This window comes from Chionomys nivalis, chromosome 17, assembly GCF_950005125.1.
Source record: "Chionomys nivalis chromosome 17, mChiNiv1.1, whole genome shotgun sequence".
NCBI classification, from domain to species: Eukaryota; Metazoa; Chordata; class Mammalia; order Rodentia; family Cricetidae; genus Chionomys; species Chionomys nivalis.
Window position 1 is genome coordinate 36,751,842 of NC_080102.1, and position 70,728 is coordinate 36,822,569.

Genomic DNA, 70,728 nt, shown 5'->3' on the forward strand with positions numbered 1-70,728 from the left:
CAGGAATGGTGGTGGCCACACTGGTCCCCTTGGGGTTTTGTGAGGCCCTAATGAAGCATCTCAGAGCAGTTCCTAGTCCGGCAGTGCCATCTCACAAGGGCGTCCCTCCTTGTCACACGCCTCCTCGTGTTAGTCCTGCAGAAGTCCTTTCCCTCCATGATGCTTCCTATTTTCAAGTTTGGAGGGCATAGCATCTGGGTGCAGCTGGCTAGTAGCTGCAGTTACGGTGGGGATGAGTGGAGTTTAGACTGGAGATACCCATGGCTGAGTCACCTGACTCGCTAGCTCAGGGACAGAAGCAGGAAGGGCCAGGCTCACGGTTTCTCACCTGCCCTGCCCTCCTGTGCTCTCCCATTTTCCTGCCAGAGAGCTTCCCTAACTTGGCACCCGCTTTCAGATTCGCCCTGGGTACAGGAGGAACCAGATGGCATTGGGAGCTGTGCCAGGCACATATGAAGGGCCATGCAGGCAAAGTCCTGGGGCCCTCCCTTTCTGTCGCCAAACCAGGACTGTTCAGACCCATTTTACAGACAAGAAGGGATGCCCCCAAAGCCCTAGGCTCTAAAGGCAGCATCTGAAGAACCCCCAGGGTCCCCCCCAAAATTCCCTTTGTGTGGAAAGGAGATGTACCTGGAGCTGTCCAGACACAAAACACCCACATGTGGGAAACCAGTTCCTGGACTTCAAAAGTACATGCAGGGCTCAGTGGATAAAGATGCCTGCCATGAAGGGGGATGGTCTGAATTCAATCCCTTAGACCCACTGGTGGGGAGAGAGCCAACTCCTGCATCTTGTTCTCTGCCCCCCACATGTGTGTACACTTCTGTCTTCCTCACCTGAAATAATGTAAAAAAATTAAATGTCAGCCGGGCCGTGGTGGCGCACACCTTTAATCCCAGCACTCGGGAGGCAGAGGCAGGCAGATCTCTGTGAGTTCGAGGCCAGCCTGGTCTACAAGAGCTAATTCCAGGACAGGGACCAAAAGCTACGGAGAAACCCTGTCTCGAAAAAAAAAAAAAATTAAATGTCCACACAAAGCATAGATTAGTGCGAGAGACGCTGCTGTGGGGCCACTAGCAGGAAGGGAGGGGCTCTGCGGACTGCAGGAAGAGCCCTTTCTCAGGACATCCACAATGGACGGGGGGGACAGGTGATAGAGGGAGATACAGAATGACAACTGCTGAACTCAAACGCCAGCTTGGGCACCCACTGGCCATGGGACCCCAGGACAAACCCTGAGCCTGAGTTCAGCTTCCCCAGGTATGGAATAACCACTGGGTAGCATGTACCTGCAGCCTGGCCTTGGGTGAGACCCCACGAGGCAAGACTCAGGAGGAGGAAGAGCCAGTGTCTGGGGGCTGCAGGGAACCCAGCCTGTCCCTCAGAGCAACAGACGGCAATCTTGCTGGCCTTGGTCCCACTGGCCTTTCTTCTCTGGACCTGGCCTAGACTCTGCACAACTCGAATGGCCCTGCCAGCAGGATATACTCTTCCTCCTGCATTGGGGCTCCTTCAGAGCCTGCAGGAACAGATGTCCCCTTTCTGCCCAAGCCTGTGGCTGGGTTAGCTTTCTAGATGCTTCCAGGAAGCAGAGAATCTGGATGGAGATCTCTTGGCTTCCTCGGGAGGCATGCTGTCACCCCCCACTGGCTTCTATCCGCCTCTATATTGATTGGGTCTCCTCATCCCAGCACCCACTACAAATGTACAAACATTTTTTGCCCCCAGCAGGGTCTTGCTTCCCTCTGAAGAGGCTGGATTGTGTGGAGCCAAATTTGTAAATGAGTTCTGGACTCAAGTCTTAAAGCGGGCAAGAGAGCACCAAGGAAGGTAACACTGAGCATCTAATCCATGCTTAGGAACACACAAGGAAGCAGGGAGCTTTTACCAGTCACCTTCTGAATGTCAGGCATTGTCTTGTGCCCTGGAAATTCAAAGCAGTGTGGTAAGAAATGGAGCCTGGGAGCTGGAAGATTGCTCAGTGGTTTGAGGTGCTTACTACCAAGCCTGACCTGAGTTCAATATCCAGTACCCACATGGTAGAGGAAAAAGAGAACCAACTCCTGAAAATTGTCCTCTGATCTCTGTACATGTATGTGTGCATGCATAAACACATGAGATAGATGATAGATAGATAGATAGATATAGATAGATAGATATGGATATAGATAGATAGATGATAGATAGATGATAGATAGATATAGATAGATATGGATATAGATAGATAGATGATAGATAGATAGATAGATAGATAGATAGATAGATAGATAGATAGAATAAAACAGTAAACAGTAAAGAGAAAAGAAATGGTGCCTGCACCTGACCCCTGACCCCTGGGGGAGAACTCTATGCAATGTCTTTTACTCCTCATCCATCCTGTCTGTAGGTATCACTGACTCCACAGCTCTGATGAGGGAGATTAGAGCTCCTGGCAGAGACCAGACCTCATGAAGACTACAATGTACGGTCCTTACAATGGAAAGGCAACCTCTTTCCCCATCCTGGGAGGAAGGGGCTGCTTTGTTCACAGACACACCCTCTGAGGGAACATTGGCTCCAGTCACTGGGAGTGTGAACACCCCGTGTAGCCGTGCCAGAGATAGGAGATGGAGCTGTGAGAGCTGGTCCCAGCCTGCTTGCAGGAAGAAGGCACCGTGATGGTGCTGCAAGGGAGGGCACCCGGGACTGCAGGGAGGGCACCTGGGGCTGAAGGGAGGGCACCAAGATGGATGGTGACAAACAACCTGTCAACATGGAGGGAGCATGGCAGAATGGCTTGGCTTTGGGGACCGAGGTGGTGCCACATTCATGGTTTGTCCAGGACTGAGAGATTCCCGGGATTGCAGGACACTCACCCCTAAAACCGGGGAAAAGCTCAGGCCATCTGGTGAGAGTCAGGAGTCCTAAGCCCCACATTCAAATCCTGCCTCTGCTCCGTGCCTGCTGTGGAGACTACCGGTAACCTATCTAGCAACTGTCCATGTTTAAAATTTATTTATTGGAGGGGGCGCTTTTGTGGAGGTCAGAAACAACTTCCCAGAGTCCATTCTCTCCTTTTATCACATGGGTCCCAGGGATTGAACCCAGACTGCCAGGCTTGGCAGCAAGCACCTGCACCGGCTACGCCGGCCCCTGTGTCCTGTGTTTTAAAGCCATGGAATTACATTTCTTGCACCCATGCCGTCCTTTCCATGCCCACTCCTTTTAAATCAACCATAGTGTGATAAAAAAAAAAACACTAATTGAGCAGAACTTTTATTTGTCTATTTATTTACTTTACTGTATTTGTGGCATGTGTGTCTAAGTGTTCATGCATGTACAGATGCTCATGTATGTGTATGCTCACATGTGCAGAGGCCAGAAGCCAGCATTGGTTTCTTCTCATTCGCTCTCCATCTTTGAGATGGGATCTCTCACTGCCCTCGCCATTTTGGCTAGGCCAGCAGCGAGCCCTTCGAGCTGCCCAGACCCCTATGGCAGACAGGTGCCACCACACCTAGATTTCTGTCATTAGATGGGGGTCTCACTATGTAACTCTACCTGGCCTGAGACTCACTGCATAGACCAGGTTGGTGTGGCACTCACAGAGATTCCCCTGTCTCTGCTTCCCAAGTGCTTGGATTAAAGGTGTGCACTGCCACATCCAAAAAAAAAAAAAAAATTCCTAAAAAATGTTATTTTTAAAAAATTGTGATTTAAAAAAATTTGTTATTTATAACAAAATTCTCTCATCCTAGGGACGGAATGAAAATGAAGAAATAAAAGCCAAGGTTTTCTGGGGTGTATTCCAGTATAGAGCGCTTGCCTAAATGCACAGGCCATGGATTCTGTGCCCAGCACCAGAAGAAGAGAAACAAAAGAGATGTAAGACTTGTGATGGGAAATGGGGGTGCTATGACAGAGGTTCCCCGAGAACACCCCTGACCATCCCTGTAGGAATTCTTTGTTAGGAGAAAGGAAGTGTGTTCCCAGAAGAGACGGGTCCACCTCAGCTCCCTGCCCAGAGCAACGGCATTGCATGTGGGGGAGCTTCCATGGCAAATACTCTCTAAGAAGCAACTGAGCGTTGGGGAAGGGGGCTTGTGCTGAGTGCCCCGGCTAGAGAGGGATGGAGGCAGTGACATTGCAGGCTGGGCTTCCATGGACCAGTGCAGAGATGGGAGGCATTGTGGTGCCTGGGGCAATTGCAGTTTGAGATTGTTGCAAGCAGCTGGCACAAGGATGGAAAGCCAAGTTATGCTCAGAGTAGCAACTATGTCTACCTGGAGCGCTCTCTCTCTCTCTCTCTCTCTCTCTCTCTCTCTCTCTCTCACACACACACACACACACACACACACACACATACAATAAGCTCTCATGAAGCTCACGATGACCTGGTACCACACCTTGGCTTTATGTGGTACTGGGGCTTCATACCTGCTAGCCAAGCCCTCTGCCAGCTGAACTACATCCCCAGCCCAGTCAGGAGTTTTTTTGTTTTTTTTGTTTTTTGTTTTTTGTTTTTGTATACTCTCATAATTCCTCATTTTATAGAAGGGAGACACAGAATGTCAAGAATGGTGAAAGGCCTGGGCTTCACCTCACCTGCAAACTGGCAAGTTAGGGCCAGGTGTGATGGTGCTCATCTCTGTGAGTTTGAGGCCAACCTGGTCGACGTAGAGAGTTCCAAGTTAGTGAGGGCTACGTAGGAGGACCTTGTCTCAAAAACAAACGAGCGAAATAAATGAGCAAGCCAGCAGGTTTCATGGATGCTGGGGAAGAGTCACGCAGAAAAAGACTCATCACTCACAGTAGGCAGCATTCACTGCATGTAGGCAATAACCCCCTGTGCCTTCATGGAGCAACGTAGGCACCCTAGATGGACACACAGAGTAGGTATGCAGTACAGCCAATACATTGTGAGCTAAGATAGCCTTGGTCTTCTTCTGATGGGCTACAAGCTGGCCCAACCCACTGTGGTCCTGGAGTTGTGAACTGTACTCTGATCAGCAAGCAAACCCGCCCTCTGGTCAGAAGGAAACACTCGCTCTGGTTTCCCCAGATCATTTACCATGTAGACATCCCTGGAAAGACAGTTTCAGACAAGACCTGGGATGCCACAAAGGGGTGACTCCTATCGTTGCCTTAATAGTCATGGTAAGCCATTAATAGACCAGATTAAACAAGATTCAACACCAGCCCCTGTACTCATCTGTTTGACTGTCTCCAAACTCTTGGGGTGGCTAATGACACCCAGTCACAGGTGACTGTGCCACTCTTTGTAGTGGCTTCCTCTAGGCCTCTCTTGGCTTTCCTGCATCTGGAAGAACATTTTCCCCTGGGGATATTGCCTGTCTGTCTGTCTTCATGGACACATTCCAATCGCTGGGGTGTCGTCTTCTGCATCCCGTAAGGCTGCAAGGGGCCCAAACTGTTGCCGTCAGAGATCTGAGGCTAGCTCTCCTATTGTAGGAGCTTCCTCTAAGCCATGCTGCTTGGGCTGATTTTTAGGTTACTAACTTGCATGCACTCATACCCGGCTCTGGGTGTTCACGATGAGCAGGTTCGGCATTGGCTGGGTTCCCATGCTTCTTACCACTCGGGTCTGGACAACAATCCCTGACTCTAGGAGGTGGGTGAGCAGAGGAGACATAATTCACATCAGTGTGGAGGGGAGGTGTAGAGAGCCGTGTGGAGTCACACCTGATGGCTATGTGTAGAGAGCTGCGTGGAGTCGCACCTAATGGTGCTGGCTCCCGCCCTCCGCGATCCCGAAAGCGAGTGCTCTCTGTGATAATCAACTCCTAATATCAACTAGGCCTGACTTATGCTATTATCACGCAATGATTGTCAGCTGCTTGCATATGCGTGGACCTATGAGCAGTGCCCACCTGGCAATCTGAGGTTGGCAGCCCAGGCCTACTTAAGGGCTGGGAGAGGTTTGCCCGGAGAGAGAGGGAGAGAGAGATTTTACAATTGTCAAAAGGTCCTGAAATAAAACTGCAGTGAGAAGAGCTCCGGTGGTCGCGTCATCCTTGCTGGACAAGGGGGGCCGCGACAGTTGGTGGCCCGTACGGGGATAAGACAAGAGGTGCCGCGTACGGGGATCCTCCAAACCTCTCTCCGTGGAGCCCAGAACTTGCTGCAGTCAGGGGGTGCACCAGATAATCCTCAGGTAAAGGCTGGGGATCCGCGAAAAAAGCGGGTTTTCCCGCTCTCGCCAGTAGAAGGGAGAGTGGGGGTAATAGGGCTGCGACTATAGCAGACGGATCAAAGTGAGAGCCACAACCAAAGTGGACGGTTTAAAGTAAAAATAAAAGAATGGGATTTTAGAATGGGCGCTTCAACATCACACCTGATTTTTCTGGCTCTTAACGAGCTGTTAAGGAGCGCATTGGAAAAGTTTTTGACTGAATGTGACACAATTGTTCCTTGGTTTGCCGTCTCTGGCAATCTTAATGTGTCATCCTGGGACAAGCTTGGTAGAGATCTGAATTTTGCTGCAGAACAAGGTACGCTAAGGAAGGGAGTTAGATTCATGTGGTTTGAATTACCGAGACCTCCTGAGTTTGCAGTGGAGAGTGAGCAGCTGCGGCTCCATGGCCAAGCAGCACTGAGGGTCTGTGAAGCTGCAAACACCCAGGACCTGCCTTGAGGACCAACAAGGCCAGAACGCTAGGTCACTCCCAGCATGTGCCTCAGGGCACAGAAGCACAACTGTGATAAGATCTGTTGGCTTGGACCTCTGTCCCTGTCAGGGGCAACAGGCCGAGATGGGATCCGTCCCACCCCGATGGGGCCCGGCCGCTCTGCGCTGCCATGCCTCTACCTTATGGCTGTGGGGAGGTAGAGTCTCTGCCTCTCCCCAGTCGCTGCTGCGACCTGCGTCCGAGCGCAGCTGGAAAATGGCAGTAAATTGCAGTAAATACCCTTAAGAATGCAACGTCCCCGCTCAGCAGGAAGTAGCCAGACAGACTGACAACGCCCAAATTCCCTAAAACGTTTTAAGTGGGGACCCTTCAATGGTTGCAGAGCAGCAAGCCTGCTTTCCTGAGTTCTGCTCCACTCCATGCACCAGTCTGGACCCAGAACGAATGCAGCTGGGGCAGAAAGGCAGCTGGAGCAGAACTGGAGCAGAGCTTTGCTAGGTGGCTGTGGTGGAAGGCACATTGCCTCAGCAGTCGGTACCTAGCCTGGCGGATGCCACAGCAGTGCTCAGAGTATTAACAAAGCAACAAGTGCTGGAGCTGAGACAAGCTGGAGCACAGACCCCACAGGGCTGCCCGAGAACGCAGCGTAGCTGCAGGGCAAGGAAAGGCAATGGCAGTTTTAGGCTCTGCACACCGCTGAAGAGTCTGCAACAGAGAGAATTTAAATCAAGAGACTGCCCTATTGTAGGAGCAGGTACCTGTGTGTACTGTTTTAGCCAAAGGGTTGGTAGAATACCATAGCCCAAATGGGAGGTTGGGTCTAATGGTGATTGGGAACCCTACTGCTGGCAATCTCAACACCTGTTGTCATGGGCATTTATCTTTAAATCCTGTGTAAGATCAGACAACTCATGAGAATACAGCATATGGTCATTTAGCAGAAGCAGGATCAGCTGAGCTGCTAGGGAAGCCAAAGAGGTGCACGAGGAGGTGTCTTCCATGCACTCAGCTGACAAGAATGAATGTGCCACAGGGGTATGGCAGCTGGGGTATGTTAAGAGAGGCAAGTCCATACCCTAGTCTGTCAGACATTTCTATCCATCCAGGGCTGTGTGTGACCAGCATTCAGTATGAAAGATTAACTCATGCAGTTAATTTGTCTAAAGAATTGTCTAGATATCTTTTAGGTAATTGGTCTGGTGAATTCGAAAACTGGAAAAGCTGCGAGTGGCGACTGCAGATTCCACACGCATGGACACCAGCCTGACAGAAGGACTATCCTCCTGGATCACTCCATGGATCATCTGAAGAAGTGGGCGGGAGTAGGAGCCCTAGCAGGCTTAATGGTGCTTGCCTCCCTGGTATGCCTGTGGTGCATTTGTCACATAAGGGTTTCACAGCATCGCAATGCAGTTATGATCATTCAGGCCTTCACGGCCATTGAAGCAGGACAGTCTCCCCAAGTTTAGCTATCTTAAAAGAGATAGAAGCGAGCACAGGATGCAAGGCTTGCGCACTGCACTTGAGGGTAAGCATACATCAACCTCAAGAAGAGCAAGTCTGATTGCATGTGGGTTGGTGTCTAACTCCCACCTCTGTAAAAGGACACCGGACAGGTCTAGTGTTCTCTGGGTGGATGACACCTGGACAGACACTAGTACATGTTCCATTTTTTAACAGAGATCAGACCTCTACTCTTGCCTGTTGCTTTGCAAAACAAAAAGGGGGAACTGTAGAGAGCCGTGTGGAGTCACACCTGATGGCTATGTGTAGAGAGCTGCGTGGAGTCGCACCTAATGGTGCTGGCTCCCGCCCTCCGCGATCCCGAAAGCGAGTGCTCTCTGTGATAATCAACTCCTAATATCAACTAGGCCTGACTTATGCTATTATCACGCAATGATTGTCAGCTGCTTGCATATGCGTGGACCTATGAGCAGTGCCCACCTGGCAATCCAGGATTGGTAGCCCAGGCCTACTTAAGGGCTGGGAGAGGTTTGTCCGGAAGAGAGAGAGAGAGATTTTACAATTGTGAATAAAGTCCTGGAATAAACTGCAGTGAGAAGAGCTCTGGTGGTCGCGTCATCCTTGCTGGACAAGGGGGGCCGCGACAGGGAGGGAGTTAGAACACACGCCCATGGACCACCCACGGGGTGCCAGGAGTCAGGGAGGGACCCCCAGGTTTCTGGGGGCTAATGCCCCCTCAGGAACGTCCTGGTCCCCTCCCAGTCATGTCCACACTGGAGGTTGTGGGGCAGAAACTTTGAGATGGCCTTCCCATCAGGTCAAGGCTTGGCTCAGGTCTTAGTGAGCTATTCCCACAAGCCCCAGACTGCAGCAGAAACCGTCATGACCTCCCAGAGTTCTTTCAGTCCAGAAATCCACCCCAGACAGAGCCAGCCTGAGGAAGGATGGCACTAGGACTGGACTGGAAAAGGTGGCAAGGTTTTTAAAATATTTAATTGCGAAGTTAATTTTCAACAGAGTATATATAGACATTTTAGACACGATCAAGTAAAACCTACACGCACACACAGCCCACTCCTGCCCGGTCTTGGCACCCACCAGCTTGCTTTCCACCTGCCACTCTGATGGAGGCTGCAGGGAGCTAGGGGCTTCTTTTCTGGGAACCTTGAATCTTGCAGGCCCAAGGACTTATAGATGGAGGTGCTTCTGATAGTTCCTGGCATCCCAAAGATGGAGAAAAGTGAACCCTCTTCTGCTAGGAAGTTTGGAGGTGGCAGGTGACACTCAGGTGACCACAGCAGAAACAAATCGCCTGGCCTCCTCACCCCGAAGGCTGTCTCCTTTCTCCCCCAACTCCCCACCCTACTAGTTTTGACCAGGCAGACGTGGCTGGCCTCAAATGCTGCTCCAAATGGCCCACTAGCTGTGTGACCTTGGGTTGCCACCTGGGCTCTAGGGTCTCAGTTTCCTCTTTGTATCAAGAGCTTGTTCACTCTGGGGCTGAACTACAACGGAGCCCGCATCAAGCTGAGCCCAGAGCCCTCAGTTTCCTCATTCGTGTGGTGAGAATGTTCACGCTGGGTGTTAACTGCAACCGAGTCTACAGCGTGCAGAGCCCAGAGACCCGTAGGGGCTCAAATGTCCGCATTCTGGGGGATCCGGAGAAGACCAGAGCCCAGACAAGCAGGGTCGCCCTGGAACCCAGCCGCCAGCCGCCGCAAAGCCACTCAGTCATCACCCTCCGTGTGAAATGAAGTCCTGGGCGTGGCGCACACACCCCGGCTCCCAGCACGGAACGGGTGCGGGGCTGGGCCTCGGCAGGCCCCGGGGGAGCGAGTGGGGCGGGGCCGCCGCGACCGCCTTCTCCTCCACCCGCCGCGCGGGCTCAGAGCGGCGGCAGCAGCGGCCGCGGCGACATCTCCGGCTCCTGCTCCGGCTCCGGCTCCCGCGCTCCCGGGCCCCGCGCCCCGACCCCGCCGCCGCTCCTGCCGGGGGCCTCGCGCGCCCCCTCCGCGCTTCACGCTGAAGTTCCTGGCCGTGCTGCTGGCCGCGGGCATGCTGGCGTTCCTCGGTGCCGTCATCTGCATCATCGCCAGCGTGCCCCTGGCGGCCAGCCCCGCTCGCGCGCTGCCCGGCGGCACCGATAACGCCTCGGCCGCCGGCGCCCCGGGCCCGCACCGCAGCCTGAGCGCCCTGCACGGCGCTGGCGGCTCGGCCGGGCCCTCGGCATTGCCCGGGGAGCCTGCTGCCAGCGTCTTCCCGCCGCCGCCCGGGCCGCTGCTTAGCCGCTTCCTCTGCACGCCGCTAGCCGCTGCCTGCCCGTCGGGGGCCGAACAGGGGGACGCGGCGGGCGAGCGCGCGGAGCTGCTGCTACTGCAGAGCACGGCGGAGCAGCTGCGCCAGACGGCGCTGCAGCAGGAGGCGCGCATCCGCGCAGACCGGGACACCATCCGCGAGCTCACCGGCAAGCTGGGCCGCTGCGAGAGCGGCCTGCCGCGCGGCCTCCAGGACGCTGGGCCGCGCCGCGACACCATGGCCGACGGCGCCTGGGACTCACCAGCGTTGCTCCTGGAGCTGGAGGACGCGGTGCGCACGCTGCGGGACCGCATCGAGCGCATCGAGGTGAGCAGCGCGCCGTCGGGGACACTGGGTGTGGGAGGCGCTGCCCTGCCAGCAACGCGCGGGTCCCGGGTCCCCAGGGCGGTCACCCGGAGCACGCTCCTGGCTGGCACCACGGGAGAGTCCTGGTTCGGATCCCAGGTGGGAGCCTGGCACGGTGACCGAGACACTCGAGTGGGAGAACGTGTCCACTTGTAGTGGAAATTGATTGAGAGACAGGTGTGGCATGTTTGGCACATAGGAGGCTCTCCTTAGATGTCCTTCTACCGGAACTCGGAGCAGCACCCGCCCCACACTCACTACCGTTAGGAAGTATGCCCCTTATGCCCAAGAGTGCCCTATTAACACCAACCTACGCTCTTGCACCACCTCCCACCCTCTGGCCACGCCCAGCTTTATATACCTGAAGCTCTGGACTCCTGGGGAGTCAGCGGATGACTCTCCAATAGGGACCAACTTAACTCGCTCCTCCTGCTTTTCCAGGTCAGATACAGGAAGCCTGGGCAGTAGGGACCCTACTCTTGAGTTCTGTGTGATGCTAAGCCCATTGATTGATTATACTTATGGTCCCCTTTCTCCCTGTTACAAATTCCCAGCCTGGGGATGTAGAGGTGAAACAGATTGGGCAGTCCAAACAACCAGGAAGAAGTCTTGGCCATTCCCAGACGTGGACTGATTTCCAGACACAATAGGCAGCTAGATCAGGGGCAAAGGCATATGGCTCCATGCTCAGTCTGGGGGTGTAGGAGGAGAAACCTGTGGGAAGTTGTAGGCCCTAGCCCAGAAGACCACCAGGAAGTCAGCTGCTCACACCCCCACTTCAAGGCGTCTGGACCACAGCCTCCCCACACCACCCCCAAGGCTTCTACTCCCCTTGTGGAAGTGAGAAAATCTAGCTCAAACCTCCTGAGCCAAGAGTAGGAAAAAGACCAAGTCTGCAGGGAAGGGCAGCCTCAGTCTCCTTACCTGTACAATGGGCATCGTGACATCTATATCCCACCAAAGACTCCAAGTCCAAAGACACAAATGTAATTGGGAGCAGACTCTCCCCTTACGAAGATTGTCCTAGTGTGAAAATCATTTGTTTGGTTTTTTCCTTCTGCCCCAGCCCAGGCATCACAGATGGCACAGGTGGCTCCTCCCACGTCTGTGACTGGTGGAGAGGGATGACCCTGGCATCTGCCTCTTGGCAAGGTGGGCTTCCCTATGGTGGGCCTGCTGAGGCAGAGGGATCCTGGCACCTGGGATTTGGCAGTGGGTCAGCCTCCCAGGCTTGGGGAGCCCCGGCTTTCCCACATTCTTCTTCCTGTGTTTGCTGACTGCAGCAGACATGGGTCTGGTTTCCGAGCCTTGCAGCAGCTAGAGTCAGTCTCCTGGGGTCCACGCTGCCACTCTCAGTGGGGACTCATGCGTCCCTAGGCCACTGACATCCGGATTTACGGGGTCTGCTGTCACCAAGGGTAGTCCTCCCGAATCCACTCTAGCTAATGTCCCCAGAGGTCATGACCTGAAGGGGCTTTCCAATCTCCGCCTACTGACTCCTTTTAGACCGCTGACCCCTTCCCTTTCTGGCTCCTAGATGCATCTCCCCGCCCCCTCTCACTGAACCACCACATCTGTCTGCTTCAAGACTCCCCTTGGCTCTCCTCTTGCGTCCCCTGGGTGGTTGAGCCACACCCAGGGGCTTCCAGTGCTCACTCCACAGGACCCACAGATCCTGCCTGCATCTGTGTGTCCACTCCCATCTGCCTCTTGGCTGATCCCTTGCCTCCAGGCACATCTGGGAATGTTCCTACCTTGGGGTTCCTTGGTGGGGAGCACACTTCTCAGCCTGAAGCCACCTGCTTGAATCTGATCTGGCTCCTCAGCCTTGTCTCTCAGGCCTCTCTCGTCTTCTCTTGGGTCAGTCCACCCCCCCCACACACACACACAAGCACCTGCTCTAGACTCCTTCCTCCCAGAGGTCTTCCCTGGCCACACCATGACCATCCTCCTCCCCCATCACCACCTGTGCACCTCTGGGTCACCCCTGCACCTTCCAGCCAGACCTGACTCCAATAGGTGGAGACATCAGACTGACCTCCTCCTCCTATCCACCTCAGGTGGGGGCCAGCCGAGCCTGAGGACTTTAGAAAGAGCATTGGTTTGTTGGTTTGTTTTAGTTTTTATTATTCACTGGAAAAAGCCAACAGGTTTGGGGAGAAATTTCTCAATCCGACGATTCTCTCCCCTTTCGCAGCTCCCTGATATTACTCCAGCAGCAGGCATCCTCACAGGCCAGGGCAGAGTTACCGTTTTCCCATCATCCCTAGCCTCTGTGCCTGGGGAGGAGCATAAGTTGCCTCTGATTTCCTCCCTTCTGCAAGCTGTGGCAAAGTTGTTTGCTTCCTCTTTAGTTTGTTGAATGGAGCCTTTAGCTGAAGTCCCTGGGGTGCCATTCCCAGATCAGAGGATGTGGCCTTCTCCTGACTATGGCCAAGAACCACCTTTCAATGGAGCTGGTCCACTTAGGCGGCATCCGGCCATGCCGGCATGTCCCAGAGTTCCATTTTTGTGCTAACGTCTGTGTAGGGTGAAGGTTCAGGATTGGTTTAGGCAGAATTTCCTTGACATACGCCCCATCCTCCACTGCCCTGCCCCCATTCTGGAGCAGAGCCATGATGAAGAGTCCCAGCGGGTGCTGGCTTCAGGGAAGCCACGCTTTCTGATATTCTAACAGCGATCGTCCGTATTACTAAGCGCTTATTCTGCTTCCGGAACTTCATATCAACCCATTTAACCCTCCCTCCACTCTATGGAGGAGACCTTATGCCTCTTTTCCAAACAAACCAGACTCAGAGAGGTTAAAACACTGACCCTAGGTCGCCCAGCATCAGAGCCTAGATCTTCCCTCTCAGTATCTAGCTCCAGGGTCCTGTCTGGTTCATCAGTTCTTCATGGACCCTACACTCAGGAATCAGACAGTGAGAGAATACAAGGGAGGGCAGTGCTCACTTTCGTCTTGGGTACTAGCAGTGTGATGGTGCTGGCTAAGTCTTAGAGGTTGGCCCTGCCAGTGTGGAGGTTCCCCTGGGCTGCCAGGAGCAGCTGGCCCCTTTTAGGTATGTATTATACATTGACTCTTTCAGCCTCTGTCACGTGAAATAGGCCATGTACATTTCTGTCCTAGGGGGAGGGGACCTGAAGGCTCAGAGTCTGAGGGATGCAACCCAGCAGACCTCTGCCCCTTGCCCCTGTCAGGGTTCCCATTTGCAAAGAGTCTATAGGGAGGGCCTGGGGTGGAGTTCCATTGGTAGAACGCTTGCCAAGCATGCGCAGAGCCCTGGGTGCAATGCCTAGCACAAAATAAGTGGGGCATTACGGTACACACCTGAAATCCTAACTTTACGGTACACACCTGAAATCCTAACTTTTAGAAACAAAAGGATGAGGCTTTGAAAGTTATCCTCAGCTACATGGAGAGTTCAAGGCCAGCCTGGGCTACATGCAACTCCATCTCAAAACACCTAACAAACCTACAGCAGACCAGATGTTTCCTAGATACCCTACCAGCTCTAAATGACCCCAGGTGGGCCAATTGCATGGGACTTACTTACTGCTTGGAATGCTCTTTCCAGATCTCAGTTTTCATGTCTGTAAAATGGGTGAGCTGGGCTGTGACAAGCCCTTCACTGAGCCTGTAAGTGGTAGACCTTCATCCTAGCAAGAAGCCTGGCTTTGTAAACCCTGGATCTGCTACCATCATGCCGTGACCTCAGACCCTCCTGTGTCTGATCCTCAATGATCCCATCTGTTGAATGGAAAGGGACACCCCAAGCCCTTTGAAAAAGTCTCTTGTCCTCCCATAAAGAGAGGCCCTTTTTCATTTCTGTGGTTTACCATACGTCCATGGTCTGTCAGGGTTCATGCCTCATTTATAAAGGGCCCAAATTCCGAGTGGACAGGTCTGGTCAGTAAATGTGGGCACTCCCAAGATAACAATTAGAGCCTTCTCGGGTCCTGAAGGCTCCCTTGGGACTCCCAAAGTCACTGGGGTCCCCCCATTCTGACTATGGTCACTATTGATGAGGTTTGTGTGTGTGTGTGTTCTTGGTTTTATGAGACAGGGTTTCTCTATGTAGCCCTGGCTGTCCTAGAACTCGCTTTGTAGACCAGGCTGGCCTCACACTCGGAGATCCACCTGCCGCTGCCTCCGCAGTGCTAAGGTTAAAGGTGTGTGCTACCATCCCAACCCGGTAATGAGTTTTGCTTGTATTTGAACCTTGCACGGCTTTGTGCCAGTGCCATTACGTCAGATGCCTGTGGCAGTGGCCACTTGTCACTGTTTGGGGGCACCATCACACGCTAGCCTGTTCTGAGGATGACCTTCGAGTTCTGTTTAATTCTAGCCTGAAGCTGCTGTGAATACTGTGTGGTCTCTTCGGGTGGCCGTCAGCCCTCCTTTCTGCTGGCCCTGTCTCCAGCAGTGGGCTGCCTGGGTGTCGGCAGGAACGTATATTTAGCATATGTAGGTACTGTGACACATTTTCCCAAAGTGGCTGTAAGCATCTCCACACCCACCCGGGAGCAAGCCTCGCCTCCAGGCTTGGTCAATTGCAAGCTTCCCTGAGCTGGTGGGTGTAAAGGACTCAGGACTCTCGTGGTTTAAATGTATATGGTTCAGCTAATCCATAACATCAGGCACTGTGCCACCCCAGAAATCTTTGGCCATGGTGGGATGAGGTCAATGGTTAGACTGCTCACAAAGGAATGAACTTAACAGGGTGACCCCAGGATGGTTTGAGTGTCTTATCTCTGTTGAACTCCGAGGACAACTGTTGAGTTTATGTGTCCTCCATAGCTCTACCTAAGGGGAATAGGATCAGAGAGGGCAAGGCACTTGTCCAAGGCCCACAGCACGGTGGGGCTGAGCGAAGACTATTGCCGGGATTCTGAGTAAAATGATCTGGGATGGGGAGTCCCTGTCATTGCCGAGGACACCAGGGGAGGCTCAGCATCATCAGGACTGTGCGCAGGTGTCTCAGCTGGCTTTTTGATCAAGTCATCCAGCTCCATTTTTCCCTCAGTAAAGATAATAGTAACAGTAACAACTGCTTGAGGGCCACACGGGACACGCCACCTTAGGTCCCGCCTTACATCTGATCGCTTGCACCCCGAATGTAGGAAGTATTAACATATGATGACCACTACGAGGGTCAGAGTGGTCAAGCAGCTTGCTCGAGCCACAGATCCCGTCTCGGCTAAGAGTTGGTGACAGTTAGGCAGGCACCCCATTGCCAGGGCACACTGTGACTGGATGAATGAGTGAATGAGGGCTCAGAAGCCGTGACAGCGCTTGGAACCCCAATCTCTTCTTAGAGCATCTTGGCTCGGGCTTGAGGGAAGCTGCCATCTGGGAGAGCAGGAGCTCTCTCGGGTGAGGGTTGGGAGGGCCGGGAAGAGTATTCCTGGCAGAAGGAACAGCATGTGCTGGAGTCTCAGGGTGAGATGGATTTATGGTGTTGGGGCACGGGCACCTCATTCTGAATCAACCATCTCACCCCTGCCTTCTGCCTGAGCCGCCTCCTCCCCCAGGCGCCTGACGTCTGGCGGTGCTGACTGCTGACCATCCTGTGCCTGGTTTTCTCTCAATGTAATAATTTGACAAATGGTTTCAGGGTTGGATATGGAAAATGTGAATCCTTTCAAGGCATTTATTTACTTATTTTTGAGATGGTTCTCAGGTAACCCAGGCTGGCCTTGAACTCGATATGTGGCCAAGGATGACCTTAAACTTCTGACCCTCCTGATTTCATCTCCTGAGGGCTGGGGTCACAGGGCGTTCACCACCTCACACGGTTTGTGCAGTGCTGGGGCCCTCTGCCAACTGAGCTGAGTCTCCAGCCCCTTTAAGATGTAGTGAGGTAGTGTTGGTGGCAGTGACCATAGCCAGCACTCCACCCAGCTCCCAGGCCTGCTCCCCTGTGGGCTTGGAGATAATACTGCCCTTGTACCAACAGGGAAACAACTTTTTTTTTTTGAGACAGGGTTTTTCTGTAGCTTTGGAGCCTTTTGTAGACCAGGCTGGCCTCGAACTCACAGAGATCCACCTGCCTCTGCCTCCCGAGTGTTGGGATTAAAGGCACGTGCCACCGCCACCACTTGGTGAGGCGCAGCATCTTTTGATAACCAGCCACTCAGCTGATGGAGTAGGGGAGTGAGCTGGCAGGACTCACAGGATATGGGCACAGCTGAGTGGAGGGGCCTGCACCACTGTCCCCAGAACCTGGCTGAGCAGGCAGGGATGGGCTGCAAGGAAGCTGATGTCAGGCCCTTCCTCTACTCCCGTCGCAAAGGAAGTAGCCACTTACATGAAGCCAAGGCTTCTTTCCCAGGTCTTTCAACACCTCAGCCGTGTCTCACTAGCAGGATTAACCTGTGGGGGCCTCTGTGAGCCTGACTTTCTCATGGCCACTGAGACCATTCCTAGCAGCCAGGGCAATGTTACATACCCACTTTGCAGAAGAACAAACTGAGACTCAGAATGTGAGGGTTGGTACCAGGAGTGGGCACAGGATTGCTGTGTGACATTAGGCAGGCAGCCCACCCTCTCTGAGCCTCAACACCCTGGTCTCTAACTTAGTCCTCAGGAGGTAGGAGCAACTGAGAAGTGTTTGTCCCATGTCTGGTATCAGTAATGCTGCTGCCCTTGGCATTCCCTGTTGAGTACTAAGGAGCCTCCCACCCCACCCCCATCCCCATTAGCTCATAATGGCTGGGCTGGACCTAGAACCCTGGGATTTGGCTCTAGGCCCAGATAGAATAAAGTTTACCACAGACTCTCAGCATCCCACCTGGAGTCTGGACCTCCCTTCCTGCCCTATCAGGCACTGAGTGGGGGATAGTGTGACATCATCTCCGCTTGTCCCCCTACCATCTCAGGCTGGGGCCCACTTGGCACGAGGCCCGGAGCCCACGCCGCACAGCCTGCGCCTGTGGCAGATGGAAGCGGGGTGGGGGCGTCGTGTTTCTCTGATTCACATGCTGGGGTGGGAGAGATGCTGCCTCCTAGCCTCTGAGCCCCCTCCTCCCCGGCCTCCTGGTGCCACCAAACAGGAGCTTCGACAGAGGACAGCTTGTACGCTTACCCCAGCCACCTGTGTGTCCCCCTCTAAGGAAACAGCCAAACCCAGCACTGTCCTGGTCACTCGGGAGGGTAAGGAGGAGGGAGGGAGGACACCACCCAGCTAGAGATAGGACAGTGTCTCTCAGCATCCCTCGAGCACCTTCAAGGCACTGGCCCTGCTCCTGAGGACAACTTAGGGACCCTTTCAGCCTAGGTGACCCAGCCCTGGCCTTGGTGGTCATTTTCTTGGTGACACTGAGCATGCCTCTTAGCCTTTCCTGTGATAGGGCACAGGCGTGTTCCCTGTGTGGATGTGCTCTGTGGCACAGGAGCTGCTGTGGTCACCAGTGGTGTGACCTCCAGGCTGAGGAGGTGCGGGGCCCCACCCTCACCACAGCTGCTGTCCCTCGGGAACAGAGTAGCGGGGTGATGGTCCCCGCGTGAGGACTGTGGTCAGGGCTGTGGTGCACAGGGAGAAAGGCCTGTAGCCTGGCTGGGGTGGGTGTCAGCCACAGAGTTTGGGGTGCAGTGGGACACAAGCCACACCCATCCTGTGGATCTGTCACAGCAGGGAAGCTCGGTGGGAGTCACAGGGAGCCTACAGTCACCTATGTGGCCATAGTCACAGGGAACCTGCATTCAGGTTCAAACTACTCTCCATCCTGCTCACCACCAGCCGCAGGCTCCTGTCAGCATCTGTCATGAATCCCCCTGGGGAGCCCTGCACCCTCCGTGTCCTGTCTGTCCCCAGTTCTGACGAGTGGCTCCCAATCTGGTCATTGGTCAGTCCCGAATGAGGACCTGGTATACCCCACAAGCACCCACTGTGTGCGTGAGCGCCTACTGTGCGCACCAGAGAGTGAATGCCCTTTTCGGTCCAAACCTGTGGCCTGGCCTGCCTGCCTTAATTCTGCCCACCAGGGTGTGAGACAGGACAAAGAGGGACTGTGCACACTGTCCTCATCCTGCGGTTGGATAGTGTCAGAGCCTGCCTTGGGATACCCTGAGCGAGATGGACTTTGGTGCCAGCTCTGTTTATTGGCATTGGCCACATAATCCTCCCCAGGACAGTTTCAAGATGACAGTACAATTGTCTCATGAGGAAATAAGTCCAGAACAGGCAAAAGGTTTTCCCTTCATCATACAGGCGGTTAGTTCCTAAGCTGTGTTTGAGTCCTTAGCTGTCACTTGAGTCTGGGATCCGTACTACAATTCCAAGATAATGATACCAGAGGACCAGGCTGCAGGAGTGTCCTGGGAGGTCACAAATGCCCTCCATCCACTGCGTCCCAGCCCTTGCAGGGGGATTCATGTCATAGGGCCCAACCACAAGGGGATCTAGAAGCTTTCAGTGTGGTCCTTTTCCGCTACGAAATTGTGCTTGTTTGAGTTCATTCCTGCTGCCTACGGGCTCTGTGAGTAGGCTGCCTGCCTTTGCCTCACTCTCCCAGCTTTGCTGACCGGAAGCCAGGCTCACCTGTGGTGGCCGGCAGAGTGGTGACATCTCTGTGTGACATCACCATCCTTTCTTTTTCTCTGGAGCAGCAGGAGCTCCCAGCCCGTGGGAACCTCTCCTCGGCACCGGCCCCAGCCGTGCCCACCTCCCTGCACTCCAAGATGGACGAGCTAGAAGGGCAGCTGTTGGCAAAGGTGCTGGCGCTGGAGAAGGAACGCGCTGCCCTCAGTCACGGCAGCCACCAGCAGCGACAGGAGGTGGAGAAGGAGCTGGATGCCCTGCAGGGCCGCGTGGCAGAGCTGGAGCATGGTAGGTCCCAGAGTGCAGATAACTGAGCTGCGGGGCTCTGGTCTCTGGCCGTGACTTCCAGAGGCTGTGGAGTGGGAGAGGAAGGGCCTGCTTGGGGGATCGTTGTCACTCTCAAAGCCACTGCTAACAGATGATTGTCGTCTTCTGGTTCTGCTGGGTCCAGGAGCTGGCTGTGCAAAGACACGCTGGCTGACTTAATCGCCACAGACTGCAGGGTTTTTCACAGATAATGACGGTGAGTTTGAGAGCGGTCAAGGGACTTGTCAAAGGTCACACAGCCAGGGAACAGATGTCTAGACCCATGACTGGAGCCCTCCGACCCCTGACCTTGTGTTTAGCCGTTCACAATTATCACCTTTTACTAATCTGCCAGCCTTCCGGCATTCATTTAACCCCCAGGCCTGGTGCTGCCAGGGGTCCGAGAATTGTAATGGACAATGTGTAGGTGCCAGTTACCAGCACTCCTGGATTCCAAGGCCGTCACAGACTCGCTCTGTGACCTTTCAAGGTCACTTTCTTTCCTCAGACCTCACGGTTTTCACTTGAGAGATGGAGAGTGAGATTAGGGACGTATGAGCTCCTATGGGCCCTTGTGAGGGCAAGTTGGGGAGACAGGGGAAGCTGAGGGTGGCACACGTGTCTTCTTGGAAGAGGGGTCTCAAGCTAAGTGGCCATGCTAGGTTCAGCTGTAGGGGAACAGTGGGCCTGGGGGGGAGGGGGCTCCAGGGAGGCACCCAGTTGAGTACTTGAACTGTGGCAGTGGCCTCTGTCCCCACTCAATCCAGCTCCTACCATCCCACACACCAACATCCTGAGGACCAGGGGAAGTGCCTCCTAACTGCCTGCAGGAGAGATGAGGGAAGTCCTGGTGGCTCCCCTCCCCACTCCTCCCACCCAGCCCCAGCCACACATCACCTCCCATCCTGGGGCTCCATGCCTATTTCTCTCTATACTGAGTTGAGTCTTTGACTCTTTGTTCAAATCCCGGCCCTGCCACTTTCTTTCTGTGTGACCTTGAGAAAATGACCTCTGTGTGCCAAGGTATACCTGAAAAATGAGGACTGTAGCAGTGCCTGCCTTGAGCGCTTGTGAGGAAGTGACGTGGAGAAGGCACTTAGACTCTGCCTGCCACAGAACACCACAGAATGCTTAAGTTAGCAACAACTCTAAATAGTCATTATTATAGCTGGTATTTGATAAGCCTACCATGGACCCACCAACCCTCACTGTGGAATGAAGAACGTGTCATTAGCCCATTTTACTGAAGAAATGGAGGCCTGAGGAGGTTGCATTTATCTCATTGAGACTCATAGGTCAGAAAGTAGTAGAGGCGAGATTTGAACTCAGGACATCTGAAGTCCAGAGCCCCTAGGCCTAGTTTAGTCACACCTCTCAGCCCAGAGGCAAAAGTAGACGAGTTGAAATCCCTTGGCACTCCCACCCCGGTGCGCACACCTGCACCCTAGTGGCCTGGAGCCATCATTCATTGTCATTGTGCAGTGTCCAGACCTTGCCCTGTCCCTTCCAGGGTCCTCGGCCTACAGTCCCCCAGATGCCTTCAAGGTCAGCATTCCCATCCGCAACAACTACATGTATGCCCGCATTCGCAAGGCGCTCCCGGAACTCTACGCCTTCACTGCCTGTGTGTGGCTACGCTCCCGGTCGGGTGGCACCGGCCAGGGCACCCCTTTCTCCTACTCGGTGCCTGGGCAAGCCAATGAGATCGTGCTGCTGGAGGCCGGCCCTGAGCCAATGGAACTGCTGATCAACGACAAGGTGGGCGGAGTGTAGGGCATGGGCGGGGCTTAGGGCTCAGGGGCTGGGGACGGGTGGGCTCTGCTTCCCAAAAGAAGTGCCCCACACTACCTCGGTGCTAAATGTAGGTTGACACTTTCCTTCTCCTGTTCACCATACTCGGCACACATTAAATAGCTACTGTGTGCCAAGTTCGGTTCTGGCAATATAGACAATCCAGCTGCGGGCGGGGCTGACTAACGAAGGGGAAACAGGCTGACTTCCAGGTCATGTGGCTAGAGCCCAGCCTACAGGCATCTGCACCCCGAGCCCTGTGCATTCTCCTGAACAGAGAGAGAAAGGGAGAAAGAACTACTAAAGGGCTTGTCTGGCGAGAGGTGGGCTGCTGGTGGTCCCCAAAGGCTATACCACAGGTCACACTCGCCTGGCACCAGCCCACAAGCTAGACATCTGGAAGGTCCACTGGGCGTCCAGGAGACTGGAGATTAGTGACCCATGGGGTCATTGTGTTGCCTTGAGGTCCTGAGATCACAGGGGTGACCAGGCTCCACGTGAGAGGGCTGTCCTGACCCCTTCATCTTGGCCTGCCTCTGCCACTTGGTAGAGGGCAGCACTAGGCTCCCGAGATGGAGGATTCAGCACCTTGGACAGGGCACAGCGCAGTCAGCTTTGTTCCTGGCTGCTGCTTGTCCCCTCTGGCCTGTTTCTTTATTCTGCTGGAAGCGCTAGATTTGCCGTCCCATAGCCCAGTCCATGTCCTTCCATGGGACTTTTGTCTTGGCCCACAGTTTGGGGTACAGTCGATCTTGGGAAGTCAGGACAGCAGGAGCAGCGCTAGCTGTGAGGGCCCCAGTGTGAGGTGGCTGATCACATTACATCCTCAGCCGGGAAGCAGAGGGAGATGAATGGGGTTCTCTGCTGGCTTCTTCCCTTTTATTCAGTCTGGGAACTGCGGCCCAGCAGCCACATTTGGCCTTCCTCCTACCAGATCCCTCTAGAAACACTCCCTCATGAGCAGTAATGCCCAGAGGCACGTCTCCTGGGTGGTTCCAAATCCAGCCAAGCTGAGAGTGGAGGTGAACAGTCACCGGCAATGTCCCTGAAAGCCCGGCTGTCCCGTGCAGGCACGATTTGTTCAAGGCCATGCCCAGATCCACCCTCAGAGTCTGGAATGGGGTCTGGCACCCAGCAGGCACCAGAGAATGCCTTATGAAGTCGTGATCACAGGGCTTTTGTAAGACAAAGCCACAGATAAGTGGCGTCCACCTCACAGACCAGCACCAAGCCATCAACAGAGGCTTCCAAAGCACCATGAGCAAGAGACCCAGGCTGCGTCTAGGCTCATGATTGATGAACCATGTCTGCATTGGGGGCAGGAAGAGGCAGCAACTGTGTATGCTGTCTTCCACTTTATAGATGAGGCCTCGGAAGAAAAGAACAGCCTCCTCAAGGTCACATAGGGGCTGGTGGCAGATCCAGGGCCAGACACTGGGACCCAGCCTTTGAGTCCAAGGCTCATTCTGGCATAATGAATGGGCCCCACTGTGCGCTAGGCACTGATTTAGGTGTATAAGGGAAATGGGTTTGTGGACACTGTCCCTACCATGTGTGACCTCGAGGCCCTGAAAACCACAAAGGTAGTCCCTGTGAACTGAAAGAAACTGCTTGACGGGGTTGTTGGAAGAGGGGGAGCCGGGACAAGAAAGACAATGGATAGAACCCAAGTCAAGCCTTGGGTTCTGTCCCTAGAGCAAAGCTGAGGCTAGCTGCAGAGCCATGCCACTTCTCCAGCCTTGGGCCTCTCACCTGGGTTTGCATCCTGTGTCCAGGTGGCCCAGCTGCCTCTGAGCCTGAAGGACAGCAATTGGCACCATATCTGCATTGCCTGGACTACCAGGGATGGCCTGTGGTCTGCATACCAGGATGGTGAACTGCGGGGCTCTGGTGAGAACCTGGCAGCCTGGCACCCCATCAAGCCACATGGTATCCTTATCTTGGGCCAAGAACAGGTAAGGCTCAGGTGGCTGCACCCCCAAGTCTCTACTGCACCCACTTTGGGGCCCCGGCCAAGGAAACGAGAGGAACTGAAGCAGAAGCTAGCATTTTGTCTTACCCACCAGTTTGCAGATGGGCAGCAGATAGCTAAAGAAACAGGCGGAGCTGAAACCCGGGAGGAGGCTGGAGTCTTGGAGTGGTGCTAAGGGAGGGCATGAACCTTGGGAGTGAGGGTGGAGCCTTGGGAGGTAGCTTCCTTGGGTGGGACTAGAACCTTGGGAACCTAGCTTTGGCAGGTATGGACCTGGTTAGATTGCCTCCGCCCTTCTTCTCTCACCCCATGTCTCTCTCCTTTCTTTGTTTCTCTCTTGGCCCAGGATACCCTGGGGGGCCGATTTGATGCCACCCAGGCCTTCGTTGGTGACATTGCACAGTTCAACCTGTGGGACCATGCCCTGACACCTGCCCAGGTCCTAGGCATGGCCAACTGCACTGGACCACTGATGGGCAATGTCCTCCCCTGGGAGGATAAGCTGGTGGAAGCCTTTGGAGGCGCGAAGAAGGCCTCCTTTGATGTCTGCAAGGGGAGGGCCAAGGCATGAGGGGTCGCCTTGCTCAGGGCCTCTCCCTTGCCTGTCACTTTGGGGACCTCCTTAGCCTGTCCATGTGCTGGCCTTCCCTCCTACCACATTCCTGGCCATACCTTCCACTTCCCATCACTTCCCATCACTTCCCACACCTCCCCAATGCCCTGCCCTGGATGGATGACCCCTCAGCCACCTGGGTAGGAACCAGTATCTCAAGTCATTTGATCTAGCCCAGGGGAGTTGAGGCAGTACCGCCTCCTGGCAATGTGTTGGCTTGGTCTCTCCGCTCACACCCTCAGCCTCCCACCAGTCACATCAGACCCCACTAATTCCAACATTCCCTGAGGGGTTGTGGGTAGAGATGGCCTTTGACCCTCTCAACTCATGCTTCAGGCCTACACCAGGCCATAGAAGAGATGCCAAGATGCATGAGATCAGACCCTCCTCGTCTGTCTTCTTCAGTTGCCCACAGGGGCTATGGGATCATTGCCGCCACAGCCCCCTCCCCCTCCCTCTTTGCACCCGTTCCTTTGTGTGTTGTGGTTTGAATGTTGGTTTCATGTCAGTTCAAACCCCACCTCAATTTCCAGGATGTTCCCTTCCCAGTTCCCACCTAACAGCCAGGGACCAAGACCTTGGAGGCCAAAGGGCTGTAATTACCCCCTATATCTCCTGGCAACTTTGCCCACCAGCATGGTTGACCACCCCACCCCCATGCCTATGACAGGACCTGGGTCACTCTAGCCTAGCCTGAGAGCATCTAAAGCAGAGGCACTGTAATCCAGGAGACATTTTCCTGCCAGAGCCCGATGGCTTAGCCACCATATGAACTCCTTCTGCATGGCCCTGGAAAGACCGGAGGGTGCTGAGAGGGAGTTCCCTGCTGCTGACTTGCTGTGTGACCTTCTGTAAGAACCTACCCTTTCTGGATCTGGCTTTCTTCCTTTGTGAGCTGAGGCCATAATGTTGGTCGCATCTGAGAGGCCGCATTTAGAACATGCGATGAGCCGTGATGCCTGGTGGACAGAGCAGGCAAGGACAGCACTGAAGGCCCAGTGGCTTTAGCACAGAAGGTTCTGGACCTGGATAGCAGATGGGATCAAGCTAGGCAGGGGTTAGGGTCACAGCTGGCTCAAAGGGTCAGGATCAAGGATAAGGTTCAAGGCAGACCAGACACACATAAGCATTAGCTCCCTTTGGCTCCTTCATCTTTGCTCTTCTGAGAGCGTCTCAGCTAGTGGCTTCCTGGTCTCTGTCTATAAGCGAGTCCTTCTCAGCTCCCCCAGGAGCACAGAAGAATGTCAGTGCTGAGAAAGGCCGCCCAACGTGAGCTCCTGCTTGTGGAAGATGTGGAAGAGCAGAGAGGGCAATGAACTTGTCCACGATCATACGGCCCAGGACTTCTGAATCCTCCTCAGTGTTCCTCCCTGTATACCATACTGCCTGTCCTTAAGGGTCTTTGAGCCCAGCTTATCCCTGTGCAGGGAAGCATTTGAGAGGACACAATGCTTTTCGGAAGAGCACTGGGACATCTCAATGGGCCGGCCATCCAGCCTCAGGAGGTGAGGGAAAGAGCCAGGACAGACAGATGCCTGAGGATACAGTGCCCTCCTGGTCTTCTCCCAGGCACTGAAGCAGTAGCAGGCTGACTGAATCAGTGGGCACTGGTGCCCCCCACCTCTGCCCTGCCAATTTTTGTCCCTGTCTGTGCTCCCCATGGCCATTCAGTCTGAGATATGACTCAGGAGTGGGAGGTTGCAGTCTATGCCCAGGAAGTGTGTCCAAGACTTGCCTCTGGCCTGCAGATCTGTTTCCATTTTGAGAGCGACTACATGGCTCGGTACCTCCATCCCCATCCCCTGAAGATAGTTGCAGCTGCTTCACCCAGACCTGCTGAGATCCCCGTTGCCCAGTAACAGCCAATGACATCAGCCCCAGTGCTGGGTCAAGTGTCTGTCGTTCAAGTTGTTGCTGGGTGACAGCTGAATTCAGAACTTAGACCTCAGGGACTCTGAGCCTCATCCGGCTTTTGCTATTGTTCTAGAAGAGGTAGCTTTAGAGGAGGCCTTGGGAGGACAGAGTCTTAGGAAGAATGTGACAGAAACTGCTGGGTCATTTGAGCCCACCAGACACACCATCCTGATCCTTTCTGCTTTGTCACAGTGGCAATGAGAAATGACACCTCAGCCACATTCCCGTTCCAGGTCGCCCTGGTTCAACTCTAACCACCGCCCATCCCAGGAGAAAGAAATGGAGGCATCGGGGCATGTCTCCGAGTGTGGATCACTAGGGAAAGGGCCATCTCTCCATTTCCAGAGCCCCCACCTGCCCTGAGCATGTAGACCCCTGTTTGTTTGTTTGTTTTTGTTTTTGTTTTGTTTTTTCGAGACAGGGTTTCTCTGTGGCTTTGGAGCCTGTCCTGGAACTAGCTCTTTAGACCAGGCTGGTCTCGAACTCACAGAGATTCACCTGCCTCTGCCTCCCAAGTGCTGGGATTAAAGGCGTGCTCCACCACCGCCCGGCCTAGACCCCTGTTTTGATGCCTTCTGCTGCTCCCGACAAGACAACTATGACCCTGAACTGCCCCTGGGTCTGATGAAGATGGAGCTGGGCTTGTTAGGTAGCCTTAGACACTGGAAATCCAATCGGGCACTGTGTCTGCACTATCTGGTTTGTCCTCAAAGCACAGTTATGAGGTAAGGCTGGTCTTAGCCTATGATGTAGGAGAGAAGGACGCACTCTGAGGGTAAAGTAACTTACCCAGACTCGGCCAGCTGGTAACAGTGCAGTTCCTATTTGGAGGCAGGTTACATGCCCAGAGGACAGTGCCACTTCCTTTAGGATATAGGAGCAGCAGAGATGGGGTCTCTCACACTCAGCCTCTACCTGGGCTGCAGTTTGCAGGGTGGGAAGGGAGGAAGGCAGGGTGAAGGTGGCTCCTCCTCAGCCTCCTGTTCTGGACAAGGCCTGTGCCAGGTGCTCTAAGCTGATCCCTGCCAGCTTCCCCACCTCTGAGGCATGTAGTGCCATTTCCCACGTCCCAAGACATCATCTCGCCATGGTTAAACATGATTGAGGACCACAAACGGGCTGAGGAACTGTGGGAGGGAACTCAACCCTTGGCTTGCAGATGGGGAAGCCGAATCCTGGCTGGGGAGCTCACATGACCCTTGACCCCTCTGACTGAGCTTCATCTTCTCCATTTTCCCCCCAAACTGGGTCCCACCTACCCATAAGTCCCAGCACCCTTGACCTGAGAAAATTGGAGAAGTGTCTCCTCCCAGATAAGGGCCTCCTCTCCTCACCCCTTCACTCCAACTACCTGCCACCCCCAGGTCCCGCCTCCCAGTCTATCCCCTGCCCCTGCTGGGTGGGGAACCAGCTCCTTCCCAGACTGAGCAGCTAGCATGTGAAGTTGTCGTCGGACACTGAGATGAGTGCCCTCCACTGCCCTCCCTCCTTACTCTGCTCTATTTTGTATATAAGTGACATGAGATATTTTGTGTGAGTGTGAGTGTGTGTGATTTGTGTCATGGTTTTGTTACCATTTTTGTTTTTGTAAATTTGAACGTTCTAAATAAACATGTGGTTTACTCGGAGGAGGCTCTTCTGTAATGTGGGAGTTGGGGGTACCCTAACACCCGCAACAGAGCAACAGCTGCCCCAAAGCCTCACCCATCTGTATCTGCCCCACACCTGGCCTGGCTAGTTCCGCTGAGCTAGGCTCAGACATACAATTTCCCAGGATTTCCAAGAAAGGCTGCATAGAAGCGAGTCCCACGTGGAATGTGTCCCAGTTCTAACTGGGCTTTGGCCTCATTCCCAACACCCCTTCCCACCTGTGCCCCAGTTCCAGAATCCGGGTCCCTGGTGTTGCTTAGGACCCAATCTTCCTGAGTCACATGCCCAGACCACAAGAGATCTGCATCCCTTGGGGGTCTTGGGAGGTGGTACAAGAAGAAAAAGACCATGGTGTCACAGCCCCTCTGCTTCCCGCTTGCCCCTTTCCTTCCCTCCCCAGGTTTTGTCTAGGTTTGTCTGGTGCCTCTGATCTCTAGACTGGACTCAGACTAGCACTAGAATCCAGACCATCTTAGGCGGAATTTACCAGCATGGCGTTATTCCCTGATGAGCTTGACCTCAAGTGGTGACCTTTAGAAAATCAGGGTAGAGGGGCAGGGTTGACAGAGCTTCCCAAACTCTCAAGAGTGCATTCAGCCTTGGCAGACACACATCACACGAGAAAGCCACGTTTGGCACTGTTGAGGCCTCTGAGCATCTGTGAGATTCCAGGTTTGTATTTAAAATACAATCCCGGCCGGTTGTGGTGGTGCACGCTGGTAGGTTTTGCTGAAGGAGGCAGAGGCAGGAGGATCACGAGTTCGAGGCCAGCCTGGGCTACACATTTTAGGGGCTGGAGAGATGGCTCAGTGGTTAAGAGCATTGCCTGCTCTTCCAAAGGTCCTGAGTTCAATTCCTGGCAACCACATGGTGGCTCACAGCCATCTGTAGTGAGATCTGGTGCCCTCTTCGGGCCTGCAGACATACACACAGACAGAATATTGTACACATAATAAATAAATATTTAAAAAATAAAATACAATCCCGGGAGCTGTAGACAGATACACCTGAAGACTGAGCTGCCGGCCAACGCGCCTTGTTTATCCCATCTTACACCACTTTCCTTGCGAACACCCTCTCTCCCTTCGTCCCACCGCCCAGGAAAACCCCCTTCCACCTGCTCCACACCTGCTCAGGCAAATGTAGCAGGCAAACCTGGGGCCCTGTTAGCATTAACCACACAAATCCACGGCCAGAAATGGCCCAGGAACACCCATCCATCCCCTCCTGCCTCTGTTCAAGGTTTTGCTTTCCCAAACAGCAATATTATATCCTTTCTGTCGTCAGCCTACAACCCTCTTCCCCAGCCCTGCATGCCGGAGGGTAACCTTTCCCTGCCAGCGCCTCAGGATCAGAACGATGGGCCAGTCTTCCCTTGGTACCATCCCCAGACCTGACGATGAACGGTGCCAGCCTTGTTCTCAGCTTCCTCCTGCCACTCCAAATGAACTATGTCGGCTTCTCTCAAGATCTGGACCCATCATCTGACCTTCCCAAGAACCCGCCTCCTGGATTCCCGACTCCTTCCTGTGGGCATGCAGTGACCAAGTGTCTCCTCCCTTAAATAGGCCTTGTTTGGGCTTTTAGTTCTTGAGGTTTCCAATCCGTGGTGAGCTGGCTTCATCATTTCTAGGTGGTGGCTGAAGCAGAGCATCATGGTAGAAAGGTGTAGAGGAACAAAATTGCTCCCCCTTGGGGGCCAGGAAGCACGCCAATACATCATTCAAAAAAACATCCCCATGGGCTAACTCCTCCAAACAGGCCCCACCCCCTAATAGTTCAATAGTCCTAAGTGCAGTGAATGGTGGAGTCAGAGTCCTCTGAGCCAATCAGCTCTCAAGAGCATCATCCGCGAGAGACCACCCATAAATCTCTCAGGAGGATACTTCAGACACCCACAACATCCGCTTGAGCCAATACCCTCTTTGGATCATTCCTTGTGTTTCTGTTCCTCCTGTTACCAAACTTCCTGGAAAAGCAGGCGTATCGAGCTGGTAGCTCACTGGAGTGCCTGCCTAGCATTTACAAAGCCCCGGGTTCCATCCCCAACTATAAACCAAGGGTGGTATTAGATCTGCAGGCCCTGGAGGAGCAGGGAGCTGGCCTCAGCTCTAAGAGCATCATCTGTGGGACCCAGGTACGCAGCAGGTGTTGGGCAGCACTCGCCCCAGCTGTCTGCTCCCAGTCAACAGCCAGCTTAGCTAGTCCAAGGTCAAGGGGCTCGCTGTCAGCCTCAGAGCTACAGTGAGGGGCAGTGTCCCCTCTTCTGAGAAGCCTGGGACAGGGACTTGACTTCTGACCTCCCATTTCTCACCTGTAGGACAGAACACCTGCCATGCTGCCGGAAAGGGGCAGAAGGCAAAGCTGGAGACAGGGAGGGTTTAGAGGTGTCTGTCTCGGCACAGTCTCCAGAATGCCATGCGTAGGTTGTGCTGCTGAAGGTGATGTTTCAGCCTCTGGGGTGGAGTTGGGGGGGCGGTTGGAACTCACTTTGTAGATCAGGTTAGCTTCAAACTCACAGAGATTTATCTGCCTCTGCCTCCCAAGTGCTGGAATTAAAAGCGTGCGCCACCACTACCTGGCTTGTGTTCCTTTTTTTTTTTTTTTTTTTTTAAAGATTTATTTATTTATTTATGTATACAACATTCTGCCTCGATGTATGCCCGCACGCCAGAGGAGGGCGCCAGATCTCAGCACAGATGGTTGTGAGCCACCATGTGGTCGCTGGGAATTGAACTCAGGACCTCTGGAAGAGCAGCCAGTGCTCTTAACCTCTGAGCCATCTCTCCAGCCCGCTTGTGTTCCTTTTTAAGAGTCGGTTTCACTGTGTAATTCTGGCTGAAACTCGCTGTGATTAAAGGCATGTTCCATGGGGCTCAGCCTCTGCAGTATATTTAGCCTGCAGTCCAGACCTCCTCCATCTTCCCAGCCCTACAACTTCTCAGCCCTCACTCAGTGTCTCCCTTTGCTCATCACACTCTGGACATGCTGGGCATCCTGCTCGTCCCCGACATGTGCCAGACAGGAAATGCGCACATGTGTCTCCTTGGGTCTGAACTGCTCCTTCTCGTTTCCCCACAGACTCACCTTTGCTCGCTACTTAAATCTTGTTTGTTACGCAGCACTCACAGAAATCTTGCTGACCACTGGGCTGATTGGTTACCTGGCCACTCTGTCTTTGGCCTGCCATTTCATGTATCCAATCTAGGAACTTTCCACTCAGCCTGGAGCTAAATGTGCACCTGCTCAGGGATCCTCTTTCCTGGTGGCCTCGTCATGTACCTCTCTTTGTAATACCTTATTGTGGGCCACCCAGAGTGCCCTACTGAATGTGCATCACCTCCATAGCAAAGAAGCTGGATTTACATTTTTTGCCGTTATATATACACCTCACTAGGTGCTTACTAACACACATTAACTGGACACTAGCAACTGATAAACACGGAGTGCTCGCTCTGTGCCAAGCGCTCGCTGCTCTTAGCACTTGGCGTATATTAGCTTATTCTACCCAACAAGGGAAGAGAACTGAGACCCAGGAAGATTGGGAAATGATAGCACCAGGATGTTTATATAGCCTGATTCTAGAAGGGACAAGCCCTTTAGTCAACCTCTGTCACTGGAATTAACCACCTGAGATAATCCACTTTCAGAAAGACAAGGTTTGTTTTGCCTCACGGAAGTCCTAGTCCATGGATTGGCTCCACTGTTTCAAACCCAGGGCAGCACATGATGGCAGGAGTGTATGAGGAATGAAACCACTCACCTCATGGCCAGGGAGGAAGAGGACAGGCCCCACAGTTCCTTTTAAGGATATGTCACCAATGACCTAAGGGCCTCCTATTAAGGCCCTACCAATCAAAAGTTCCAGTCTCCTAACAGTGCCAAGCTGGGATCACACCTTAAACACACGGGCCTCTGGGAGACATTCATCTTCTAAATACACAAACGCTGCTGCATGAGGTAGTGTGTGTGTGTGTGTGACTTAAGGCTCCCTTTGTTCCTTCAGGGACATCAAAACACACGTTGAAGAAACCAAGACAGGACATCCTTTGTAGACTCTCACTAAGAAAATGCAGAGACATCAAACACACATCACCCAGTAAGGCACCAGGTCAAAGCTGATAGACAAAGGCGCCAGAGAGAAGAGTATTTCAGAGGCCTGCAGCTTTCCTCCAGGGGTACCTAGCACTTACAAGAGATGCCTCAGGTGAGCAGCAGGTTTGTATGTACAAGAAACTAGAGGACAGACAGGAGAGAGCTTGTTAGAAGTGGCAGTTCAGGATGAGGCACTCTGGGAACTCTTTCAAAGGCCCATACATTACTTGAAGTACAGTACATTCAAAATGGTTTAATTCTCCCACAAAGGAATACCCACGCTTGGTCTTTTTGTTTATTAAATTAAAATCCAGCCTTTCAACAATGACTTGCTAGATGCAAAACCCAACCCTTCCTGGAGGGTGGAAACCTCATCTAAACCCTTACACTGTGTTTTTGTTATATATGGGTCTTCGTTCCAAAGACAATGATCAGATACACCTTTAAAGAGAATGGCCGAGGATCCAGAGGGAGGAGTGGAATTTAAAGCCCAATAGATATGCGAATTCCATAAAAATGCATTAAATTAAATACACACACAAACACAAATATGTATACACACATAACATTCACAGATACACATAGCATTTACACGTATGCACACATACACATACATTCACACATCTCACACATGCACACAGGAACAAATAAAGGAAGCCACTGTCTTCATCATAATGGCACTGCCCCTTACTTTTGCAGGATGTTGTTGCTGGGGGACACTGATAAAGAGCATATAGGATTGCTATATTTTTAAGGTTTATTTTTATTTTTTATTTATGTATATTTGGGGGTGTGGAGACATGTGGAGGGGTGTGTGCATGTGCATAAAGTTGAAGTTGCAGGCAGTTGTGAGCCACCATGTGGGTACCGGGAATTGAATTTGGGTCCTCTGGGAGAGCAGCCATCTTTCTAGTTTTGCCTTTTTGTTTTTTATTTTTTCTGAGACGGGGGTTTCTCTGTGTAACTGGCTGTTTTAAAACTCACTTTGGAAACCAGGCTGGCCTAGAACTTGCAGAGATCCACCTGTCTCTGCCTCCCGAGTGCTGGGATTAAAGGTGTGCACCCCCATGCCCAGCATGTTGTTTTTTACAGATGATCGGGAAAAGGAAAGGAAACAGCCTCCCCGGAGACCTAAAAGGAACGCAGCCCTAGGGACACCTTGGTTTTAAACCCATGAGAACCATTTTGGACCTCCAGAGCTAGCAATGATAGATTTGTGCTCTCAAGTCACCAAACTCATCGTAATTTGTTACGGTGGCAGCAGAAAAGTAATTAATATACTAATTCATAATATACTCAGATAAAAAGCCAGTCACAAAGATTCCAGAAACTCATACTGAGAATGAAAGTAGAGATTATAAATGAGTACAAATGCTTGTAAATGATGTGATACACTTTTTGATTTTTCTTTTTTTATATTTGAGTCAGGGTCTTACTTTGTAGCTGCTGATAGGTTTTCCGTACCCTGATAACAGGAGATTTCTCTTCCAATGCAGTCAATTAGATCAAGCCAAATTTTAAAAAGTATAAGAACAGGATTAGTTGAGCAAAGTAACTCCCAAGTGAGTTCTCCAATCCCAGAGATCAAGGCTGGAGAAGCCACACTCCTGAACTAACGGCAGGGAGATTATATAGCCTGTAGGTGAGGGGTGGTGACGTGTCTGCCACAAGCTGTGCCCAAGTGTGGTCAAAAACTGGAATGCTTAGGCAGGGACATGGGCTGCTGGCGGTGACAGGGGAGGAAAGTAAAAGATAAGAACAATCAGGAGCTAGGACAAGGATGAAGGGAACTGTGGGCGTGGCTAAGAGCCCCTCAGTCCTAAAAGAGTACTTCTCAACAGGGCTCATGTCAGGAGCGCTGCTTCCTGGAAGGACATTTTCAGGGTACACTTTGCCCACCTACAACCGCAGGAAGTACTGGAACTACAATCCCAGTAAACACTGGAACTCTGCTCCATGTGGAAGCGGTGAGAGAGCATCCATGTGCGATCGCTGTCAGTGTGACTAACACGGGCAGAAGCAGTTTAAGGAAGGAAGCGCAGCCCAGCATTATGGCCCACATCTTTAATCCCAGCACTCGGGAGGCAGAGACAGGTGGATCTCTGAGTCTAAGGCCAGCCTGGTCTACAGAGTGGAGTTCCAGGACATCAGGGATACACAGAAAAACCCTGTCTCACTGGGCAGTGGTGGTGCAAGCTTTTAATCCCAGCACTAGGGAGACAGAACAGGAGGATCTCTGCGAGTTCGAGGTCAGCCTGGTCTACAGAGTGAGTTCCAGGAAAGTTGGGGCTGTTACATAGAGAAATCCTGTCTCACCCCCCCCCCCAGAAAAAAAGGAAAAAAATAAAAAGAAAAACCCTGTCTCAAAAAGAAAGGAAGGGAGGGAGAGAGGAAGGGAGGGAGGGAGGGAAGGAGGGAGGGAGGGAGGAGTGTCTCTTCCAGCTCATCGTCTGGAAGTATAGTCCATTATGATAGGGAAAGCATGCCGACCAGAACATGGCTCCTTTACATCTTGGCGGCTCCTATAGTGGAGAGGAGAACCGGAAGCAGGGCAGGGCTATAACCCTCAGGCCTGCTCCCCAGCTGCCTGCCAGCTAGGTCTGATATCCCAAAATTCTACAACCAAACAGTGCTACCAGCTGGAGATCAAGGGCAAAAACCATAACAGCTTGTCAGAAAGCACAGTCAAGTTAAGAAGCAAAGCAAGAGCCTAAGACAGAAGCCAATTTAATTGGAGACCTGGGGGACACAAGAGAGTGAGGTACCCTGGTAGCCAGTGGCTCTCACTGTTAGTGTGCCCTGTGCACACTAACCCATGCTCCTGCCTCTTCCCATTCCATTGCAGGAGACCCTGGAGCCTACATTGCAAAGCGATCTTATGTGGTGGAGAATTGTGTGAGGATTCTTGTGGTTGGTGCTGCTAGCAGGAAAGATGGGTTCCTGTGAAACAGAGACTAAGAAAGTCTACCGGTTTCCGCTTCTCAGAAGGTCACTGCTAACCACAAGAGAGGAAATTTCCGCGGCATTGTGGGAGTGGAAGCCAGATTGCGGTGGGCAGAAGAATGAAAGGGAGGTGTGAGAGAGAAGATGGCAAACACGGACCCCTTTTGGGAGACGTTTGTATGGGAGACAGAAAGAGCATCCTCCCCCTCAAAGGCTGCCCGTCGTCTCAAGAGAAAGTTGGAAAAGAGAATAAAGGAAATTTGGAGGCTGAGTAAGACTTTCCACAGACCCTCAGAACTTTTCAGGAAGACAAGCTGGGGCTGGCACAAGCAGCAGAATCCACGCTGTCAAGTCTCAAAACAGTCCTGGTGTGTCTGCTCTCAGCCTACACAGTCAGGTTAGGGTTAGTGCAGTGTCCCAGATCAAAACTTGTTATTGCCTTCCTGGAAGCTTCCCACCAATGAGGGTGCTCCATGTTAACCTCACACCAGGGGGCGGTTATGTCTCAAACCCCTCCGTCTACTACCCTACTTCCCTCAGTGTCTTCACCCCTACCCACGCTACATTGGCCCTGCACCCAGGCCTCCTAGAGCCACTGCCTATTCCCAGGCAACTTTTTGTCCCACTCTCATGAGCCTTCTGGTCATCTTGGGCTCTGCCCACTTAGGTGCCACACTTAGAAGAGCCAGTATCCTGCCCTCCAACTATGCTATAGAAGCGTGTGGAATAGAAGATTCTATATCCATTTCTTCTCGTGGTTCTCTTCCTGCTGGACTGTGGCTTCCCCGGAATCAGCACCTTCTAGCCAGGGCTGAGCCTCCTGTAAATGACAGGAGACCGGCCAGTGGAGCTTCACTAATGAGGACGTTAAAGTGTAGAATAAATGTTTAAATTATGGGGTATCCCACTGACCCTTTGATCCATTCTTCTTCCTCGTCACCTTCCCCTCGCCCAGCTGCACTAACACTTTTTGGTCATTTCCTCCCTAGAAGAATCAGAAGCAGGTTCGTCACAGCTGCATCTGATGATACAGACCCTAGGGCAAGGTGACTCTGGAGGGTGTGCCCAAGGGAAGGAAAGAGGACCCGGGTTCCTTCTTCGGGGCTATTCCTTGATTTTCTCCTTCCGTTTCTCAAGTTCTACATATCAGTTCAGACAGGATTACGGATGCCGTTACCTGAAACTACTTTGTTGAGCCTCAATGAGACCGTTCCTGAAAAAGCATTAAATAAATTCTGGTTGTTATCAGGTTCTTGAGGTCCTTGTAAAATAGAAGATCAGCGTCACGACACCAACAAACTGCATTTGTCATTTCCAATGACGAAAACTCACAGGGCAACATAGCTTTGCGAAACCTGTTTCTTTCCAAGGACAGCTCCGGCATACTTAAGACGACTATAAGCGAGGCCCCGCCTCCCCGGCCTCTAAGCCACGCCCCTCGAGTGAGCGCCGGCCTCCTAGGGCCCTCCGGAGTTAATTGGCACTTCTCTACACCAATAATAAGTGAAATTACTGTCAACGTCCGGCGAGGGGATGGGACTTCCGTGCTGGTTGCTAAGACACTCTTGTTCGCTCCTTGACAACCCTGGCTGGGGTGCGCTGGCAGCGGCCTCCGCTCCGGCCTCCGCGGGAGCAGGTGAGGCCGCCGGAGTGCGACGGGCAGCGCGGTGGGGAGGGCTGGCCCGGAGGGATGGAGGGAGGACGCGCCGGGCGGACGAGGCCTGGCCCAGCGCGAGGCCCTACCTTGATCCCCAGCCTGCGGTTCCCGGCCCAGGACCTCCCCTTGTCCCACGTAGAGGACCGCGGAGCTCGACAGTGACATTGTGCCCTCCCACCCTCGCTGTGCAGGCCGCTTCTGCTCACCCACCCTGGGCCCTGTCTAGCTCCGTGCCCTCGTATCCTTCCTGTTCTGACTCCCGTAGCGCCTTGTCCTCGCGCCACCCCGCTGCTGGCTGGTGGTCACAAGCGCCTTGTCCTAGACCACTTGGTTTGGAGATTTGGCGACGTCCTGGGACTCTGGGCAGACTATTGCCCGTTGGTGGGCGGGACTCAGTTTCCCCATCTATGAAAGAGAAAGTAGGTTGAATCGTCGCAAAGGCCTTTTAGACTCGGACTTCCTAGGATGATGTTCTTGGACTCAACTGTCAATTCCCCGGAGGATGTGTTCTCCTCTTTTGTGTAATGCAAAGAACTTGGCAAACCGAAGTTGGATGCCCACTTGTACGAATCCTGGCAAGTTACCTGAGATCACTCTGGGCGCCAGTCGATAGATCTATAATCTAAAGCTGTTATTCCAAAGCCCACCTCCTTTGTACAAAGGGCCCAGTCAGTGCAGATTCAGTACTTGCTAGCTTTCTTTTCTCCTGTGTTCCTGTGTGTACACATTCATGTGAAGGCCAGAGGTGAACATTTGGTGTCTTACTCAGTCACTCTCCACCTTATATAATTTTTTCTTTCTTTCTGTTTGTTTGTTTGTTTGTTTTCGAGATCGGGTTTCTCTGTGTAACAGCCCTGGCTGTCCTGGAACTCACTTTGTAGACCAGGCTGGCCTTGAACTCACAGAGACCCGCCTGTGTCTGCCTCAGCAGTGCTGGAATTAAAGGTGTGCACCACAGCCACCTGCCTCTCACCACCTTATTTTTTTTATTAAAGATTTATTTATTATGTATACAACATTCTGCCTTCATGTATGCCCACATGGAGGAGGGCACCAGATCTCATTACAGATGGTTGTGAGCCACCATGTGGTTGCTGGGAATTGAACTCAGGACCTCTGGAATAGCAGTCAGTGCTCTTAACCTCTGTGCCATCTCTCCAGCTCCTCCACCTTATTTTTTGAGGCAGGGTCTCTCATTGATACTCACTATTGGGCTAGACAGCCAATGGTCTCCAAGGATCCTTTCAATTGCCTCACCAATGTTGGGATCATAGGCACGGTTGCCACACACAGCTTTTACACAGTGCTGGGAAGAGAACCCAGGCATTCCTGTAGCAAGTGTCTACAAATGGACCCATCTTCCCAGCCCCCTAGTTTTCTTCCTTTGTCTCTTACTATCTCACACTTTCCCTCCTGAGAGGAACCCAGAGATTTCCTGTGGACCACTTAGTACCCACGTTCTGCAGATGAACTTCACATATGCTCCCCAGCTTTGATGTCTTCCCTGCACTTTGTGGCGGGGGATTCTTGGCAGGGGCGGAGAAAACTGGAAGAGGTTGATGTGGCGATGTGAGAGCTGGACTCATAGCTTTCCTTTTCCAACCATCCTTGATTCCGTCATCTCGTACTTCTGATCAGCTGTCTCTATTTGCATTTTGCCAGCTGCTAAAATCAAGCTGGCCTGCTTCTCTGCCTGTCCATCTGGTCTACCTGGCTTTCTCCATGCTCTGCCAGGCCTGTTCAACTTAGTTGAACTGAGTTATCAAATTGTCTTGATTCTGTCTCCATGGGGATTTCACATCCTTTCTGTTCCTGAGGCTGCCATCCTGGTCCAGGTCTTTAATGCCTGTCATAGGGGCTATCGCTGTAGCTTCCTAACTGCTGCCCCTAACAACCCAAGTCACCACTGTGCTACCAGCCTCCAAGAAAGCTCCACGAAGCTAGGCACTGTAGTAGTGCATCCTGCAGTCCTAGTGTTTGGGAGGCCTCAGCAGTTCAAGGTCAGTGAGTTCAAGGCCAGCCTGTGTTACGTGAAAGCCCATCTCAAAAAACAAAACCCACACTTTTTATGCCTGGGTTTTAGGGCCCTCTGCACTTCCACAGCCCAGACCAGCCCTTTTGTTCCCTTCTCAACTGTGCTCTGTCACCAGTCCCAGGAAACCTTGAACTTTCTCTTGAAACCTGTGCATTGCCTCTCTGCCTGGAGAGCTTCCCCATGCCTGCTTAGCCGGATTCCCTCTCGCCAGTGCTAACGCCTGTGCTCCCCTTCACTTTGAGCTCCTCTCAGTGCCCTTCCCATCCCCTCCCAGTTCTCTTCCTCCTCTTTCGTGTCTTTCTGTCATGGGTCATAACTCCTGGGTCAGTTTTCACATGTGCTGGAAACCCACGATGGCCGTGATGCTTCTTGCTTAGTTGTGGAGGTGTCAAAAGCATAGTCTTGAAGTTGTGTGTACTTGGGGTGGGACCCGGCCCTCATCTCTCAGCTGGGTGGAAAGTCACTTTGCTTTGCTCAGGCCATATGCTCATTGGTAACAGGGGGAATAGTACCTGGCTGATAGGGTTTATTTTGGGGTGGGGTATGATTTTTTGAGAGCCTGTATGTAGAATTTCTCTCTTGGTCTCTAGCTGAAGATGAGTATTAAGTAAATATATGTTTTTTAAAATGTTGTACGGGTGTATACATGTTCATGTTTTGGAGTACCTGTTTGTACATGTGTATGGAGGCCAGAGATGGATGATGTGTATTTTTCTCAATCACTCTCCACCTGGATTGCAGGCACACAGCAGAGCATCCAGCCACCTTTGGGTGTGTGCACTTGTGAGTGAGGGGAAAGAGGGTGTGCGCATGCACATGCACCCCCAGTGTGGTGTGGAAGTCAAAGGACAGCTTTTGGGAGCTGTGTCTCTTTCCACTTGGGTTCTGAGGATTTCACTCAGGTTGCCGGGACTGATTAGCAAGCACCTTTACCATGGAGCATCCCTCCAATGCTGCCAGCTTTTCTTGTAGTCTGGGGCTCTGAATGCAAGTCCTCAAGCTGCTGCAGCAGAACACGCTGAGCCGTCTCAGCTCCAGTGTTGAGTATTATTGGATGGCTGTGAAAGGACCTCTCCCCTCCCAGGAGGCAACTGAAACATAATTTAATTCCATTTTGGTTATCTTTTGGACTTGTGCCGTGTGCCTGACACTAGACTGCTCATTCTGGGACAGCAAAGAGACTGAAGCCCCTGAGCTCAGGGTCTCTGGACTCAGGACACATGGTGGAGTTGTGAGCACTTGTAAGGTGTAAAGGCTGATTAGCAATTGTCAGTGGTTTCCTAGGAGATAAACCAGAGCTGCCTGAAATTCGAGCCTGTGATAATGTCACTTTTAATTCCTTACACTCAAATCTGTTGTGCTGAGTGCGAAAGAAGTGGGGAGGGAGCCTACGTAACCCGTGCTGTGGGCAGCTGTCCTCATGCCGTGGCTACCATGATTATGACTTTTCATTACTTGTCTCTTAACGAAAATGTTTGGGATCGCCTCCAAAATTGGGTATGTCCATGGGGGTATACTATGTGAGTCACTGTCGTTTAGCACGAGGTGTTGGACAAAGAAAATGTTGAGTTGCCTAGCTCAACAAGTCAACAGATGTCTCTCTAAATTCCACCTCTCCCCCTCTCCATGATCAAAGCATAAAAAAGTTTTCGCTGGGCTTCAGTGTAATTGAGAACAAGCAAAGACCTTTTAAAGCAAATGAGACAGCTTCTGTACGTGTAGTCCTCTTTGTAAGGACTGCAGTTATCCCAGCTAACTGTCAACCCATCTCTTGTATAGAGCAAATGATGGCCTACTGCCTGCCTACCTCCATCCCTCGCCACTTCCTTCCTTCCTTCCTTCCTTCCTTCCTTCCTTCCTTCCTTCCTTCCTTCCTTCCTTCCTTTTTTTCTTAAGTGAACATTTGTTAAGACAAGGTCTCATGCTAGCCAGTGGTGGTGGCAGTGGCAGCACACACCTTTAATCCTAGAAGGTAGAGGCAGAGGCAAGTGGATCTCTATGAGTTTAAGGCCAGCCTAGTCTACAGAGTGAGTTCCAGGACAGCCAATGTTACACAGAAAAACCCTGTCTTGGATAAAACCAAGGGGTTGGGGGCAGGGAAAGACAAGGTCTCACTCTGTTGCCTTGTTTGATCTGTGCAGGCCAGACTGGCTTCTAAGTGCTGGGATTACAGGCATGTGCCACTACACCCAGCAAGATGATGGATTTCTGATGCCTTTACAGTCAAATTGAAGAATGGCAGCCCTGGATTTGTTTTCACTCTGGCCTAACCTGGGTAACCCAGGCCTTTAGGGAACCCGATCTCACTGCTCGTGTCCCTGAACCCTTCTCCTCCTCATCTTGTCAGCTTTGTTGTTTGTTTCCAGAGGCAGAGGGTCAACATGTCAAAAACAGGGATGTGATGACCAAGGTACACAGTGCATGTCCCATGTCCCTGGTGTGACTGTATGGGAGGCACAGAGAAACCACAGGTTTACCAAACAGAGCTACTGTAGGTATTTCTTGTGCAATCATAAACCTGGTTGCCCCCAATTTAAAGCATATGTTGTTTTTAATCTGTCAGATTTACTCACTATCAATGGTCAAATTAATAATCTGCATAAAGAGATAAGTAAAATCTCAAGTGACCTTTGAATAGCCATCCTGGTTAAAATGACTTTCCCCTTTCTTTGGTCCTCTGTTAGCTGTTCTTACAATTCTCTTATGCTTGCTATACTAGACGAGCAATGCAGGCAAGGCGTTCAAACTTGGCCTCTAGTACAGACACGATTTTCTCCTTAAAACCTAAAAGAGGAGGAGATGTGGGAAGCACAGAGGTCTTTGTGTTCACAAATGAGCACAAGGGGAAACTGGGATTTTAAACACACAGGGTTGCTTCTTCAAAGAAAGGGATGCAAACCTAGTATCCCACCCAAAAGGCTGGGAGCAGATGTGGCTAATAGCCTGGGGACCTTCACGCTATCTGTGTGGCTGAGACCACACTGGATCCTCCCCAAGACCCTTATGAGCTTGTCAATCTAGAGCCCTTCTTTATGGAAGACATCCCATGTGCTTTGCAGAGAGTTTTGATGTGGTCATGTCTTAAGCTTTGTTGTACACATGGGATTGAGTTAAATTATGACCAGGAAAATCTCACCATCTGTGCTGTCCTCAAATATACCTAAAATATACTTCAGGTCAGACTCGAGAAGTTTGAACCAACACCCGGTCCTTAGTCATATTGAACCTAAGTACTTTCTTACCTCGCGCAGATCCCTACTCTGCTGGCCCAGGCGCTTGCAGAGACCGCAGATGGGTAGAGGCAGGAGGCAGGCACAGATAGGTGACTGAGCTGATGCCAATATTGAAATTAGCATGATAAAGTCTAGAGGATGGATCTGAATTCAGATCCTGGCTTTGTAAATGCTGGCTGTTCACTCTTGGGCCAGCTACAAAGCCTTCCTGAGCACTAGGTGCCTGATTCTCCCCCTCCCCTAAGAGTTGGAAGCCAGTTCACTGGGGAGCTCCTTGAGTGTTGAGATGAAGCAACGAATATGAAGGAGAAGGTAGAATGTAGTCACGCCCCCACCACCATTGGCCAACCCAGATTTCGCTGATGTCCTCGTGACTCTCTTCCTCCAGTGCTGAAGTCGAGGCTGACCCACAGTGCGAATGAGGAAGTGATAGTGTGTGACCCAGATGCTTAAATACATGATTGGCTCCTATGAAGAAAGATAGCAAAGTTCCTCTTCCTGACACCCCAGAAACAGGTGCTGATCCTTACTGTGAGGTAGAGCCTGCTCAGCCCACTTTCAGATTCAAAGTTGAGGCTTAGGGGCAGGAGTAGTAGCCAGGATCAGAACAGATGTGAATTCAGACACCCCCCCCCCCAAGAGTGTCTTTGGAAACACCATGACACACTCCAAAAGGGTCCTGCAGTCTCTTGGTTATGTAGTAGGTTATAAGCCTAAGGACTTATACAGGATGTTCCAAGTATTAAGTGTGTCAGCACATAAGCACATGCACACAGGTCCATGCATGCATGTGTGCTCATTCACGCGCACACATGCACAACCCCCCCATACATACATAGGCATGCATATACACAGTTGGTGGATGCTTTTGGCTTTACTTCCCAGAGACCATGTATTTTCCCCAAACCTCCCCCACACTCTAACCCTCTTAAAGATTCTCCTCAAAAACTTAAGAAACAAAGTAACAAAAGAAAAAAGAAAAAGAAAAAAAGAAACAAAGTACCAAACGGTGACTTGTTCTCCTTTCACAGCGAGCAAGACCTTGCAGACAGGCACACTGGCTTTGACAAGGAATGGGGCAGCCCTGTGTGTACCTCTTGAATGGGGCTATGAAGAGCACTAAAGGAATCCTAGAGGGAGAGTCAGTTCATGCTGGGCCAGACGCTGACCGTGGCACACATACATTATTAAAAAGTGTGGTTTGGTCGGAGGAGCCTCTCTCAGGCACATGCTCATTCACATGGGAGGTTGGTAAGATTATTAGAGCCCCAGTTGCGCTATTTTAGGTAGCACCCGTTTAGCAGGGTGCACTAATCATGGCCGACTGAGTGCAGCTGCACCAGAATGATACGGGGTCATAAAACTGCCTTCCCTTTCTGTGTGGAAGCCGCCATCTGCAACACTTCCTCTGTAAGTCTTCCCTGTTTGGGACTGCTGGGAGAACAGGAGGGGATCAGGAACGCTCGTGAGTTCATGGACCATGGTTCAGAGCATACGTGGTTGAATAACACTGGCTGGGTCCTGGCCGGAGGGACAGTGCTCCTAAAGAGCAGAACATCGGGAACTACAGGGCACTGGGGGGTCACACCACTCAGACAATGCTGTGTTAGTCTGCCAAGAATGAGGAAGCCATCTTCAAGAAGCCCAGGCCTGGCTGTGGCCCCTTATTCATGGCTCCAAAGCTGAGGAAGTAGGCAGAAGTCTGTTGTACTGTAGAAAAGCAGTGGGCGAGACAACGATGTCATGCAGTAGAGCTCAGGTGGAGGGGTTTATTATTGGGGGAAGTGAGTGGAAAATGGGGGAGGGGAGAGGGGAGACTGGCCTCTGGGGACAGGAGTGGCAGAAGAGAGAGAGACAGGCAGACAGAGAGAAAGGGGGGAGATGGGAGGTGGGCAGAGTTCTTTTAAAGGGGATCGTGGTGAATGCACAGGAGGTGCTCTTAGTGACTACATCTGAGGATGTACCCCCCAAGGTCAGGCCAGTACAGATGCCTCAATACTAAGAAATGCCATTCTGTTACCAACCCGGCATCTAGACCTCAGTGTTTCATTGATTTGTTGACTTATGTATCCATTTTGCAGCTTGGGAACAGAACTCAAGACCTTGTACCTGCTAAGCAAGTGCTTTTTCCCTTAGTCGCCCCTGAAGCCCCTGTGTGACTTGGCATCCTCCACTCCATACTGCGGCTCCCTGGAACTATCCTAGGCCTTTCTCCCTCTTTATTCCTGAAGAGCAACTCTGGTAGCCTATGAAGTCCTGTGACTTCCCACAGATTCTTTTTTGAGGCCAATATAGATATGATTGCCTTGAGGTTGGTGTGCACCACGGGTTCTGTGTTTCCTCCTGTCCCCTCCTGGCAGCCTTTCTTAGCTCTGAAGATGAATCAACTTGAGTTGAAACACTTAAGTGGAAGATGCTGGAGCAGCTGCTTCCACACTTTAAGTCCTTCCCACTTGGGATTCTCGGAGGTAAACAAAGTGGAAAGCCCTGGCACCCCCTACCATACTGCCTTGGTGAAGGTGGCTGAGGAGGCAATAACATGGTGTTACTAAAGCTAAGAGCACAGGATGGGCTGGGTGACAGGCTTTCGCACTAGTGAGCAGAGATGAATGGCCCTTTGGATTTTGTGGAACAAGAAACCTGACCAGAAAGTGCAGTGAGACTGCTTGGTAAACAGCCAGCACATATGTAGAGACAAACAAAACCTGCTGAAACCCAAGTTGTACAAATGCCCAGGCTTAGAAGATAAGTGGAGCCATCTGTCCTCTGGAGAATCAGAAAACACCAGTGTCTTGGAGTGGTGGAGTCCGTGCCAAGCTTTGAGCCTTGCTTGAGGATGCCCACCAATGGTGTGGCCCCGGGGGTGGCTGCAGCATCTGAGAGGGTGTGATCTAAGATCACAGTGCAGCCTGGAAAGAGTACCCAGAAAGCTCAGTGCTCAGCCAGGCAGATGGCAGTCACCCTAGAACGATGAGCACTGGGAGGAGAGGTGCCACACTTGTGGTCAAGTGTGCAGCAAGGGCCCATGTGTGTGCATGAAGTGAGGGAGCGGCTCTAGGGCAATGCTGTAGCCAATGGCTCCTCTCTGCTGAGCTGAGTGACCTCAGGCCAGAGGTTGCAGCTCTTCTGCCCCCACACCTGGGCTCTAACTTCTGCCGCCATCACCATAAAGTCCTGCATAAAGACTAAGTGCAGGGATGGGGGCTGGTGCATGGCAGTTAATCCACATCACCTCCTTTACCACCCGTTGGCCAGGTGCCTTATTCCCAGCTATTTGTAGACTGAAGCAGGAGGATCATTTAAGTCCAGAAATTCCAAACAGGCTTGGAAAAACCACTGTCTCTTAATCTATATACTTCTTGGTTACTATGCTGACCATCTTGGGGTTCAGTGGCCATGCAGTAAAATTAAGTTTATTATAAATTTAAGAAATGTGACTGAACCAGGCAATGGTAGCCACACCTTTAATCCCAGCACTCAGGAGGCAGAGGCGGACAGATCTCTGTGAGTTCAAGGCCAACTTGGTCTACAGAACAAGTTCCTGGACAGCCAGAGCGGTTATACAGAGAAACCCTGTCTTGAAAAACAAAACAAAAAAAGCAACAACAACAACAAAAGATTCTGCTGTGATGTGTGACTTCATTTGTCCGTGTAAATTGCAGAAAGATTGTCATCACAGTGATTTATACTCATGCATGTCAGGGCCTCTGAGAGAAAGCCCTTTGATTTCATTCTTGGGTGCATGAAACTGGGGTAAAGAAGCATCATGACTTCTGCAGGGCTGGCAGTCATTTAGGGTGTAGTCCATCTATTTGTGAAAAGCTCTGCCTATCATTAGTTGTCCAGCTCTGGTGGGGAGGGACTTGTGTGTATTTAAGAGTCTAGAAACCCTGTCTCAAAAAAACCCTGTCTCATTGAGTCCCCTGTGAGCCAGAGGAAGGAGAGACAGCCACTGACCAGGTGACACCCACATGCCTGGCACTGTGTGCTGCTCCACACGCCTTGTTTCATTGAGTTCCCTGCCACAGATATGGCTCCAGTCACTCATGAGAACTCCTTTGCCCCAGGTCAGTGGCTGAACCAGCGCCTGGACCAGCTAGACAGGATCTGGTTGGTGGCTCTGGGGAGAGTAGGCAGGGACTATCAAGGCACCCAGTGTGCCACGAAAGCTACCACGCAACATTGTTTCCTATTCTGCAGAGCAGGGTCCTGCAGAAGGGACCCCTCCTTTGGTGACAGGCCCAAATTGTCAGTGGTCACCTGTGCATTTGGCTTCCTTAGTACCAGACAGACTGTCATGGCACTCAGAAACTGTCCTTGCTAATTGGTAGCTGTCGGCTCCATCCCTGGCCTGGCCCACAATCAGTATCTGTCTTGACAATGACAGTGTGTTCTTGCAGCATCTCGGGTTGACTCACCCTCCGTCTGCAGACTTGCTGGCCATTTGGGAAAGGAGGCAGAGGCGTTGAGATGGGGAGGTGTCAGATTGTCACTGAGACATTTCTAATTTGTGATGTGTGGTTTTGAAGCCAACTCTTCCCTCCTGCTTTTCCTGTTCTTTACAGCACCCCTTGGGGAAAGACATTTTCTGCTCCTGCTAAGTTGGCAAGGCCTGCTTTCCGAGCCTCCTGAGCAGCGTGACTGCTGGGCCCAGCGTCTCCTGAACGTCCCACCCTCTCCTTCTGAGGGCACACTGGGAGAATCATGGGAGAGACAGAAGGGAAGAAAGAGGAGGCTGACTATAAGCGGCTGCAGACTTTCCCCCTGGTCAGGGTAAGCCTGGGGAGGGAGGAAAGTGGCCACCAGGCCCCACAGTCTGCAAGGGGGCGGAGCTTGCAGTCTGCAGGAAGAGGGCTCTGCTGGCTCCAACCCTACATCCTACAGTCACAGTGATTCATTCTTTCATCCATTCATTCATTCACCAAGTTAGTTTAGGCCACCTGCTGTCTGCCAAGCATGGTCTAGACACTGTGGAGATGATGGCAAACAAGGCCATGACGGTCTGGCCTGTTCAAAAGGACACAACAGCAGGCTTTAAGTGCTGTAGAGAAGAGCTGCCACTGAGGCCCGCTCCTGGAAGAAATCAGTTCAGTGACCCTCATCAAGTTAGGTGGCAGGCCTTGCAGGAACCCGAGGAAAGACCTGCCCCTCAGAGAAGCAGGAGGCACAGGAGACTTAGCGGGACAAGTTTGGCATCATCAACTTGGCTGGCTTGAGCCCCTGAGGAGTGGCAGATGGGGGGGGTCAGAGCGAGGGTGGGGCTAGTCTGTGCAGGCCTGGCTGGCAGCCGTGAGAGAAGCCTGGTGAGGAATGTGGATTCTGACCAGAGGTTCAGGGAGCAGTGAGGGGCAGAAGTTGTAGGTGACACTGTCTGTGTACTTAGCTAATCACTCTCACTGTAGTTAGGAGAGCCGACCCAGAGGGAGTGCTAAGCCTGCGGTCGCCTGGTGATAGGAGTGGAGGCCAAGCTGCTCACTGGGGGTGGGATCTGGGTGGGCCAGAATCAAGAAGAAGTCCTTGTTCCCAAGAAGAGCAGGTTTGAGGGGAAACTGGGAGATGTTTGAGAAAACCGAGTGCGGTTCACCGGGCGGTGGGACCTGGGAGTCTAGAGCCCAAGGAGGGCTAGAAGACATGGAGCCCTCCCTCCCCTTTGGAAGGCGCAGCTGTTGGAAGGACTTGGCTGGAGAGGGAGAGGATGAAGACAGGCCCGAGCGTCCATATGGGAGGAGGAGGAACCTGACTAACTGCCTGAGAAAAGAACCAAGGAGTGGCCCGGCTCTGAAGGAGAGCCCACTTCTCATGCTGGGCTCCTCCCACACGTGTTCCTTGGTGGGAACATAGACCCTTGCGGAGGGGCAGGGGCCCCAGACCACGCAGCTCATACACCACACGCGCTCCGCCCCAGCTGTAGGCCCCAGGCAGGGATAAACCACTACCCAGGACTGGGCAAGGGAAGCCACCTAGTGTCTGTGCCTTAAGCTTAAGACCGAGAGGCTAGCCAGAAAGGCCAGGTCGCAGGCTAAGCCTCTCTCTGTTTGTCACCCTGCCCTGTCTCTAGCACTCGGACATGCCAGAGGAGATGCGAGTGGAGACCATGGAGCTTTGTGTCACAGCCTGTGAGAAATTCTCCAACAACAACGAGGTATTGCCATCAGTGCAGGCGGCCCTCGTGCCTCTGGTGACCCTGTGTGTGATAGAGGGGCTCCAGAGCCCTGTAGCCAGCTCCAGAGTCCTGCCAGGACAAACTAGAGCCTTGCTTGGGAGTGGTCACTGTTCTGGAAGGCCAGTGAGAGAAGAGGTCAGTTCTAGCCAGGGTACCAAGGGCCACACCAGCCCCAGAGGGAGGGAAGCCAGCAGGGTCTCATACCACCTCTGTCCCCAGACTCAAGTGGGTTATTGGCTAGGGCATCTTTCTGGGCTCCATCCCAGCCATGAGCAGAGGTCTGCCAGGCATTCATTCATGAATTCATCCATCCATTCCGAAAGGGTGGAGTCCCAGCTCAGCCACAGGTGTTGCTGCAGGTCTTGGGAATATGGCCCCAGGTATCAGCCCAGCAGTGCCATTCATGAGGCTGTGGTGTGCAAGGAAACAGTGATATGGCCATATCCCGTCTGCACCCCTCCCTCGCTGTGTTCTCAAGACAAGCCATTTCTCAGCTCTGAACACGGAGCCCTAGTCTGTAGGCTAGGGGTGGTAGTGCCTCTTTCCTGAGCCACTGAGGTGATGGGGACATGGTGCTCAGTGTTCCTAAACCTCTTCATGCTGAAGGAAGCTTTGGAAAGAGCCTCCATGGGCAGTGGAATGCCATTGCTGTGACTGGGGTCTTCCTGGGACCTGCCCCACTTGCTGATCACAGCATCCCTCAGGGCACCCCTCAGGGCCCATGTTGTACCCTCACACTTTGTTTTTTCCTCTGGTCTCTACAACAGCCCTGTGCTCTGTTTTACTGGTTCACAGCTGAGAATGTTGGTGCTGGTCTGGAACCCAGAGTGATACAGCCAGCCCTCAGCCCAGGCTTCCTCAAGCCTCCATTTCTTCCTGCTGTCCCCAGTTCCTTCCTGATGAGGTGTCCAGGTGCTGTTCCCATGTCATAGCCCTGCAGGAGGTGCTACCCAGAGCCGTCTGTGCTGATGCTGCAGGCAGACTGAAGGCAGGCGGGGGCAGCAGCCATTTTCTGCGTAGAGCTCAGAGCCAGGCTTCTCCTTCCTGGTGTGGGAACTGGCTTGTACCTATCACTGCCCCTGACTGGCACCTTTCCTTCCAGAGCGCTGCAAAGATGATCAAGGAGACAATGGACAAGAAGTTCGGCTCCTCCTGGCATGTGGTGATCGGCGAGGGCTTTGGGTTCGAGATCACCCATGAGGTGAAGAACCTCCTGTACCTGTACTTCGGGGGAACCCTGGCTGTGTGTGTGTGGAAGTGCTCCTGACAGCACCCGCACCTCTCCTGCCTCTCCTCTGGGCTGGGGAGCAGCCCTAGGCAGAGCCTGGCTCCTGCAAGGAGAGTACAGAGTTTTCTTTTGTCCTTGTGTACCAGTTTCCTGAGCCACATCCAGGTGTGAATTTTGTGACATCTCCACTCCCAGGCTCTCCATTGTCTCCCTCTGAGTCCTGAGCTGTGGACAGGCTTCTCTGTGTGCATGAGGGGTGGGATTGTGTGACGGGTAAAGGGGGTGAGGTCATGGGATTTTTCTCCTTGGAATGGACTGGTCCCACCCTCCATCCCAGGAGCCCAAAGCCCTTCTGCCCCCAGGACTGCTGGGAAGTATCTACTCCCTTGTCATTAGTGGCTATGTAGAAGTAGCCTAAGACGAGGCCTCTCCTCTCATGAGACACAGGACACTTCTCTCCTTGTCATTGGGGAAGGGGTTCCCTCTGCCCTCCCCAGCCTAACCCGGAGCTGAACAAACCCCCATTTCTTACTGGACCAGCAGTTCATAGCCCTGGCTTTGGCATGAGGATCACACAGTCTTCCTGTCCCCTTCTCTCTCCCAGCCCGGGCCACACATCCATAGCACCTCCATCATATCAGCCGCATGGCTGAGAGCTGGGCCATGGTGCAGAGCGAGTTCTCAAGCTGTTGCTGAACTCCCGGTGAGACACCTGGGCCAGGAGTGTGCTCACCGTGAGGCCCCCTTAGCAGGGAACCTGGCCTGCCAGGACTTCATCAGGGACCGCATGCTCTTTGTACTTCTTACCTTGCTGGCTTTTCTAGATTCTTTTTGAGTGTGGGGAGAAGGGTTTTAGTAGAAGGGTGAACCATATTTTACACAGCGGTCTTATTTATATAAACATCTTGGTTTTTACAATTAAAATGACTAAAAGCTAAACTTAGTCTATGGTGTACTGAAGTATCCTGGGAGAAGGGCTCTGGGCTGCCCTACTCAGCCTGCGTGTTCAGTTGTAACAGATTTCTATTAGATCCCCTGGACAGTGGTGCAACAAAGACCAGTGCTCCTGGAGGGGGTGAGTGTGCTTGTGTGTGTGCGCACATGTGTGCACACATGCGCAGGCCTGGAGAAGCGGCACCAAAGCCATCTGGGCAGATGTGAGGAGCAGGAACTAGCCCTCCTGGATTAGGTGGGAGAGTTCCTTGGCCCCATTGGGGTTGCTGCCAGAGAGATGGGCAACCCTGTGCATGGGACTGGAAGGGGTGACCAGGTGCGGTGGTGCAGGAGGCATTGAGAGGGCTCCAGCCTGGAATAGCTGTGGCTGATCGGTGCCTGCTTTGCATCTGTTCTCCCCTTAATCTGCCTCACGTGGGTGCTGGCAAGTGAGGCTGGTTTAGCAGTAGCCAAGGTAGCGTAGTGGCTGGGATTATGGGTTCCAAGGTCCCCAGATCTGGTTCCTCTGTTATGTTCTAGGCCACAGCAGTTTTGTCTGTAGAGTGGGCATGACACTTGCCTCCAGAGGATGTGTGGCCACTGACAGGCAGGTAGATGATAGGGCAACCTAGCAGGGTACTTTCCTGGACAGTCCTCCTCGACTCCTTTTTCCTCCTCATGGTGTGTGGAAAGATAATCACAGTTTAAGGGTAAAAGCTAAAGAGATGTTGTCATGGCTATTAATCAAGTGTCCCTCCCTGTTTCCCCCACCTGAAATCATAGTTTACTACTTAATAAACCCTCTGATGGTTAGCTTTAATTCTCGACACCACCTGGAACCACCTGGGAAGAGTCTCAATGAGGGACTGTCTCCATTGGGATGACCTGTGACCTGTCTGTGGGAGGCATCTCAAGTTAACTGACGCAAAAGACCCAGCCCACTGTGGGCGGCACCAATCCTAGGAAAGGGGCCCTGAACTGTGCAAAGAGTGGAGAATCCGAGCGAAGCTCAAGCAAGCGAGCCTGTCTGCTCTTGACTGGATGTGATGTGATTGATGCTTCAACCTCCCCACAGTGACTATAACCTGGAAGTCAGACCCAAAATAAACCCTTTCTTGATGTTTTTCTGTCAGCTTAGTGGCTGCGAATGAATCTACTGATATTTTCATTATTGTCTGCTGCCCCGCGGCCACTCAGGCTGTGGTCTGTGGTCCCGGTTCTGGCTGTCCTGGAACTCACTCTGTAGACCAGGCTCACAGATCCGCCTGCCTCTGCCTTCAGAGTGCTGGGATTAAAGGCTGCACCACCGCCCGGTTCAGGTCTATTTCTTAAAGCCTGTTTTGGCCAGCTGACCATGCCCTCCTCTTATAGAGGTCTGGGCCATGAGTCTCCAGGATAGGTGCCCAGGGGGGTCTTTTCTTGTTCCCAGGAACTCTGCTTTCCTCTGTGCTCTGAGGTCCATGCTGTCCATGGTCACCCAGGCCTTCCCCTCGGGGTGGCTGCCAGCTAAGAGGAGAGTGGCATTACCACAAAGAGCACAGTGTCTTTGTTGGCCAGTGGCCAGGCAAGTGGGACATAGCCCTGGGAACTAAAACTGGCTCACTGAGATTGTTTGCCAGCAAGAGAAGGTAGGGCTTACGGAAGCGCAGCAGCTCACTGCCTAGGAGAGGATGAAGAGAAGCTGGGACCGGCTGCCTGAAGAGGTTGCAGCCAATGGGGCCTTAGCATTTCTTCCTCTGTGAAAGTCCCCCACCTGACAGCCCCTGGACTTCCTCCCTTGCATAACACGTCATGTAATCCTCAGCAGACCTTGGAGGAATGGCCATCATTTACAAGTAGAGAAACTAAGACTCTGAGAATGAATAGCCCAAGGTCTCGCCAGGAAGCAACTCCTGGCAGGATCAGGCCTAGGCTGCCAGACTTTTGTCCTCCTGGTGCCTGCTTCCTCCTGGGCTCCACATCCCAACTATGGTCTTGGCACACCTATTGTCTAGCTACTTCCCCCTTAGAGGAGGCATATCTACTGGTGTTGTGGCTCTCCGCTGCCATCTGTAGTACAAGGAACACCTCCTCCTGCCCCAGCGTGAGTCCATGTCTTCAAGGGGAGTGGATAGCCTTCTCACACACAGTTGGAAACCAAGTGCCAAGACGTCACCAGGAGGAGTGATGAGTCAGAGCCCAGAGAATGGCATCCTAGTGCCCTCTGGGCACCACAAAGACCAAGAACCACAGGCTCCAAGGAGAGTGGAGGATGCTAAGGGACTGCCCTAATGAGGTAGAGGGTAAGGACTTGGTCATGGGCTCTGTAGCAACCAAGGCGGGTGGGCAGCTGGAGGGGCACAGCCTTTGAAGTTCATGGGACCTACAGAGAATCTTCTAGTGAATATTGCATGTTGCCTTGGAAAGGGGGAAAGAAACCCCAGGACCTCACTTAACCTACTTCCTGCTTTTCAGAGGCCAGCCCTACAGCCAGGCAGGAAGTTTCCCCTCCAGTGGTGGAGTGCTGGTCCAAACCAGGAGAGTCCTATTGCCCTATCCCAGCAGGCAAGCCTGACTGTGCTGCAAGGCTATCACAGGCTGCTGGTGGCTTGGGACCCTAGATCCTCCCCCAAGTTTCGAGGGTGGTTGGTGTAGCCACTAACCACCCCCTTGTTCTATTTTCCCTTTGTTCTCCTCCTCTTATATATAAGGCAACCACCTCCCACTGCCAGCTGCTGTCTTCAATCCTTAGAAAGACGTTGGGGGTGGGGGCAGAGAAAGTCACCAGAGGCCGAAGGTTTGTATTATTAATAAAATCTCTAGACTCTTGGGTGTGTGAATGTGCTGGGATCTGTGCTAAGCGTGTAGTACATTGGGTCTCCTTTGGCTCTTCTGTCTATTCTGAGATCATGCTGCCGATGGCCCTCTCACAAGTAAAGGCCCTCTCACAGGTGATGATGGCCCTCTCACAGGTGATGATGACCCTCTCACAGGTGATGGCCCTCTCACAGGTGATGATGGCCTTCTCACAGGTGATGATGACCTCACAGGTGATGGCCCTCTCACAGGTGATGATGGCCTTCTCACAGGTGATGAAGGCCCTCTCACAGGTGATGTTGGCCTTCTCACAGGTGATGAAGGCCCTCTCACAGGTGATGATGACCTTCTCACAGGTGATGATAGCCTTCTCACAGGTGATGAAGGCCCTCTCACAGGTGAAGGCCCTCTCACAGGTGAAGGCCCTCTCACAGGTGATGATGACCTTACAGGTGATGGCCCTCTCACAGGTGATGATGGCCCTCTCACAGGTGATGGCCCTCTCACAGGTGATTATGGCCTTCTCACAGGTGATGAAGACCCTCTCACAGGTGAAGGCCCTCACAGGTGATGATGACCTCACAGTGATGGCCCTCTCACAGGTGATGATAGCCCTCTCACAGGTGATGGCCCTCTCACAGGTGATGATGGCCCTCTCACAGTTGATGGCCCTCTCACAGGTGATGGTCTTCTCACAAGTGATGGTCTTCTCACAGGTAATGATGGCCTTCTCACAGGTGATGATGGCCCTCTCACAGGTGATGATGGCCTTCTCACAGGTGATGATGGCCTTCTCACAGGTGATGATGGCCCTCTCACAGGTGATGGCCTTCTCACAGGTGATGATGGCCTTCTCACAGGTGATGACGGCCTTCTCACAGGTGACAGCCTTCTCACAGGTGATGATGGCCCTCTCACAGGTGATGATGGCCCTCTCACAGGTGATGATGGCCTTCTCACAGGTGATGGCCTTCTCACAGGTGATGACGGCCTTCTCACAGGTGATGATGGCCTTCTCACAGGTGATGACGGCCTTCTCACAGGTGATGATGGCCTTCTCACAGGTGATGGCCTTCTCACAGGTGATGATGGCCCTCTCACAGGTGATGATGGCCCTCTCACAGGTGATGACGGCCTTCTCACAGGTGATGGCCTTCTCACAGGTGATGGCCCTCTCAGAGGTGATGATAGCCTTCTCATAGGTAAAGGCCCTCTCACAGGTGAAGAGTTAGGCCCAGTGATTACAGGACAGAGCAGGATTCAGGTAGGCAGCTGTGACCCCAGAGCCCAGCTCAAAACTGCTCAGGTAGATACTGCCTGCTGGAACAAACTCTGTGTCTTCATCTGCAGAATAAGGATCCCCTCCTGCCCCAGATGAATGGTGAAGTCTAAGAAGAAGAAGTGGCCATGAATCTTCACTGTGGATTGCTAGGGTTCCTGAATTTGGGTCAGGCTAGTATAGAGCCCAGTGCTCCCTTCCTGAGACAAAGCACTGGGGATCTGGAAGGCTGGGCTGAGGGGGGCAAAATGGTTACTATCTCCACTCCTCTTTTAGCCCCTAAGCTCTGCAAAGTTAAATCGGGAAAGGCAGGGTGACCAGTGCCCACCCTTGACCAGTGACAGAGGACACACGCAGCCGGGGCCAGACCCTGAGCGTTCATCTCGAGCTGAGGCAGTCCCCTGTAGCATGAGCACCCATGCGGGGGCTTTGCCACTGACCAGGCAGCATCCCTGCTGTGTGTCCTTCCAACCTCCAAACAACCCAGTGACATAAGCTGAGAAGATCAAATAAGAACTTTAGCATCATGGAGAAAATAACTCACAGAAGACATCTTTTGACATACCAGAGTGGAGCAGGCTCGGGGTGAGGGTCTCTGAAGTGGGATTCCCCTCTGTATGCTATGAATATGTTTTATTACCATTAGTTATTAAAAAAAAAAAAACTGTTGCCGGGCGGTGGTGGCACACGCCTTTAATCCCAGCACTCGGGAGGCAGAGACAGGCGGATCTTTGTGAGTTCGAGGCCAGCCTGGTCTACAAGAGCTAGTTCCAGGACAGGCTCCGTAGCTACAGAGAAACCCTGTCTCGAAAACCAAAAAAAAAAAAAAAAAACTGTTTTGGCCAATGGCTTAGTAGAGTAAAGCCAGGTGGGAAATCTGAACAAAGAGAAAATAGGCGGAGTCAGAGAGATGCCATGTAGCTGCCAAAAGAGAAAGACACCAGATGCTAGCCAGACATTTACCAGTAGGTCACAGCCTCGTGGTGATTCACAGATTAATAGAAATGGGTTAACTTAAGATGTAAGAGTTAGCTAGAGCCGGGCGGTGGTGGCGCACGCCTTTAATCCCAGCACTCGGGAGGCAGAGGCAGGCGGATCTCTGGGAGTTCGAGGCCAGCCTGGTCTACAAGAGCTAGTTCCGGGACGGGCACCAAAGCTACAGAGAAACCCTGTCTCGAAAAACCAAAAAAAAAAAAAAAAAAAAGAGTTAGCTAGAAATATGCATAAGTTATTGGCCAAACATTGTTGTAATTAATATAATTTCTGTGTTATTATTCGGGTCTGGGTTGCCAGGAAACAAACGAGCAGTCTCCACCTATAGATCTTACTGTGTGCTGTAGCTCAGGATACAGCAAGAGTGATATAGACCCCACTCTGCCTTCCCCCGCAGTGTTAATACCTATCCAGTCATTGTGTGTGTGTGTGTGTCCCGTGCCTTCTCATCTTCCACCATGGCATCAGTACCTGCTACACCTTAGTTACCCCAGAACTGAGGAATGCAGGGGCTGTGTGCTCTGTGCACACCCAGTGCCTGACACAGGGCTTTACATACATGACACTGCACATGCAAGCCACATATGGTTCTTCACACATGTATTCCCAGCACTTGGCAAACGTATGTAAGAGAGGCCAGTTAGAAGGCCCTGGGGACATGAGGAGGGTCCCAGCTTTTCAGTCAAAGATGTGACGAATAGTGAGTAGGCAGAGCCATGCTGGGCTGGGTGATACTCATATGTTATGACAGAGGGAAGGAGCCTGGAGCAGTGGGCAGTGTGACTTATGAGGCAGCAAGGCCACAGAACAGGGACTGGGAACTCGCCTCTTCTCCCAACTTTGAGGGTCTGAGGGGGGAAATAAGAGGGCTAGGCCGGTAAGAACTTGACCTGCTGGTCCACAATGGACCTGGCTGCAAACCATGCGCAGGTATGGGAGCGCAGTGACCTCTTCACACACTCTGAGTCTCCACTCGTACAGTGAGTTCCCCGCTCATACACTGAGTCTCCCTGCTCATACACTGAGTCTCCCCGCTCATACAGAGTCTCCACTTGTACACTGAGTCTCCACTCATACACTGAGTCTCTGCTCATACACTGAGTCTCACTCAGACATAGTCTCCACTCAGACACTGAGCCTGCTGACCCGGATGTAGACCCCGGACCCAAAGTCCTCCATTGCCCTAGATAACAGCTTTCCACCCTGGCTTGCAAGATCCAACACGGCTTGGTCCCTGCATCTCTCCCTAGGGACAAGGTTCCTGGGACCAACCCTAGCTCTAGGGCCTGGCATCCCAGGACTTTCCGGAGGACATGAGCCATATCAAGTTCATGCCCTGGGACATCGGTCCCACCCAGTTAACTCCTTCACATTGACCATAATGAACTGACCCAGCTGGGCGCACTGTGACAGAAGAGAAGTTCACGATGTCAAGTAAGAGCAGGGGCACCTTGAGTGTCCCTCAGAAGCCCTGTAGGTAAATTTCTTCAGCCCCGTGCCAGCCATCCTGCTCTTCCTGTGAGAAGTCCTGCTACTCGGCTTTCTGCTGCTGGCGGTGCAGGGCGACCTCTTGTGGCCATACGTGGATACAACATGGCTAGCAGTGCCTGCTGGAGAATCCTGAGGGAGTGGGGTGCCCGCCACTGGCCACCTCTTCAGGCTTACCAGGATAAAAAAGAAAAAAGATAAAGTGGTTTTGAGACAGCAGCACCCGACTCCTGCTCTTCGTTCACAAACATTTACTGAGCACTTCCTGTCCGCTCTACTGACAGGTACCGAGAAGTAAGCAGCCTAGCAGATCGGTCCCATCCTCCCTGGCCAAGCCAGCCGGGACCCAGAGCTTCCAGTTCATGCTCAGACCCTACAGTGCCAGGCCAGCACCTTCAGAGGCACGTCAGATCCAGTGACATAGCTGGCCTAGCACCAGCCACCTCCCTCTACCCCCTCGGGCATCACACCCCTCTCCCTTTTTCCTGAGGGTCTTTACAGAGCCACCAAATCCAATACAGCAGCACCTTCCTCTAGGGTCAACCCCAAGAGGTCATTTGAATGGCAAAGTGATAGTGGCTAGTTGGGAGGCTTCTGGGGGTACAAGGGCCCACCCCCAGGTTCATTGGGTTCTTTGCTTGGCTTTGCCTCGACTGGGGCTATCCTGGGCTGTCTGGGTAAATGCTGCTTCCACAAACCCCACAGATCACATGGGTCTGAGTGCCTTGGCTAGGGAGAGCAGGCAGCACCGTTCTTACCTCAGCTCCCAAGTCCCAGTCATCCTAAAAAGCAGACACCTGGGCATCTCTCCATCTTGTGGTTGGGGTGTCACCTCCAAAGAAGCCCCCAAATCTACAGTTCTCCTGGGAAATGACTGTACTATTTAGTTTTTGTTTGGTTTTTGGTTTTTCAAGACAGGGTTTCTTTGTACAGTCCTGACTGTCCTGGAACTAACGCAATGCTGGGATTAAAGGTATGTGCCACCATTGCCCAGTGGCTTTTTTATTATTATTATTTCTTTTTAAATTTATTTTTACCTCATGTGTACAGTGTCTTGCCTGCATGTATGTGCACCACAAGCATGCCCGGCAACTGTGGAGGCCAGAGAAGGCATTGTAATCCCCTAGAACTGGAGTTACAGAGAGTTGTGAACCACTATGTTGGTGTTGGAAATGGAGCCTCCGAGTTCTCTCTAAGAACAGTATCTCTCCAGCTCCTGGCTTGGCTACTTTTAACTGTCAACTGTCAGCAAATCTGAAATCACCTGGGAAAACAGTTCTTTAAGATTTTGTTATTACATTTATTAATTGTATGGGGAGGGCATGCACATGGTAGTCAGAGGACAGCTTGAAGGAGTCAGTTCTTCTACCACGTGGGCTCAGGGGACCCAACTCAGAGAGCCAAACTTAGTGACAAGCGCCTTTACTTGCTGAGCCATTTTAGAAGAGAGTCTTATTTTATTTTTTTCCCCAAGACAGGTCTCATTATGTATCTCTGACTGTCCTGAAACTCAGTATGTAGACTAGGCCGGTCTCCAACTCTCCCAGAGCTGCCTGCCTCTGCTGGGATTAAAGGAGTGAGTTCCCACCACGGGCTATGGCAGGGCATTTCTAACGTGATGACTGCAAGAATTGTTCAGCCCCTTTCTGGTTCTTGCCCAAGCTGCCCAGCTGGTGTCTTTCCTGGCCAGGCATTCTCAGCCCCTGCCCAGCAGGGCCAAGCATGGGCCAGGCCTACGTCACAGATAGGAACCTTAGGAACCTCCTCTACTCCCTTACAGCCAATGTGAGAGGCTGTCAGAGGAGACACCAGGAGAGGAGAGCTCCCGCAGCCCTCAAGACAAGCATTTACAAAGGAAATTAGAGTTTTTATTTTTATTTTAAGAGTTTTACTTATTTATTATGTACATAGTGTTCTGGCTACATGCATGCCAGAAGAGAGCACCAGATCCCACTACAGATGGTTGTGGGCCACCATGTGGTTACCAAGAATTGAACTCAGAACCTCTGGAAGAGCACTGAGTGCTCTCAACCTCTGGACCATCTCTCCAGCCCCAAGATCTATTCATTTTATGTATAAGTGTGTACACCATGTGCATGCCTGCTACCTACAGAGGTCAGAGGATGGCCTGGGCTCCCCTGGAATTGGATGTGATGACTGGGAGGTAAGCATTGGCAAAGGAATGACCACGGCAGTTATAGCTCGTGAGGTTCACATTGGACTAGCGTGGGTCTGAGCACCACGGCCCGGCCTGGAACACCAACTGGGTGCGTTCAGCAGGTCTGCTAGCTCCGTGGAGCTACCAGGGCCACTCCAACCCTCTCTGGCAAGCCCACCTCCCCTCTGATGTTTTCTAGGCCAGTCTGGCTGTCACTCTGCCAATCAGTTGTCATCCTCATCTCCTGGAGCAGCTAGGCTCCTTCCTAGAGCAATTAAAGGAGCCAGTGCCTACTGTGAGAGACCACACTGCTCTGGACGATAGAACAGCTTCAGAAAATAAAACAAAAATATCAAGAAAACCACAAATCAAAATTGATATTCAATTTGAACAAGAGAGACCTCTTAATTAGAAGAGATGATAGTTCATCAAGCAGCATGACCATTTAATCTAAACTACCCTTTAAAACAACAAATGTTTTTCATTTGATCAGATAGAACTTGTCCAAAGAGAATCTCCCCAAAATTAGGGTTGGGAAAGGGTTTTGTTTCTGTCTTTTCAGGAGAATAAAGGCATCCAGCTAAGGAATCTGAAAACCACTGGACAAATGCGACATCTGAAGAAAAAGGACAAATCATCTGGGAAAAAAAAAAAAATGTCTCAAGAAAAAAGAATAGCTGGGCGGTGGTGGCGCACGCCTTTAATCCCAGCACTCGGGAGGCAGAGGCAGGTGGATCTCTGTGAGTTCGAGGCCAGCCTGGTCTACAAAGGGAGTTCCAGGACAGGCTCCAAAGCTAAAGAGAAACCCTGTCTCGAAAAACAAAACAAAACAAAACAAAACAAAAAAAATTGGCCTATAGGTATGTCACATTTCCAACAGGATAAAATTTCATAAATCTTCCCAAATGTTTGTTTCTGCTTTCTCTACAGACATATAATGCAAATGGTCTTTTTGTAGTTTCAGTCCAGTTAAAGATTAAAGCTGGCTTTGGAGTTGGAGTGTGGCTAATTCCTTCTCTAAACCCAAGCATGTTTATTAAAGTAAAATTCAAAATCTCTGTCTCATGTCAGAAGAGCCACTTGATATGGGACAAAAGAAAAACATATATTTAAGGACTATTTTATTGTCACTAATCTCATAATCTTTTGGTTTTTTAAAAAGATTTATTTATTTATTTCTTATGTATACAACATTCTGCTTTCATGTATGCCCGCACGCTAGAAGAGGGCACCAGACCTCATTACAGATGGTTGTGAGCCACCATGTGGTTGCTGGGAACTGAACTCAGAACCTCTGAAAGAGCAGCCAGTGGTCTTAACCACTGAGACATCTCTCCAGCCTCCTCTTTTGGTTTTATATTGACATTTTAACAGCTTTTCTTTTTCTTTTTTTAATATTTATTTATTATGTATACAATATTCTGCCTGCATGTATGCCTGCAGGCCAGAAGAGGGCACTAGACCTCATTATAAATGGTTGTGAGCCACCATGTGGTTGCTGGGAATTGAACTCAGGACCTTTGGAAGAGCAGGCAATCTCTCTAGCTATAAATATTATCTTAAAATTTATAAGATTAAGATTAATTTATAGGCAGTCGAGACCAACCACAGAAGGAGCAAGCTGTGACTGCCTTGCTGAAAAAGGACTCTCAGGCCGTGGCCAGGAAAGTGTGTCTGAGTCGGTTCTGACAGAGGCGTGGAGAGGGTGCTCTGAGTTCTCTCCCTCCATCTGCTGAGGCACAGACATGTGTCTGAAGAATGGCATGATCGTAGCTCCAATTGTCCAATGTCTTCACGGTTCTTGCATCACTCAAAGGTCTTGGGCGAGCCTATGGCTATACTTACCTCCCTGCTGTATGCGGGTACCTAGAAGTTGGGAGAAGAGCTGTGTGAAGGCCTTATGCAATGCCTTCTGGAAATGCATAAAAATCTCGAAGCAAATAGAGTCGGCTAAAAAAGAAAAAAGAAATACTCTAAGCATTTACCACGAACACAGGATATTTGAGAGAGTGGGTTGAGGAAAATCGTGAAGAGTACTGAGCTGAGAAGCAAAAATGCATGAGCTGTGCCTCCGATTTAACACCTCCAAGGAAAGAGGCAGGATCAGCTTGACACAGTGCTTTCTCCTTCTATTTAGTGTTTATTTTCCTGGAGAAATTGCCTAGTACAAAATGACAGTTATAAAAAAAAGATTAATTTATAAGGTTATAAGATTAGTTTAAACTTTTTATCATGATATTAATGGTCATATAGAAATGGGCTTCATCTACCTTCCTGTAAATGATTTTCGGTTTGAGTCTCTACCAGTTTTCTGCAGTGAACCATGAACACACCTAACAAGGACCTTTGAAGTCTCCAAAAAAAGGATGGGGCCTCACAACAACAATTTCTCCAGGACTATGGTAACACCACTAAGATGAAAACGCCATCTAAAGATCGGCTTTGGACTACAAAGTGTTCAGAACAATTTCAAGGTGGCTAGCTGAGGTGATCCAGCCTCACAGACTGCTCTGGCCAGGACTACAGACAAGCCCTGCCCTTTCCATTACACAGACTGGACAACAGATGATACAGCTGCCTCTCCCAGGACTTGACAATTAACCCAAATTTTTCTTTTCAGGATACCCTAAAGATGCCATTGTCCAGGCTGGAGAGATGGCTCAGAGGTTAAGGGCACTGACTGTTCTTCCAGAGGTCCTGAGTTCAATTCCCAGCAACCACAAGGTGGCTCACAGCCATCTATAATGGGATCTGGTGCCCTCTTCTGGCATGCAAGCATACGTGGAAGGAATGTTGTATACATAAATAAATCTTTAAAAAAAAAAAAAAAAAGATGCCATTGTCCCCAGACAGCAAAAAGTAAATTTAAGAATACAACAGCCACATTCTCAAGTGGTGGGGTGGGTGGGTTTTGATAATTCAATGGGTTATGGATATTTGTCATTTTTTTTTTTTTTTCGAGACAGGGTTTCTCTGTAGCTTTGGAGCCTGTCCTGGAACTAGCTCTTGTAGACCAGGCTGGCCTCGAACTCCCAGAGATCCACCTGCCTCTGCCTCCCGAGTGCTGGGATTAAAGGCGTGCGCCACCACCGCCTGGCGATATTTGTCATTATTTAGGGGGATTAGTTACAAGTTATTATTGGAAAGTTGAACAAAGGAGATTAGATTCAGATTTCTTGTTTTGGAAAGAAAAAAGGGGGATGTAGATATGGTACTATAAGAGGGTGGGTTATTGAATTTACTCTGGAAAGAAAAATGGGAGGATTTAAATATAAAATAAGGTATATTATTGAATCTACTTTTAAAAAGCAACTACTAGTTTTAAATATTTTATATTGGATTAAACTTTTGTATATTGCATACAAATTTGGAAAATTGATACAAATTTGAGACTAATTTTGTTGAAACATATTGTACGTACATTTCTAATCTTGTTCAAGGTACTGTACCTATACAGCTCATTTAACAATGCAATGCAAATTTCTAGCTCTTCAAAGTTATTATAACTAACTGTTTAGGATCATAAGGAAATGCAGGTTAGTAATTAGTCACCTACTATAATTAAACATGTAGCCATATTAGGTATGTTTTTAAGCTCAAACAGAGATACATTTTAGATAGACAGGTCATCTTCAAACACTTCAGAGATCTACAGAATATGGCATTTTAAATGTTTTAATAGCATAGGTTTTTTTTTTTTTTTTATGACAATGAGACATGTCTGCTCCTGGCAGTACCAATCTACTTCTGAGAAGATAATGGGCATCGAAGAAACTCCATGTGGAGTTTTCTTTCTTTGTGGCAAAAGTAAGCCACTGGGCAAGAAAATGCCCTTGCCCTGACTGCTGACAGTGTGCTGTCCTAATTGGACAAGCAAGACACAAAAGAGAGTGATTGCCAGATTGCCAAACCTTGTCAAGATAAAATTCCTGTTTCATAGAAAAATCTGTTGAGCCGGGCGGTGGTGGCGCACGCCTTTAATCCCAGCACTCGGGAGGCAGAGGCAGGTGAATCTCTGTGAGTTCGAGACCAGCCTGGTCTACAGAGCTAGTTCCAGGACAGGCTCCAAACCACAGAGAAACCCTGTCTCGAATAACCAAAAAAAAAAAAAAAAAAGAAAGAAAGAAAAATCTGTTGAATATTCTAGGCCTTTAGGCTGAAGATGTATGTTCCAATCTTGCAGAGGAACTTTGGGTGACTATCCAGGCAGCCAGCAATTTCTGTCATTTCTCACATTTTTGGAAGTCACTTGCTTGCACTTCCTGTTTATTGAGTTAATATTATTTCCTTCTCAGGTCTCTGAGGGAGTTGAAGACTGGATAGTTATAGTTTTCCTTGTTTACGAGACTTAGAAAGGAAATTCACTAAAGAAGTGTAAAGTGTGTAAGGTTGAGAGATAGCAAAAGATAGTTTGGGATGGTAATGCAAATGATCATAGAAAGTAAATTAGATACAAGACTTCGGATTCACCAAGATAGGATAGATAATGGAGTATTTTCTCAGAATTTGTCAAATGCAAATGGACTAGACATTGTTGATGTACTTATCGCCTGTATATATTACATGTAGTTATTATATTTATTCTATGTAGTTTTTTATATCAGTTATAGCCTTCTTTTTTATTTTAGACAAAAAGGGGAAATAAAGTGATATTTTATTTGTGGGTTTTTCTTTTTTCTTGTTGGTTTTTAGAGACAGGGTTTTTCTATGTAACAATCCTGACTGTCCTTGAACTCAATCTGTAGACCAGGGTAGCCTTGAACTCATGGAGATCTGCCTGCCTCTGCCTCCCAACTACTGGGATTAAAGGCATGCACCACCACTACCCAGCCTTATTTGTGTTTTAATAAATAAAGCTTACCTGAAGATCAGAGAGCAAAGCTAGCCATAAAAGTCAGCTACACAGATCAGGCAGTGTGGCACATACCTTCAATCCCAGCAGCCACAATAGTTAGCCATAGAGGCCAGGTGGTGGTGGTGCATTGCTTTAATCCCAGTACTAGAGAGGAATATAAGACAGGAGGAGACAGGAGCTCAGTCTCAGTCTACAATTATGCTGAGGACAGGATTGCCCAACTTTGGTAGAGGTAAGAACTCTCTAGTGGTTAACTGCTTTGTTTTTCTGATCTTCTGCTTGAACCCCAATAGCTGTCTCTGGGTTTTTATTATTTATGCTACACTCCTGGAGCAGTTGGGCTGCCCAATCCTTGCCAAAAAACCTCAAGACGTTCCTGAGACCTCTGTGATCCTTGTTATCACTTATAAACGGCTCCAAGTTTTTTTTGTTTTGTTTTTTTTTTTTTTTTTTTTTTTTTTTTTTGGTTTTTCGAGACAGGGTTTCTCTGTGGTTTTGGAGCCTGTCCTGGAACTAGCTCTGTAGACCAGGCTGGTCTCGAACTCACAGAGATCCGCCTGCCTCTGCCTCCCAAGTGCTGGGATTAAAGGCGTGCGCCACCACCAAACGGCTCCAAGTTTGCAAGAGTTTGCAGGGCTTTGCTCCAGTTCTGCTTCAGGAGGCTCTCGGGCGGGGCTCAATGATGCTCACTCACAGAAGATACCCTACAGCGAGGGCACAGTTAGCACAGGCCTGAGGCACAGAGGAACCCAGGCACAGCTTCCTGGCATCTTCTTGAGGGCAGTCACCCAGCACACACATAACTTCTCCAGAAACCAGCTGTGACAGCCCAGCTGCTGACTGCCGGGGCAATCAGTGGACTGACTTGCCCTGAGTTCCTACTGAGAGTTAGTCATGGGGTCACCCTCTGCCTCACACAGCAAAGTTCCCGACTGACAGGAGAGCACAGAAAGCTGGTCTTCTCATAACATGATGGGAGTCTTACCCAGCTCTAGCTCCCGAGAGGCTAGCGAACTGGGGCCAAACTGACCAGACACCGGAAAGGAGGGGAGACTATGAGAGCGAATGGGTGTTGGGAACCATTTAAACCCCAAACTCGGTCCCAGATGATAAGCGGTTGTGTGTGTGTGTGTGTGTGTGTGTGTGTGTGTGGTGGTGGAACGGACGGACGACGACAACTAGATGAAGTCTATGCCCAAGGAAGATCCCCTGAAAGCATGGTGAAAGCTGGAGGAAACAGGAAGGAGGGCCTCTAGGGAGCTGCAGAAATGCCCCAGAGTATTGGGGAAACAGACAGCATAACAATGAGGCCCTTGGGCTAAAAAGGGCTGGGAGGTTAAGAGTGCTCACTCTGCAACTATAAAGATCTACAATTGGATCCTAGCACCCTTGTAAGATCTGGGCATAGGGGCTGGAGAGAAGGCTCTGCAGTTAAGAGCACAGGATGGGGGGCTGGAGAGATGGCTCAGAGGTTAAGAGCACTGAATGCTCTTCCGAAGGTCTTGAGTTCAATTCCCAGCAACCACATAGTGGCTCACAGTTATCTATAATGAGATCTGGTGCCCTCTTCTGGCATGCAAGCAAACATGGAAGGAATGTTGTATACATAATAAATAGTCTTAAAAAACAAAACAAAACAAAAAAAACACAGGATGCTCTTCCAGAGGTCATGAGTTCAATTCCCAGCATCCACATGGTGGTTCACAACCATTTGTAATGGGATCTGATTCCCTCTTCTGATGTGAGTGAAGACAGGTCACTCATATACATTAAATACATAAATAATATAGATCTGGTCATAGTTTGCATGTGTGCCAGTCACCCCGGCACTGTAGAGGAAGATCGCTGGAGCTTGCTGGTTGCCAGCCTAACTGGAAAACACAAACCCCAATGTCAGGGAGACACCCTGCCTCAAAGGAACAAGGTAGAGAGTGGTAAGAGGAAGAGCCTAGATGCCCTCATTTGATCTCACCGTGAAACTGTCTGAGTCTGGGGAGAGATGCAGAAGGGGGTCCAGGAGCTAAGGAGCATGTCCTGGAAGCAGGGCAGGGTCCTCATGCTGCTTAGACCCTGAAGGAGAGGATAGCAGAGAAGGGGAGTGGGGGCAGAGTGGGAAGGGGATTGGAAAGGGAAGAAAGGAGCTGGAGTATTATGGACTAACAGGAGATGGATAATAGGTAAGGGACTGTGGGACCCTTACTGGCTGCATGGCTGGATCTTATCAATCAGTGGGAAAAGAGAGATGGCAAATCAGACAGACACATGAGCACTAGCCCCCACCCTCCAACACTGGTAAACCCTCCTTCTGTTGACAGTTCCCGGTCACTGAGCCACAAAGCCTGGAGTCTCTGACTACCTGGAGGTCTTGCATGGCAACTCTGAGCTTGCTGCCTATAGTGCCCTGGGCATGCTTGAACAGGTGGTATTGAGAGGACCTGCAGGCTGACAAAGCTGAGAAAAACGTACGGACACACTGGCTTCCGCAGCCCTGTGCCATGGTATTCTGTGACATAAAAGCTAAGCCGCCCAGCCTCCCCACACCTGGAGGACCTGGGCTAGCAGGAAGTACAGTCTCTGAGGAAACAAGGGCAATGTGGGGTGTGTGGCAAACACATATTTTCTGGGGTCCCAGATCGGGACACCCTCATCATAAACAGGAGACCTTCTGCCCTTTGTGCTTTCTGGGGAACACTCTACGGGCTTAGCATAGCATGCTCCTCCTATGTTGGATGCAGGGGAGGCAGGGCCTTCATAAGTTCATCCTTGCTAAGGAATGCAGGTTGGACACGCATAACAACACTGCTGTGATACCCCAGAAACCCCTCTGCTCCCACAGATCCTTCTCCCCATTGGGGACCTTCACATTGCCACTCCGTGAGGAAGGATAGTGGGGCGCTATCCCCATTCTACAGGTAGAAAAACTGAGGCCAAGTAGCTGCAGCCTGGAGAGTGGGGATGGAAATTTGCTGGGGGTGGGTGATTGGCTTATGCTGGGGCCTCCCAAACCACCGAAGGGACAAAGGAACAAGGTGGAGGTCTCAGCAGCAGGGCCAGAATGGGGTGTGTGAGCTTTGGCAAGCTGTCTTCAGTGCTCCTTCCATGATTGCCTGTAACCGAGCTGTCCCCTCTCGTCCTCTTCCCTCCTCCCACATTTGGGGAACCTTTTCAGGCAACTCCTTTGGTCCTTCAGTTATGGACAGGCCATTGCGACAGAATCCATTAAGTTCAGAAACAACAACAACTGCTTCTTCTTTCTCTTCCTCCTCCTCCTTCTTCTTTTTCCAGGCTTCTTTGTGTAACAGTCCTAACTGTCCTGAAACTCACTCTGTAGACCAGGCTGGCCTCGAACTCACAGAGATCCACCTGCCTCTGCCTCCCGAGTGCTGGGATTAAAGGCGTGCGCCACCACCTCCTGGGGTCCTTCTTCTAATTATTATTATTAATTATCAGAAGGGAGAAATGGATGTAATCATGTTTGGAGTATGCTTGCCTTATGTTAAAATGGTTGCAAATTATACTTATTTTTGTGGAGGGAAAACGTGTGTGTGTATGTGTGGGGGTGCACACGCCTACTCGTGTACACACACACTCATGCACTTCGGTGTACATGCCTGTAGAGACCTAAGATGACACCAGACATCTTCTTCTATCACTTTTCACTTTTTAAAAAAATTTCTGTAATTTAATTTTAAAATTTTTATTTATTATGTAAACAGTGTTCTGTTTGCATGTTTGCCAAAAGAAGGCACCAGATTTCATTATAAATGGTCATGAGCCACCATGTGGTTGCTGGGAATTGAACTCAGGACCTCTGGAAGAGCAGTCAGTGCTCTTAACTTCTGCACCTTCTCTCCAGTCTCACTTTAAAAAAAAAAAAATACTGGGCCTCTCTGTAACCCTGGCCTGGAACTCACTATGTAGACCTGGCTAGCCTCAAACTCACAGAGATCCATCTACCTTTGCCTCCTGAGCTCTGGGATTAAAGGTGTGTGCCACCATGCCCTGTTCCACCTTATTTTTTGAGACAGTCTCTCATTGAGCCTGGAACCCAAGGATTCAGCTTGGCTAACTGAACAGCAAATCCCAGGGGTCCTCCTCTCTCTGCCTCCCAGTGCTGGACAGTCAACAAGCTTATGTAGGTGCTGGAGACCTGAATTCAGGTCCTCAGGCTTGCAAAGGAAGTACTTTACTGGCTGAGCCATCTCCCTAGGCCTGGCGGGAAGACATTTTTTTGCTATTGAAATGGTTCTAAGGGCCTGGTTGTGGGGCTCCTTGCGGCCTGGGACTCACCTGAGACGTAATGTCTTGTTGTGATGCACTGACCTGGTCAGGAGATCATCTCTGCAGCCTTGTCCTCGACACTGACAGAGCAGGGCTACAGTGGGGACTTCTGAGTAAGCAGGTGGTCCTTAGAAACGGACACAAATCCCATCACTGACAGAGCTTTCCTGGGGATCGTACGCTACACTAAGCTCCTCCACACATCTTTACATGCTTGTAGTTCAGACGGGGACACTGAGGCTGGCAAAGTTAAACAATCTGCCCTACATTGGTCTCCAAGAGTGTCTGAGTCTCGGGCCTGCTTTCTAAATCACTAGCCTGGTAATGCCACTATGGCAACCGGTGCAGCTGGTGTTGAGGTCAGAGAGATGACCTCCCACAGATATGGAGCAAACCCCTGAGATCTGGTCTGTCAAGGACCCTAGGCCTGGCCCTGCCTTCTGGGTGCTCAGCCCGCCCAGGCCACTTCTCTGGGGCCCATCCCAGAACAGAGAGCAAGGGGCTCAGGGATAAAAGGATTGTAGGATGTGGGGGCAAGCACAGAAGCCGCTGCTCTGCCTGGGCATTTGACGATCTCTAGGAACCTGTTGCTGAATGATTGACAGGATCTCATCAACAGAGAAAACAGAAGAGGACAAGCCAGGCACCAGCCCAGCCCAGCCCAAGGAAGGGCCTGGCCTTAGGAGAAGCTATGGACAAGGCTCTGGGAGTGCAACTGAGGATCATAGGGACTCTAAAGCCAAGGCCACTTGAAGCCTGGGCCGGGGAGTCAGGTGATTGAAGGTCTAGAAGCCGTGTTTAGTGTGCATTTATTAGAAGCCGGGCACTGTGATAGGCGTGGGGGTCAGAGATGATGAAGACATGGTCATTCCAAAGAATCTAAGCCAACTGCCGCGTGCCTGGGAGCCTCCACCTCAGTCAGAGACCCACATCCCCGGCCTGTCGTGACGTGGACCCTGTGCTTTCTCCCCTTGGACCAGACTCCTTTCATAAAACAGCTTTACTGGGCTGCTCCCTGCCACCAGCCTCTTGGAACTGTTGGATGAAAGAGCCCATAGGTTCCTGGAGCCCCATGCAGGGCTGGGCGGGGTGCAGCACCATCCCACATCAAATCCCAGGGAGGTGGAGGAACAGCCTCCGGGACTTGGGGGCACCAGGTTTCTCAGGAGTTCCCACTCTCTGATAGCTGCCAAACGTGTTCCGCAGCCAGGAGGCATGACATGCAAGTCCTTACCCTGCCAGGCTGACCTGTGATGGGTAAATGACAGACGCCAACACCCTGACTACCGGCTGATGCTGACATTGGCAGGAAAAAGTGGAGGTGGCCTTGGTGGCACAGAAGTGAGGAAGCCTCCCCCAAGAGTACTGAGCGCTTACCACTGGCCGTGGGTAGGCAGATCCACATAGCTAATTCCACTATCAGGTGGGGTGTGGCAAGGGAAACCCCCAACCTTGGCTGCAGGTCAAGGGCAAACTGAGGGCCTTGGGCTTTCCCCACAGCACCTGTGCCTTGAAGTCTTTGCCTGTCCTCTTCTGGTTTGACCTCACAAGGGAGGCAACAGAGTCCAGAAAGCCTCGTTAACTTCTTCAAGGCCACAGAGTCAGTTGGTGTGGCTAAGAGAATGATTGTTGTTAGTCATGTTTTATCAAAAGAGAAAAATGGTTCAGAGAGGTTAAGTGACTTGCCCTGGGTCAGAGTGAGCAAGCAGGACACATGGCCTAGTTCAAAATAAGAGAGTCCATATCCCACGGCAGTGGGCTTTCCTTCACTTACCTGGACAAGAAGGGGGCAGTAGCCATGGCCTGTCCTGTGGTCTTGTTTGGGGGGCAACAGCCATAGCCTGCCCTGTGGTCCTGGGGGGGCAATAGTCATAGCCTGCCCTGTGGTCCTGTGGAAAAAGGATCAGTAGCCAGGGTCTATCCTGTGATCCTGTTGGGGAGGCAGTAGCCATGGTCTCTCCTGTGGTACTGTGGAGGGGGGCGGGGGCAGTAGCCAGAACCTGTCCTGTGGTTCTGTGGGAAGGGGGGGAAGTATCCATGGTCTGTCCTGTGGTCCTGTATGTGTGTGGGGAGGGTGTACTCTTTGGCTCACACCCCTGAGCTCTGGTTCTCAGAGCCCCCGGTACAGACAACTTCATCAAGCGCACTGTTAGTTTTTGTCAATTTGACACAAACCTAAACGTATCTGGGAAGAGGGAACGTCAGTGGAGGAATTGCCTTATCAGACTGGCATGTAGGCAGACTGTGGGGTCATTTTCTTGACTGATCACTGATGTGGGAGGGCCCACTGTGGGCTGTGCTGCCTCCAGCCAGGCAGTCCTGGGTGAAGAAAGAATGCAAACTGAGGGAACACGCCAACAAGGAGTGTTTCTGCTTGGTGCCTGCCGACCTCCCTCGGCAACAGACTAGGGTAAGACCATGTGAGCCAAAGAGGCCTTTGCTTCTCGAAGCTGCTTTTGGTCAATGTGTTACCGAGAACCAGACTAGGACATCAGGTACTTGTGGATTTCTTATAAATCAAGAAAGCCATTACATATAATAATAAATATCGCCTTTATACCCACATGTGTAGAAACATAACTTTTTTATTTTTCTAGATCTGGAGATGGACCCTAGGCCCTCGTGCATGCTTGTGCTCCCCCATGGAACTATAATATGAGGGAAGGCATCACCAGAGGCAAAAAAATGGAGCACAAAAAGTCAGGTGGTCCCTCTCTGATTGTCGGCCTCTGTGATCCTATTCTATGTGGTGCAAACCTATGTCCCTGCCCCTCCTCAACCCTGGAATGATGAGAGAAAAGACAAAGCAGTGGGGACAGAGACATGCCCTGTGGCATGGGATGGCTGGGAGAAGGGAGGCAGGGAGAAGGCTGCCTTATGAATGACAGATCTCCCCAGAAAGGACAGAGGAGTGGCAAGAGGCAGAAATGATGGAGTCACTAACAGGCAGGTCTGATCGGGGCTGTCATGACAATGGTCAGGAGGCAGGGAGGATCCCAGCACAGTCATGTGAACCTGGAATACCAAAGTCAAGAATTTCCTAAGACCCAG

The 70,728-nt window shown here is 51.4% G+C and overlaps 2 protein-coding genes across 2 annotated transcripts; both read left to right on the plus strand.

Annotated features, from left to right (window-relative positions):
* Positions 1–9,842: 9,842 nt before the first annotated feature.
* Nptxr (neuronal pentraxin receptor) lies at positions 9,843–27,518 on the plus strand (the record flags this gene model as incomplete). The annotated part of the gene is made up of 5 exons (XM_057792251.1): positions 9,843–10,715; positions 19,363–19,582; positions 21,111–21,358; positions 23,167–23,346; positions 23,710–27,518. Coding segments are annotated over 5 exons (1,746 nt in total), but the record flags the coding sequence as incomplete, so codon positions are not given.
* Positions 27,519–36,130: 8,612 nt separating this feature from the next.
* Positions 36,131–49,833, plus strand: Dnal4 (dynein axonemal light chain 4). The gene is made up of 4 exons (XM_057791982.1): positions 36,131–36,214; positions 46,069–46,276; positions 47,562–47,645; positions 48,769–49,833. The coding sequence occupies exons 2-4, from the start codon at positions 46,208–46,210 to the stop codon at positions 48,931–48,933; spliced, it is 318 nt and encodes a 105-aa protein (XP_057647965.1). The 5' UTR covers positions 36,131–36,214; positions 46,069–46,207; the 3' UTR covers positions 48,934–49,833.
* Positions 49,834–70,728: the final 20,895 nt, after the last annotated feature.

Coding starts and splice junctions, on each gene's coding strand:
- Dnal4 (XM_057791982.1), top strand. CDS start 46,208: ATGGGAGAGACAGAAGGGAAGAAAGAGGAGGCTGACTATAAGCGGCTG. Junction 46,277..47,561: donor AGACTTTCCCCCTGGTCAGG/GTAAGCCTGGGG, acceptor CCCTGTCTCTAG/CACTCGGACATGCCAGAGGA. Junction 47,646..48,768: donor AATTCTCCAACAACAACGAG/GTATTGCCATCA, acceptor CTTTCCTTCCAG/AGCGCTGCAAAGATGATCAA.